Consider the following 72,089-nt stretch of genomic DNA (forward strand, 5'->3'; position numbering starts at 1 on the left):
GACAATAGGTATCACTTTAGTGGGTGATACATCCGCCCATGTTACCTAAGGTTTTATGTAACACTTTGGATAATGTATGGTAACATTTTTAAAAGTGTTACTATAAACCCTTTTATGTATCACTTTTTTATATATTTAGTATCATTTTTAAACTGTTACTTTTTATTTGTTAGGTAACACTTAATTACCTTTAGTAACATTTTTAATCATATAGTAACACTTTATCCGACATTTTATATCACTTTTTCAAACTAATGTATCACCTTCTTGATAATTAGGTAACATTTTTTAATCATCTTTTGACATATAGTAATACTTTATATGACATTATGTATCACTTTTTGCAAACTAATGTAACACAATAATAATAATAATAATAATAATAATAATAATAATAATAATAATAATAATAATAATAATAATAATAATAATAATAATATAATAATAGTAATAGTAATAATAGTAATAGTAATTATAATAATAATAATAATAATTATTATTATTATTATTATTATTATTATTATTATTATTATTATTTACATTCAACGAACATAACAAAACTAATCATTTACATTATCAAAAAGAGTTTAATTAGTTTAGCACCTTGCATTGTCTAAAGTTGAACATCTCATATGGTGGACCAAGCTCGATTATTTTCAAGACAATATGTCTTTAATCATGTCTACAGAAATCACAAGTTCTCTCCAATAAAATATTTGATAATAACAAAACCCCAAGTTCTCTAAAGTTTAGCTCCGCTTGACTTGCAAAGGTTTTCAAGATGTAAGTAGCATTGTGCATCAGTTTTTCATACCGATGAAAACAAAATAAGCCAATATGGATGATCTACTTAAGATACATTCAAACTAATTCTACCATTGTTCAAAAGAAATTCTTTTATGACACTACTATATTTTTAACCAAAAAAAAACCCATATATAACTTGCAAATCATGTACTTCATATGGATAAGCAGTTTACTGAGAGCACATTTCATACACAGATTATCCACAAACATAACAGTATGAGTGTATGACAGACCTCTTCCTTCCAATTCATATAATTAAAAAAATAAGTAGGAAAAATCAAACGAGAAATTGGATAAACACCTAGTTATTAGTCAGCTCATCTTCGAGCTTGTTTATTCAACCACCATCAATTTTTCCTTAAGCTTACATTAATCCCATAGTATTACGCGTGAACCATCATGTTCAATAACGTAAATGCCGAGATCTTCACTATCAGCCTGCTTTAATTCTCTATAAAAGAAAAAAAAAATAAAGGTTAGAAAGTGGGAGTGTAGGCCATAGAGTGTACAAGACACAGGAAAGTGAGAGAAAGCAAATGGTGAAACAGAAAGGGGCGCCTAAGAACCTTAAATTGACTATGGGCGTGTTTGGCGTTAGCTTTTTGAGTAGCTTTTAGTGGTTTGACTTGGTCAAACCACTACTCAACAAAAAATATGAGTGTTCGGCAAAGTAGTGGTTAGGGTAGCTTTTAGTGGTGGAGGTAGCTTTTGTGAAAAGTTAGAAATATTAGCTTTTTAAATTAGAGATAGCTTTTCAAGTAGCTGTTGAAAATTTAATCTATAGTTTTAAAAATAAAATATTGATTTTTATATGTAACAACTAGTCAACCACTACTTTATCGAACACTCATATCTAAATTATTTATCTTCACAGCTAACAGCTACCTCCACAGCTACAACTACCTTCACAGCTATATTTTGCCAAACACGCCCTATATTGTCGATTAATTTGGTGAGAAATTAAACCAAACCCTATTAACCAATATATGCAAACTCATATCAATTATACTTCTATAAATGTATTTCCCAAATCATCAAATTAGTTTTACAAATATAATCCGAACAACAAAAATTGAACGGCTAATTCATCATATTAACCAGCAAAACGTCATAATTTCATTGATTTCAAACTAAAACTGTAAATAAATCATAATCAACATCATCGTTAGAATTCCAACTTGCAAGGGAATATAGGGATCTGAGTCTGTTCTAGAACGGAATTTTAACATAGCGGATTTTACAATAAAATTATCAACCTTAAAAATAATCAAAATTAAATTATTGATATACCTGAATTTCGTTAAAATAAGTTGCAAGGGAATTATAGGAAAATGTAAGAACTCGCCATACACCACTTCGCCGCACCATCAGAACCTTTAAGATGAAAATCGCAGCAAGCAAGAGCTTCAATGACGCTCGACAAAATTGCAAACCCTAGACAATGAAGAACAACAATAGTGAGAAACCACAAATTTCTTCGCAATTTCGAATATCAACAGAACAAAACAATGATGGATTCACAAGCATTAAATCCACTAAAATCATAATCAATTCCCAATCAAAATTATGTTTCACACAACTCAACAAAAATCAATTCAGGAAAAAAAATAAAAGCAAATTAATAGATCTTTTATGATCAAAGAATCGAAAGTAGTTAAGAGGAGAGATCCGAAAAATGGTGGGATGGGAGGCCTCGTAATCAAAGCCTTTAGAAAAGAATGAATAAGAACGATGGAGGAGAGAACTACGTAGTATAAAAGTTATTGAAAGATCGAGCAAAAAAAAATTAACGAAAAAATAAGCAGTACTTACTTTTGAAAAATAAAAACAAAAAGAAAATATTATTAGAAAAAAAAGTGTTACTTTCTAATGTTACCTATTTTATAAATGTTATCTTGTACTGTTACTTATATTAAAAATGTTACATTGAGTGTTACATTATTAAAAAATGTTATCAAAGTGTTAATTATAAATCTAATAATTTTGCATTGTAAAAAGTATTACTAAAATGTGTTACATAAATTCAATTATGTACTAGTGCGCCTTGATTCCTTATTTCAATTTGTGTTTTAGTTTCGTTTTCCATTAAATTTTTTTTTTACATTGGCTATCATTGTTAATTCTTTGGTTTTTATTCTGCAGATCTACTTTAAAAGTATCATAGGTAAAGGACAAAGAAAATTCAGCACTCAAGCTATATTATTTATTATAATTTTTACTGTAGTTTTTTTTGCTAGAATCAAGGGATTGGTTTATATTATAACATCAATTATGAAATGAAATTTTTTTTAGTATGTAATTTACAAAGTAAATATTTTCAACCGTTAGTATATAACATAAAAAAATCAAATTTTGAAATTGAATAAAGACAAAATGAATGTAAAGTGTTTATTTTTTAAAAAAAGAATTGAAAAAGAGATCCATTATGAATCATAAAAGGTCTGTTACATACCAACCAAAGAGACCCCCTATTACAAGTAACGCATAGTCGCTTCGAAGTGAATTTTCCCTAGATACACCTATTCAAGTCATTTTTTTTTCATATTTTTATCTCTTTTCCTTGAAAAATATTTACCTAACATGACATACCACCTATCTTTTGTGACGGGTCTCTTTGTTTATTAAAACAAACCCCTCACAAGATGGAGTCTCTTTATCAAATAGACCTCTAAGGTAGACATTCGTTCATGTGCGGTCTCTTAGGCTTATATGGACGGGTCTCTTTACTTATTTTTGTATTAGTGACAATCTGGCCTTCACTCCTCTAGCTATAGAAAAGTCTATCCAACTAAAATTATGAACAGTAGCAAGAGCCCCAATGTCCCGAGCCGTCGAAAGTTTCTAAACCTGCTTCAGCAAAGCCATAACCTATTATTTATAAGGTTCATGTAAACATAATTCGGGGCTTTATTTAATTATTGTGATTATTTGATGACTTATGTTAATTAAATTTATAGTTAATTGTAGGGTATTTTTGATGAGAGTGCTTGAGGTTCTTGCTGTGTGTGCTTAGCGAGAATCATGGTACGTTTAGGTGGCTAGATACCTTTGAAATTGATTAAATTGAACAAGCATGTTTTGTGTGATATAATGATGATTGAATTGAATCGTTTTGAATAAGATTGATTCATAAAATAACCTTAAGAAATTATGATTTAATAAATATGTTTGAAAATGGATTTTTAATGTCATGTTTTGAACGATTAAATTATTTATTATATTTAAAGGGTTTGATTTTGAATGCATGTTGAACTAAATAAAAAGGAGTTTAATTGAGTTGAATTATTTTAAAGGATAGAATTATTGTTTTAAAGAGATATTACTGACTTATTTAATTATTAATAAAGCTTTACAACCATGATTATATTAATCCTCCTATACATATTAGGTTAATAAGACTTTGGACTTTGTATGACCAACTCTTTCCTCGAGGATAGTCTTTGAATATAAAGATACTAACTAGGGGGGTGAGCACACTTAGGAAAAGAATTGGGTTTATAAAAAAGGAATTGATTTTAATAATCATTATTATCAAATTATTAAGATATTGAAATTGTTTTAAGAATCTTAGGAATTGATTTTGTTGAATTATGAGTTTAGAGTTATTGGGTTATTTATTGAAATTGGTTTTTAAAGCATGTTTGCTAATAAATTGAGTTTACTTATCTCGCACTTGTTGTACTTATCTTATTTTGCTATTCCGTATTTTGTTTTGGTTATGGTTTGCCCTGTTTACCTTAATTGTAAGCAATAGTGTTGACTATTTTTCAAGTAGAGTCAATAATTGAGTAGTTGAGAATAATCCAGGGATATGCTTCACCTAGTTTTTGAAATGATGAGGTTTTTTTTCTATTTTTGAGTACTTATAATAATGGTTAGTATTTCTTCTAAGTATTAATAAAGGAAGAGTTTGAGTTTCCCCTGCAAAGTTTTGATTTTGTTTTGTAGTTTTGAGTATACTTGCATAATTACAAGGTGGTAATCGTCTAAGTCTATATCTACAATATAATTGTACGTATTACACTAGTATTTTCATAAGGGAGATTTGGAGATGTTACATCCTCTAATATGTCTATACAAGTTTATGGTTGACGCACTATGATTAGTTGGAAAGGGGTTGCGGAATTACCTTTTCTCGACCTCTTATTTTACCTTAATCAAGTAAATGATGTACCATAGATCACCTTAATAACAACATTTAAGCTATGATAAATCACTTCAATAATTCTATGTTCGAGTGTTCAACCAAATATCCATTAGTAATGGTTTTTTCAAAAATAAACATCATTTTGCTCTTGAGTTTTTCTACCTATATCCTCATTTCCATGCATTTTCCACCCCTTTTAAATTCCAAACATTCTATAATTATATCCTGATGATTTAGATCTTTATGCTAAAGAATCTGATGCTATTAAGGTTGTCAAACACTGGAATGATATTCAGGAAAGCATCTTCAAACAAAAATCTAGGATCAATTGGATTAAGCTTGGAGATGGCAATTCTCATTATTTCTTCTCTGTGATGAAGAGTAGACAAGCAAGGAATAGAATTGACTCCATCTTTGATTCTAATCAGGTGTTGCTCAAGGATCCGAATGCTATTTCTCATGAAATTATCTCCTTCTATAAGTCTCTTTTAGGGACTCAGGCTCCTTGGCTCCCTGCTGTTGACCTTGTCACTATGAGGAGGGGTAAGCAGCTTAGCTCTGCTGCTCAGAGCTATCTCATTAGGCCTATTTCTCATGATGAAATTGATGTTTCCCTTAAGGGAATTGATAACACTAAAGCTCCTGGTATTGATGGCTTTAACTCCCTTTTCTTTAAAAGAGCTTGGCATACTGTGAAAGATGATATTTATGCTAGTGTTATTGATTTCTTCACTAAAGGGACCTTGCCTAAGCAATGGAATTTTACAACTATCACTCTTGTTCCTAAAATCCCTAATGCTTCTCATGTTAAGGATTTTAGACCTATAGCTTGTTGTACTGTGATTTATAAGCTAATTTCTAAGATTATAACTGCTAGACTTGCTGCTATCATTGGTGACGTGATCGATGATGCTCAGGCAGGGTTCATTCCAGGCAAGCACATTGGTGACAATATCCTTCTTGCAACTGAATTGATCAAAGGCTATGATCACAAATTTATCTCTCCTAGGTGCATGGTTAAGGTGGATTTGAAGAAAGCCTATGATTCAGTTGAGTGGGGATTCTTGATCACTGTTATGCAGGAGCTTGGTTTCCCTCAGAGATTTGTTAGCTGGATCTGGACTTGTCTTACTTCTGTCTCCTATTCTATTCTTATTAATGGTTTTCCTGCCCCTCCCTTTGAAGCTAAGAAAGGCTTAAGGCAAGGAGACCCTATGTCTCCCTTTCTTTTTGCTATTGGTATGGAATACCACTCCAGATGCCTTAATGAGCTTAGGTTAACTCCTAATTTCAACTTCCATCCTAGATGTGAAAAGTTAAACCTAACTCACATGATGTTTGCTGATGATCTACTGATGTTTTCTAGAGCTGATAGTGTTTCTGTTAAGCTCCTCTTCCAAGCCTTCTTGAAATTCTCAGGTGCCTCTGGGCTTTCTGCTAATCTTGATAAAAGTGAAGTCTATTTTGGAGGAGTTCCTATTGATGTTCAGACAGAGCTGAGGGAGCTTCTTGGTGTTTCTCAAGGTACTATCTCTTTTAGGTATCTTAGGGTCCCTCTTTCTTCCAAGAAGCTTACTATTGCGCAGTGTAGGCCTTTGGTGGAGAAGGTGACTGCAAGAATCCAAGGGTAAATGGCTAAACACTTGTCTTATGCTGGGAGGCTTCAATTGGTGAAGAGTGTGTTGTTTGGTATTCAGACATATTGGGCTCAAATTTTCATCTTACCAAAGAAAATTTTGAAAGAGGTTGAGGCTAGATTCAGATGCTTTCTTTGGACCGGTTCCTCTACCCCTGCTAAAAAATCTTTGGTGGCTTGGAATAATGTTTGTCTCCCTAAAGTTTGTGGTGGCTGGAACTTGCTTTCTCTTCCTGAACGGAATAAAGCAGCTGTCATTGAGTTACTTTGGGATATTGCTCACAATGCTGATAATCTTTGGGTTAAGTGGGTCCATATCTATTACTTCAAGCATAAAGATTGTTGGACCACCCCTACCCCTGATAAATGCTCTTGGTTCTTGAAGAAGATACTGAGCTGTAGAGATGTTGTGAATTATCAAGGGGGTTGGGATGGTTTTATGCAGGGCAACAAAGTGAAAATCAAGAAGCTTTATGCTGCTATTAGACCTCAAGTCCCTAAGGTTCCTTAGAAGAGAGTCATTTGTCATCACTTGGCAACTCCTAAAAGTTTTTTTATCTTGTGGCTAGCTTTGTGGAATAGGCTTGTTACTAAGGATAGGTTGCTCCAATGGAACATTTCTTGTGATCCAAGGTGCTTTTTATGTTTGAATAGCAATGAAAGTGTTCAACATCTATTCTTTGATTGTGAATACTCTAGACAAGTTTGGAACAAGGTGTTGGGTATTTTACATGTTTCCAAGCCTGTTCAGCAGTTTAGTGATGAGATTGATTGGATGAAGAAAATCTGCAGAAGTTCCAGATTGAAAAACAAAGTGATCCATGTAGCCTTCACTGAAACAGTTTATGGTATATGGATTCAGAGGAATGCAGTCTTGTTTACAGGGTGCTCGAATCTGTTGATGCCCTAGTAAGGGATATTGTCTTTCATTCAGTATGTAGAATCTCGGCGGGAAGCAAATTTTTGATTGTTTAGGAGCTGCTTCTGCTTCTCTGGTTTTCTGGTGTTGTTGCTGGTTCTTGATGTTTCTGATTCCTAATTTCTGAGTGCTGGTTTCTAGTTTTGGGATTTGTTTGCTGGTTTTGCTTTTGTTGCTCTTATGGGTTATTGGGTGTTTTGTTGTTGCTGCTGGTTTGCTCTTTGATGCTATTTGTTTCAGTCTAAAAAAAAAAAAAAAAAAAGCTGCTGGCTGCTGCTACTCTGCTAATGCTACTGCCCTGCTGTTTTGATGCTCTGCTACTGACTGCTGCTGCTCTGCTGTTCTGTTGCTTTGCTGCAGGCTGCTGCTGCTATTCTGCTGCTGTAGCCCTGCTGCTCTGCTGCTTTGCTGCTGCTGCTGCCCTGTTGTGATGTTGCTGCTCAGCTGCTGTTGCTGCCTTGTTGTGCTGCTGCTGCTCAGCTGATTTTATTGTTGCTGTTTGCTTACCCTACTGTCTGTTAAGATGTTGTGATGGTCAGCAGTTGGTCTACTGTTGCTGCTCTGTTTCTAGCTGTCTGTTGCTGAACTGTTGCTGTTTTTTTTTAATGTTCTGGCAGTAGGTGTTGATGTTGTTGTTGGAGTTGCTGTTGTGTGCTGTGCTGTTTGTGCTGCAAGCCTGTGTTGCTGCTTTTTGCTACTTCTGTCTGTGGTGCAAAGTGCTTTCTGTATGGAGTTCTGGTTTTTTTTTTTTTTTTGTTGTTTTGTTGCTGTCCCTAGTTTGGTGTTTTACCCTCTTTTGTCTAGTCCTGTTTCTTTTGCAACTGAGTCTAGGAGGAGGTTTGTTTTGTAAAGTTTACAGGGGTGGTGTTGTTGCTCTTTATTTGTCTCTGTTTTCTTGGGCCTTGTTTCTAGAACCCTTCCTAGAATGTGGCTGGAAGCTTGGGCTCGGGATGTTCTTGTCTCTTTCTCATGTGCCCTTCCTAGAAGGTAGTAGGAGATAGAGCTTGAACAGTTTGGTGTTGGGTTTGCTTGTTTGTTTGGTCTTGTGGTTTTGGTGTTTGTTATAACTTAGCTTTTGTAAGTTGTAACTTTTCCTTTTGGTAATTAAATTTCTCTTATTTTCCAAAAAAAAATAAAATAAATCAATACTGTTTTGGGTAAAACTACCCCTGCTATGTGGCCCAATAAGAAAAGGACACGTGTTAGCCCAAGACCGGTCTCACGTGGGCCACTCACGCACTGACACATGGAATCCCTAATTAGCAAAGGAAATGATGGCCTTCAGGGCCTAATCCTGAGAAAGCCGTAAAATGGAGTAGCCCATTAGGTCAGAATGACCTAAGGGGCGCATATTCAGATGACCCTATAAAAATAGAGATTTATTATAATATATTTGAATTCTCTTACATCAGAGAAAACACCTAATCTTGGAATCTGAGAAAATGTCACTTTTACCTTTTTCGCACCTTTTCATATTCTTCGACCTTTACTTACTTGATCATCGAAGGTAGAGCTCCTACCACCTAGAGTCTCTATTGTTTTGCGAATATAAACAGATGATTCTAGACTTAGTGACGTTACTCTGCCGAGGGACTGGAAAAACCCCCAAAACATTTGGTGCCATCTGTGGGGAGAGTACCTTTAAGATGGTTTCACAACGTTCTATACCGAATCCTGATCCAAACCGGCCTCCAGTCGATGGGGAGGTCTTTCAGACCATGATACTGATAGCAACGTTGAAGTAGAAACCCATGTTGCCCCTATTGGATCACTCATCTCTAAACGCATCCGTCCCAAAGAAAAATTAGAATGGGGCAACAACTAAGCCGGTCCAAGTAAATCCTCTGGACAACCGGCTGGGGAAACCCAAGTGATAAAAGGGGCAGCTCTGTCACTATATACGAATTCATGAATTCATTACTTGTTTCAAGGGGGGGATCAAGACCTCATGAACAAGAGGATTTCAGGCTCTAGCAAGGGTCAGTCGGCCAAAAAATCTCCTTTTGCTGAGAGGAGAAAGCCAGTCAAGGACAGGCATCCTACTCCGCACCTTAAGGAGAAGGGAGGGACCTCGATTGACTAGTCTAAATTTCTTCTGCCTCAGACGAGCACAAAGAAAGTCATCTGACAAGTTCAAGCGAATGGCAGCCAAAAATGTTTTTCGGATGCTCGACATATTATCGAGCAAAAAAGAAATCAGGCGCTGACATACTTGGCTTCTACGTCGACCTTCCTAGACATCTTCAGAAAAACCTCGGTAAGGTGTTCCTAATATTTACATGAGAGCAATACAAGCGACAAGACCGTCCACACAAGCCCTTAGATGATTGGATTAGCCTCGTATGTGCCTTATATGCCATACGGGAAATATGCCACACCTTACATGCAGCCGGCTGATGAGTGTCATTTATAGCACTCATACGGTAGCATTTTAGGATGTTTTACTTCTATTTTATAGGTTTTCTCTGTAAATAATGCTTTAGTTTCGTTCATTTATTTTCTTTGTTTCTCTTATTTTGTGCTTTCTTGTGAAATAAGGGTATTTTTATCTTTTCTACTTTACTCGCTTTACTTTCTTTTATTATAGGCTTTGTTCAGGTCTTGGGATCTACTTTGGAAGGTTCTCCAAGTCTTTTGGATGCTCGGGACAAGAACTCATATCATTCGGTTGGCAAGAGTTTAAGATAAGAAGCAAGCTCTTTGGCATTAGCGCTCTCGTGCATCACCATCATCGCATGTCTTGATCATGAACACGCAAAAATAAAGATTTAAAGGCTTCCCCCTTCGTGAGCATCATACGCGAGCGTCGATGAGGAGCATGCTTGTCTGTGCTTGAACTAAATCAAGAGATCGAGTGCACGACCATCACTATGGTGCCTGCAGCAGCGGGCATGCGTGGCACACCATGTGGTGCGTGCGCACCATAGGTTAGTGCGCGTGCACACACACTCCTGCGCGTGCGCACCGTGGCTCTCTGTCCGTTTTGTTTTTCTTTGCTCTGTATACTTGAGACCTTCTATTTTTAAAAAACTTTAGAATAGCTTAGAATTTCTAACTCATATTTTAGCTTAGGTTAGAGATTCTCTCTCTAGATCTAGGGTCAGTTATAAGAGTAGGTTTAGAGAGAGAACGTGAAAGATTTCATTGGGGATTTGAGAGATTGAAGATTCAAGGTGATAATTGTATTGAAAATCTCCATATCAATCAATAAGGATTTTTAACTCTATCTCAATTTATTGTTTTGTTTAATTTTCAGTTTGTTTGATTTGATTTTTATGTTTAATCTTGATTAGTGTAATTGTGTCTCCATATTTTGTTGATTCTTGACTTCTTTAGTTGTTTGTTGATAAATGATGATTCTTGAGTAGTTGTTTGGCTAGGAATTGGGTGAAACTTGTATGATTGATTGATTGTGATTAATTTGGGAATAGTGATGATTGATTGTTGAGTTAAAGTGATTAATAAAGGTTTGCATGTGTGTAATTCAATTAGGCCTTGAGAATTATTCTAGATTGCATCGAAATTGCTAATGGCACGACCAATTGATTTAGGAATTGCAATTATCGATATGTTTGGATTGTGATTCTCTTAGTTTGTTATTCGTAGAGACATCTAGCTTAACGATTAGGAGATATCTCTTTCATTCCAAATGTTAGGTCTTATCATTAGTCTTCACAACCTTTGATTGGCATGTTCTTACCAAGTTGTTGCAATTGTCATGATTAATTGTTGATCCCCATTCATGGTGTTTTATTAATTTGTTTGGTTGTTTGTTTGTTAGTTGTTAGGGTTCTTTCTTCACCTTAACATCGACCTAGCTTAGACGCATAATTGAGAGCTCTTGAACATAATCATTCCTTTGGGTTTAACCCTTGACTTACCTCTATACTCGTATTTAGGTTTAATAAGTGATTATAAATTTGGTTTGACATATGGAGGGTTAGTCAACGACCTAGTTTTTCACCTAGTCAAAATGGCACCGTTGTTGGGAAATGGTGTCTTTTTTTTATTGTGTGAGTCTTGGTTTTTGTATATACCTTTGTTTTATTTGGTTTTTGTTTGTTTTGTGTAAAAAAAATGGCATGTTTTTCTTTTCCTCAATATGATGGTGAGTCTTTTAATGTCTACTTCCATAAACTTATCGGGTTTTTGAACTATAATTGTTGTAGTCTTTGGGAGGCTTGTGAGATTTGTTATTTTGGTTGGAATGATCAAACAGTGGAAGAAGTTGAAAGCATGCATAATGGTGAATTTAGAGCATTGTCAATTGATGATGCTTGGGATTTTTATGTTTGGTTTTTTAGGGATGTTTACAATAGAGGTAATCATGAGTCTAATGTTGATGTAAAATGTGTTGATTCTTATAATATTAGCATGAATTCCAATGATTAGTCACATGATCCCATTAGTGAATCTAGTGATCTTAACTCTATTTCCCTTATTGTTCATGATGATGAGGTACATGATCAAGTTGATGCTAATGGTGTGTTTTAATTTTCTTCGTTATTTACCATGGCTTCTTGTGATGCTTCGTTCCCTTAATAACGAATCTCATGTGTTTGATTGTGCCCCTACTCCCTAGTCTGATGTATATGCTCAGGATCTTAATGTTTGTTAGTTGAGACGAACACTACAAGAGGGGGGGGGTGAATTGTAGGTGAGTTCCTATTACTACTTTTTACAGAAATTAATTAAATTGTAAAAGGAACTTGCAAATGCACACAGATTTTACGAGGAAACCTTCTAGGCCTAACTTGAAGTAAAACCTCGACCCTTCCTAAGGGATTTCCAAAACGAAGTTACTCCACTATAATAGGGTAATACCAAATTACAACCTATTACACGCAGACCTTTACTCACAAGTTCCACAATGAGCTTGCTATGTAGTAGGACCCTATACTACCCAATCTAAGTCCCAAACTTAGACTCACTCGTACTCCCAAAGTACACTTACAACCTCACACTAGAAGCTAGCTCTCTGTATGCAAAATATAGTTACACACTCAACCAAGAACCCAACCAATACAAAATATAAGACACCTAGAATATGTTAGGAAAGCAATGCAGGAAACCCGAAACTAATATGACAAGATAATAAGCTTGGAAAACTTACACAAATTAAGCTCTGCGATTTCTTCACGCATAAAGTCACAAAAACTTATTAAATGAGATCTCTACTAGTTATACAAGATTTACTTTTACAGCAAGTAGGGTTTTTCAAAAGATAATTAAGTTAATTTAACTAAATCATAAAAACACAGTTTTATGTAAATCATTTGGAATAAAATCTTTTCGAAAAATAAGATAAAAAGGTTTTAATAAAAAGAATAATACCTTTTCATTAAACCGATTTTAAGAAACAAAATCACGTTAGAAAATCTTTACTTAAAATCTATCTTTTATCTTTTCCGTTTTAAATAGATTTACCAAGCAACTTGTCATGCTTCTAATAGGTTTTGTGCAAACCCTACTTAACATATTTAACAACCAATCTAGAAGATAAAATCTTAACTAAAAGAGTTGTTACACCGTTTTATTCTGCACTTGAGGATTGCTTGGGCTTCACACAGACCAGGACAAGTTCTTGCTGTCTTCAAGTTCCTGTTAGGGAACGTTCTTGTTAAGGAACTTAAATAGTTCTTGTTAGGGAACTCTTCTTTTATCTTGATCAACCTTCTTTAAAGACTTTTTCTTCGTGTTCTTCTTAGACAAGGCTACTCTTCCAACACCAAGGTCTACTTCACCTGTTGCTTAGTAAAACACTAAAAGAAACCATCAATTAAGTTTGCTTGAGTTTAAGTCTATCATCATCAAAACCTTAAGCTTCAACAATTTCCCCCTTTTTGATGATGACAAACTTAAGCAAAATCTTTAGAAGATCAATTAAAACAAAATATTCGCATTTTTTCATTTTTGATTTTATCAACAAAAACACACAAAAGAAACAAAAGAAAAGATAATAAATACTTAAAAAAATTAAAACAGAACACAAAAAGCAAAACACAAAACTAAACTAAGTAAGAAACTACTAAAGGAAACAAATCAGAAATCAAAGAGAGGTTTCTGATATATTGAGAAATCTTTGATACTTTCTCAACTGGAACCCAGAACAACTATCCTCAAAGTTTTCTTCTTCGTTTCCCCGTTTTGGCATTATTAAAAAGTCATGTTTTCAAGTTATTAAGCATCTAGCCACAGCCCCACAAGCAATTCATCGAGTGTGGGAAACTGAAGGCAGCGCTACTAACTTTCCTTAAGTGAGTTCCACTCTCCTGCAAAAGTTTTCATAACATACAAGTACACACATGTATAGGCCAAGTTCCAAAACATTCATTAAAAGCAAAAGATAAGCATCTTGTTGAACAATTTAAAATATTATAAGCCAAAATTAATTATTCAAAAACCAAAATAGAAATAAAACTTGTGCATGACTAAAACATAAGATAGAGAAATGGCTAGGCAAAAGTGGTCTAGGAGGGCTAGGAAGAAAATAAACTTGTTTAGGTCTGTAAGAGCTCAAGAATATTCTTTTTGTCCTTTAGATTTTGCTTGATATACTCCTCCAGTTTTTCTTCAAGATCCTTGATACTCTTCTGGAACTCAAGCTTCTGCAGTTTGAGAGTTCCCTCAAGGCCTTGCACTTTCCTTTCAAGCTTCTGTACTTGCCCTATGACAGCTTTGAGCTGTTGTTCAGAGGATTCAACCCTCTTGTTAAGCTCAGCCACTTACCCTGGCAACACATTCTCTTCTTCAGTATTGTAGACACCCATTTGTGTCTCCCCAAAACCAAACCCAGTGATGAGTGCCTTTCACGTCGAATCATAATCGAATGAAGAGAAAGTGTGGAATGTCTAGTGTTGCGAATAGTTTTAATTTCTTTTCTCTTATCTCTATCTTTAAAAACTTATTTTAAGAAAACAACCAATCCAGTTTGGTTGGTCCATGATATAGGTCCAATAATAGTGTAGTTGGATGGGGCTTGCAAAGAGCTTTCCAACGATATATTATAAGCCGAATTCCGATGAATATTGAGGAAGTTATGGCCAATTTACCAAACTAGGCCCGTTTTGAGCCTTATGTACGGCCCAATGATCTAGGGGAGGGCCTAATATGATTTATCATTCCTAATGCAATTAGGAATGGTTTTAGTCTTCTAGATTCTTCTAGAAGGTTCTTTTCATTCCTAATTCAATTAGCATTGATAAATTGACTATTGTTGACTTTTCAAAGTTTTAATCAAAATCAAAAAGCATTTTCGAGGAAAAGATACGATTTTATCCTCCAGTACGGCAAACTTATCTGATTTTCGAAAACGCGTCAAAAACAGGCCTGACGCTTGACTCCAGGCATTGGCGCCAGCCATTGGCGCCTGGTGCTAGCCATTGGTGCCTGGCGCCAATTAGCCGGTGCTGGCGCCAGCTCTGTTTTAGGTGCGCCAATCTCGTTTTGCGTACGCCAAGTTCTCTGTTTTGATATTTTATCTTTTTTGCTGATTTTCTCTATAAATTATGTATTAAAAACTCCGTTTTCATTCATCAACAACCAGTTTTCATCAATTTTCACCAATTCACCTATTGACCAATTTTCACCAATTCTCAAAATCAGTTTTAATTAGCATTTGCCTACAATCAGTTTTCATTCAATCAATTCTCTCTTAATTCTTACTTTGATTTTCACATACAAAATTCCGCATTCACAAGATTTAGAAACACCTAGCCATATTCGAAGTTGCCTTTGCCCTAGACGTGAAAGGTTTAATTTCTGAGGGTTTGGTCCCAAGTCTCTCTTGCAATTATTTAATTTAATTGTTTGTTTATTATTTTCCTTGAAGTTACTAACGTGTGTATTTTGTTATTAGAAAGAGGTACGAGGCATCAAAGTAAGTACTTTAATTGGTTTTAATTGATGTTATGATGTAGAAATCATGTTTAAATTGTTATTATGATATCCCTAGTATCATGTCTAGGGTAATTTTAATATTAAATATGATTCCTGCGATGCTTCCTATGTTCTTCCTAATATATATGATTGTTAGTATCATGTTAGGGTTAAAGATTTGATTTTTATTTCTTAGTGACATGCTAGGGTTTGTTATTAATCTTGTTAGTATCATGCCTAGGATCTTGCTATTATTATGCTTTAATATTAACATGAACATGATTATGATTATAATTGTTATAATTTATTATTATTATTATTTTGATGATGATTATTTTATTTATGATGATTATGATTATAATTTTATTATTGCTACAATTATGATTAATATGATTGTTATCATGATGATTATTGTTTTGATTGTCATGATATTGATTATTATTATGTTGCTTGATTATATATTTGTTTTTATTGCTTGATCACGCCTTTTATTGCATGTTTAAAGGGAATTTATACTTGTAATCACGCTTAATAAGATAATCAATAATCTTGTTAGGGTTAATTTGATTATAATTTCAAGTGATCCCCAACAATAGTTTTATTTGAGCATTATATTCAACCAACATAGATAAACAGGTTTAGGGTTAATCCTAATGATTGCATGTTAGTCAGAAAGCGCACATGAATACAATCAGAATAAAGTAGAGGCCTATTATTAGGGCAGGTTCAATCTCTTTTAGGTTGGATTTGTACCTTCATCCCCGAACCCTTATTTGGTTCTAGACCTTATGGAGTTGACGATCTCTTGGATCGTTAAGGGGTGTAACCTTCCCCTCGTGAACGGCTTACAAGTTCCTAAAACTTGTTAGCGACTCTTTTGCTCTATCTTCTTCCCTTTTGGACGCCATCGTACTTTAGTGTATGATCACAGTGGGGTTCAAGCTAGGGGTTAAAGCTTGAAATCTATTCCCTACAGTTTTTGGCGACTCCACTGGGGAGGATTTCTATTTTCATTCCTGAATTTGTTTCGGCAATGATTTAGAATGAGTGGATGAGACTCGAAAAGTTCTAAGTATTTCATGTGCGTAATTTTGATTAACATTATTGTCATATGCATAAAAAAAGATCTCATTGGAAAGACCATCCGTAATGAGTTAAAAACATAGGATTTTACACGTAGGAAATTTGAAAAATATCTTTCACAACTAGGACCGAAATAACACCACGCGAAACTGGAAAATTTTATCGAGCACAGAAAGCTGCTGAGGCATGTGGGAAGTAGCGCCAATGACCAGAGCATTGGCGCCAGCATTTTAGCTGTAGCGCCAGACGCCAGCATTGGAGCAAGGCGCTACAGTTAAAAGCTGGCGCTAGTCTTTGTTTGCTGGCGCCAATTTCCCCCAATACCGAGCAAGAAATATGCGTTCTAATTTCGACCGGTTTTTCGTATTGTTTGCTTGATCCTACTTCCTGATTGAATTTTTTCTCATTTTTCTGAAACCCATATGTGTTCTACATATGGACATAACCCTCTGGGAATTCATGCTCCATCTACTTGATTGAACGCTCCGTGCAACAAAGGGTACATCCGAGATGTTGAATTCACCAAACCATGGAAGCGAGTTTTTTTTCTAAAGCTCGCGGTGTCCCATCCACTCGCGCCAACCCTTCACGGTTAGGCTTCCACGCGGTGCATCCGGACAATTAACCATGGACCCTCTTTGACTAAACCATATCCCGAACTTTAGAGGACTAGAGCCATGGTTAGGTTGCAAACGCATTGCATCATATTGTGCCTACTTGACTAACTATGCATTATTTGTTGTGCATATACTCTATGTGATTTTTTCCTAACCGTTTTTTTGACTTGTGTTAAGACTAAATAAACCGATTAATGACTAAAGGACTTTGTTTAATTAATTAATTAATTAATTTGAGCTAATAAATAAACATAAAATCGAGTCATAGTTCCTTTAAGTCAACCCGGATTTTTATCCCCATATACTGCACAAGCGTCAACTTGTTTTGGTCATATCTGGAGTTCTAGGAAGAAATACGAGTCGTACAACCTATGGATCTGTAGCCCCGAGTTTTATCTTTAATGTGGCGTTGGTGTCATCCAAATCAGAGTCACAGATTAAAAGTTATGACTAAAATACCACAGTTTGTCCAGTTTAATTTTACGTGAAGTCTTAACTTAGTCATTAATTGAGTCTAGTCACATAGTCTAGCCACATGGTCATGACACGAGTTTCAACATGTCACCTACACTCACTATTCCTAGCACACACTTTAAGTACACATGTCACCATGACCATGTCTTAGGTCCATGCATGAGTCGGTCGTTCCGTCATTTGAGTTGGGGGGTACATTCTACTCCTAATTCTTCATATCCCTCCATCTCCATCATTCTTCTTTCACATTATATACCATTTTTCTTCACTTCCTCCATCCATTGCATGTTGAATAAAGTTTGAGTCTAATAATTAACAATAAGTATCCCCAAATTCCTTTTCCACAGTACTTGGTCGAGGAGAGAAGGGCGATTAATTGAGGACAACCTCTTTATTTAAGTCTCGCTTTTTGATAAACCGATTCGTCAAAAGAGGAAGGCTAAAAAGATAATGGCAAGTCAAGAAGAAGTCAATGAGTTTAGGAACCAATTGGTTATCGTGATTGAGACACTGAAGCTACTCACACTCAAGATCGATGATCCCGTGAAGCAACAACAGATGAACCTCATGCAAGAGAGTCTAAGCAAGCTATCTAGTGACTATAAATTTCAGGGCATGAGTTCACTAGGGGTCTCGCTGGACAAGGAACTTCTCCTTCCTTCGCCATTTTCGCCCCTTTCTCTCTCTTCGAAGCTCGAATTTTCTTGTTTTTCGAATCTTAAGGAAATAGATCTTGTCCCTTATTCATTTTCCATAATCCAATGTATTTTTTGTTATATTTCGTTTGATTTTGGCTTAATTGGGACGATTTTCGAACCGTTGAACACTAAATTTCGAATTTGGGGATTTTCGATTCAGTCCATTATTCTAAAAATTGTTTGTTCCATGTTGTTATACTATGATTGAGGAGTGTTTTGCAACAAATTTTATGAAAAATGGTTATTTATTGAACCTTATATGAGCATTTCTTTATTTAAGTTCATTCTTGCACTTTTTCTTCGAATTTTACTCGATTTCATTGTTGTGTTCTTGCTCATTTTGGTTACACTTGCTGATTATGATGTATATTATAGTGATGGAACAAATATTAAGTTCATAATTCAATTTTGCGAATTTTGAATTGTTGAAAAATGGCGGGAAACATACTCTTAGCTTATTTTTGCAATGTTTAAACCTTAAACTTGTTTGGTAGACGATAATCATGTTTATATTACTGTTATTCGTCTAAGAGTAGTTGATTCTTTGAGAATTTGAAATACAATCCCTTGAATGCTTAGTTGAAACTAGTATAGGATGGCTTTTGTGGGTGTTAGAAGCCCCCATTTACTGAGTTTAACTGCAGGTATCGTAGCCCCCAAGTATAGGTGGCATTCGATTTTCGTGTTTTGCCCTATCGGCAGCCGTTATGCTGCCGAAATGGGCCTAGAATACATATATTAGTTTGGTTTAGGAAATAAAGTACACTAATAAATAAACTTTATGCATCATAGCATGGACTCACCTTCATTCATCGATGTTGAGGAGATTCTAGAGGGTCCTGATAGAGGAATAATCGCGTCGTTAGACAACTACACCTAAATCAAATACAATTTATAACACTCGACTTATCCTAATACAAGTATATGGCAAGAAGAGAGATCGAACCACAGGGAGAAGCACATAAACACCGCATTCATTACTAGACTTTAAGCTATCTCGGGACAAAGTACAGTAATGACTAAGAGATTAAACTAAAGGTAAAACGAGTTAAAATCAATATAACTAAACACTAAGGGAAATGGGTAGATGTAGATGCCGCTTGATCATGCAATAATATAAAAGCGAATCAATAGTGAACTAAACATGCATGAATATCAAAATAAGGTCCAATCTAACCACCTTCCGGGGTTAATCGGTATCTCCTAACATAGCCTCTATGTTTCCACACTAGAACCATATATTGAGAGGTGCAATCAAAGAACAATCAATAGTAATGAACCTTAACTAAGTCAACTTCCGTTCCTTGTTAGCAAAGATTCACCTTTAATCAATCAACAATGTGCACTTGCAAGAAGATCAAAGAATATCAAGCATGCAAAGATTTTAATCACAATTAACTTAACCCCAATATTATAAGCATGAACAATTAGCAACTACACCATCCCCACACCCTTGGCTAAGTGACTACTCACAAATCATGTTTAAAACAATATCAATCACCAAATCAATATGCATCAACATGATTAATAATTAAAGAAGGAAAATCAAAGTAAAGAAACAAAATTAAATGCAAATGTTAAGAGAAAGAGTATGAGATTGCTCATTAACTGAAGTTGAAGATCTACAAAAGATTAAACAAGCTTCTTCTTCGAAATCCAAGTTCATCAATGAAGAAATCCACACTTTCTCTCTCTACCAAATAAAGACTAATAGTGTTTCTCTCTCTAGATTAAGCTAAAAAAATGCAGAAAATTAAAACTAAGTTAATCTAATTACATCAAAACGTTCTCAAATGGGACTTATATAGTCCGTACATAGCTAGCTGAAGTAGGGGAGTGGTCCGACCAGACACTGGGAAGGTTCGGCTGGACTACAAGGTAGATTCGGCCGAACCATGGGTAGGTTCGGTCGAACTCCCCTGATCGTGGTCTGATCGAACTTCTGAGGTTCAACCACTCCTACAAAATCACCAAAGTACAACTTAACTCTGCCTCGACGTTCGGCCAGACTATGGAGCAGGTTCGGCCACACCCTGGTTCGACCGCACCTTCAGGGGGTTCAGCCGAACCTCTCCTTAACCTTGCTTATCTTTAGCTTTCCTTGAACTTTATCTTCCTACTCTTGAAGACCCCGGTTCCTACAAAGAATAAGCATGGAAATCAAAGTAAAGAGTAGGAAAAAGGGCAAAATCTAGGAAAGAAGATGCATAAAGGGAAATAGAACTAAGTGCAAAGAAAAGGATGCAAACAAGCCGCAAATGTGGGAAAATGACCATTAAAATGAACCTTAACCGTGGCATAAATGCCACTCATCAACTTCCCCCACACTTGCCTCTTGCTAGTCCTCAAGCAAGGGATACCAAAACAATGAGAAAGCCACGACAAACATAACATGACAAGGGTTAAGAAAAACCACTTAAGCACTTAGGTAAAAAATTCACCATTTGAACTTGAACGAAAAGAAATGCACCAAAGAATACTCACCTTTCTCAATTCAATGAGGGAAAACACGTTATAAGATACTCACAGTTGAAAGAGACAAACCTAAGCAAAGCATAGAGAACTAATGACTTCACTTTCTGCCCTAGCCCCAACAAAGACGGTCCACGTTTTCTCCACTAGTTTCAAGTCATCCCCTAGCTAGCTCCTCATGATTCCGCGAGGGAAACGGAAAAAGATATTTTTATGTGGAATCATAAGGTCATCCTGTAGGCGTCGCTCGAAGTGCGCCTACGTTAAAGCATGTGTGAATATGCTTGGCACTCATAGGAAATGGGAATTGACATAATACGATTAGGGACAAGGAAAGTAGGGAGCCGCCAACAATTTTTTTTAGGAACTTGTAAACCATTCACGGATCATAAAAGGCAACCACAATTAAGGGACAACAATATGCAACAACGATTGACCCGTGAAGGTTACACCCCATTCATAATCCATGAGATTACAAACTCCATATGGTTCGGAACCACGAAAGGAGGATCGGGGATGATGGTACGAAGTGAGTCATGGAGTCACATTCGCCCGTATTGGCCTCTACTCAATTCTTATAGTGAAAAAAATTCCTCCGATCTCAAAGGCACGCAAACAAAATACTCAATTCGCTCCAAACTATTATTTAGCTAAATTGGTTTAATATTAATGCAACATATTATTCTAAAATATTGCGATCATTTGAATTAATAACAAGATTAAAAAGGATTCTAAACCGGTTGTCCAAATTATCTTATTAGGAGTGATTTTCCATTACATATTCCCTTTAAACATACAATACAGTGATCAATAATAACAATAGAATAAACATTAATATTGGAAGCAATTTAACAATAATAGCGTTAGTCAAATCAAATATAAAATAACCCTAATCATGATACTAGCAATATTAAATTTCTACATCATGAATAAATTGTTAGTAACTTCAATAAAAAAATAAAGTAAATGAAAATTAAATTAAATTAAAAAAAAAGTAGAGTTGATTTGGTCCAAACCCTCAATTATTTGTACCTATCACGCCTTGGTTTAAGGACGGAACCTCGGGTTAAGTATAGACTCCTTGGAGTGCTTAGGGGAATTATTATGGAAGAATAAGGAGGCTAGAAATTAGATTAAAGAGGGAGAAGAGAATGATTTTTGGTGTAAGGTGAGAAAGAATGATTAGTGGTGCTTCGAACTGTAGAAATCAGGGTCTTATTTATAGGGAAATTAAGTATAGGGAACACGCGGAACCCTACAAAGGTAAAAACCCTAAAAATTAACACCGCGACACAGCAGAAAACACCGTGACACGGTGGACAACTGGGGTGACACGGGAAATATTTGACCTACGGGAAGTGAAAACGCGTGAAGGGTTTACGCGGAAAAGACACGAGAAAATTCCGTGTCACGAGGTGTGCACCGTGAAACGGGAAGACATACCATGACACGGTGAATTTTTTGTGTCAAAGACACGGGAAAGCACCGTGACACGGGAAATATTTGACCTACAAGAAATGAAACGCGGAAAAGACACGGGAAAGCACCGTGACACGGTGAAAAATCTCGTGTCACGGTACCATACCCCGTGCCACGTCATCATCACCCGTGACGCGGGAAATTTACGCGTTAAAAGAGCGCGGAAATAAGAACGGGAATTCCCGTGTCACGGCACCAGGCACTGTGACACGTTGAGAATTTCAGTGTCATGGTAACAGGCCCCGTGCCACGTCACTTTCCCCCGTGATGCGGTGGTTTGGTTGCCTGCGCGACGATTTCAGTTTTTTACGTGTTTTTCAAATTGCGATAACTTTTGATCTGTAGCTTAGAATAAGGAATATAACATATCATTAGAAAGCTTATAAAGTCTACTTTGAAACCTAATTAGAATCAGGTCAAAATGATTTTTAGATTTTAATATATGGCCGTTTTAGTGGAAGGGTGTTGGTTTTAGGCCTAGCTTAGTATTTTGCTCATATCTTTTTTGTTATAGCTCGGAATGGGGCTTATGATATATGGATGGAAAGATTATTTAAAAGAATATCCAAAAATATAATAATTGGATCAAAATTTTATAGCCATAAAATAAGTTTCTCTCGGTTTTGCGATAAGGACACGAAAAGTATAAAATAGGTTATGGTTTAGGGAAATGAGCTAGAAATTTGATTGGTTCATGAAATTTATTGGATAGAACATGGATTTAAGCACTCTAAAGATTAAATACTAAACCTGACCAATAATTTCGGTGAAAGGTGTTCTTCAACGGGTTTGGTTTTGGGGAGACATTTTTAGGTGTTCATAGAAGCCCTCACTTTGACTGAGTTTGTTGAAGCGTCAGTTTCGAAAACGATAGTGAAAGTAGTCGATAGGGAGGGAGAATTATTTAAGACATTTTGCAATCCTAAATCACTTTATATACGCCGATAAGTTCTACAGATAAAAGAGTAAAGGAATATAATGCTTATCTAACACCAGTGTATCGGTGGCAAATGAGCTTGGTAGCTTCCTATGCTTGAAGGAATCCACCGAATGACATTCTGTTGAAATAATTTCCATGCCTGAGAAAAGTCGACTGACGAGTTTGGTAGATTTCTATGCTTGAAGAAATCTACAAGATGATACTTTCCATGCTTGAGGAAAGCCGACATATGAATTTGGCGGTTTTCAACGCTTGAAGATATCCACCAAATAATACTTTCCATGCTTGAGGAAAGTCGAAATGTGATGAGATTGCAAGTCTATGTGTATCGAGAACCTTGCACCGTGAAATGATGGTGGTTCGATATCCCTGATCGTGGGCTGTAGTTGGTTCGCTTGTCCCCAAACGTGGGTGTTAGATGGTCCTCTTGTCCCTAGACGTGGGCTGTAAATGGTCCGCTTGTCCCCGGACGTGGGCTGTAAATGGTCCGCTTGTCCCCGAACATGGGCTTTAAATGGTCCGCTTATCCCCAAACGTGGGCTGTAAATGGTCCACTTGTTCCTCGACGTGGGCTGTAAATGGTCCGTTTGTCCCCGGACGTGGGTTGTAAATGGTCTAGTTGTCCCCGAACGTGGGCTGGTTGTAAATGGTCCGCTTGTCCCCGGACGTGGGCTGGTTGTAAATGGTCCGCTTGTCCCCAGATGTGGGTTGGTTGTAAATGGTCTGCTTGTCCTCGGACATGGGTTGTAGATGGTCCGCTTGTCCCCGGACGTAGGCTGTAATTGAGTCCTGCAAAATAAAATTTTCCAGGAGACTCGTATAGACTATGATTGACTTGACTAACTGACTTGACCAAGTTTCACTTGACACGACATGACATGAGTATGACTTGTGATTGTGTGTGTATAGTTTGAGTGTGTGTGTGTAGACACAAGCAACTAAAAATGCAAAAGCAAAAATTTTCCATCATTTTTGTCATGAGACAAGTGGAGGGTACCCACTTTCTCCCGATAAGGAAAGACGTGAAAAATGAAATTTTATTTTCGAACTTCCCTCGATAAAAATTTTTGAAAAAGTTTTTGAACTTCCCTAAAATAAAATAATTTAAAAGGGAAGAAGTTTTGAACTTCCTCCTTGAGCAAGACGAAATGAATCGTATGGATTGAATTGCTTGTCTTGAAAGTAATTTATGCATGATGTATATTTTTAGGCCAGGAGGCTAAGGACAACTACATCATGTGACACGATAGATGAATGAGCTTATTTCATGGAGCTAAGCATCATATATGATTTAAAGAAAAGATCTTGAACGTCACTTAGATGAAGTGATTATTACATAACGAACGTTGCTTAGGTCAAGGAGCTATGAACGATATGCTTTGCATGATTACAAATTATTGATATATAAATGTTGCTAAGCACATTATGTGATGCATGAAACAATAAACATTGCTCAGGTCAGGAAGCTAAGCAAGTATACAATGTTTCTTTAAATGAATGTTATCTTGAAAGATGATGAATCATGCACATGCAGTGGGGTAACAAGATTTCATGATAAAAGGTTCCTAAGGGATAGCTGATATGGCTATGTATGTGTAAAAGACGTGTGTGAAAGTGATACTAGGTGTGGCTGCAATGGCTATGGTGATGGAAATATATGTGAGAAGAGTCAAAGATGATGACTATTTACCAATCAATTGCAACAAGTAAATCCAAAGAACCACATGAATCAAACAAGCTATTACCAACAATTTCAAGAATACTACAATTCATATTTAAACATGCAAAACATGGTAAAACTATGAGAAATTGAAGAAATGAACTTGCAAAAGGTAGGAAAACCATACCACAATTGATTGTAAGTAAGTAGAAACCCAAAAACACCAAAGAACTCAACCCTAGAAATTGGGGAAAAATTGAAAGATGGGATTTTTGTGTGGAATTTATGGTGGAGATTGTAGAAATTGAGTGAAGGATGAAAAATAAGTGAGAAATAGAGGAGATTGGAGTGATTTTGATGGAGGTTTGGGGTTGAAATTAAGAGTTGTAATGGAGTTTTAGAGTGAGAAAGAGAAGAGGAGAGAGAGAGGGTCGAATAAGTTGATGAAACCGTGAGGAAAAACAGCAGGTTTTTTATTTTAAACTCGTCCAAGGTTCGGCCGAACCTTGGGTTTGTTCGGTCGAATCATTTAAATTGTTCGGCTGAACTTACTCAAGGTTCGGTCGAACCTGGTCTCTAACGCTGAATTCACAAAATGAGTAGAAACTTTCCAGTTTTTAATTCCAGAGGAGGTGCGACCGAACTTAACAATGTTTGGGTTAACTAAGGTTCGGTCGAAATCCGTATGTGTTCGGTCAAACATACTCTGAATCCTTAATTTCTACAATTCTGGCAGAAATTTTTCAGATATAGCTTCCAGAGGAGGTGCGGCCGAACTCAAGAAAGTTCGGGCAAACCTTTCATAAAGTTTGACCGAACCTTCAGGGAGTTCGGTCGAACCACCTAATTTTTTTCAAAAATGCTCATTTTGCAGCAAAATATGCACAAACACCCCTCTACACTAAAACACTATACAATCATGCTAAAGCAAAGCATACCAAAAATTCCAACACAATCAAAACTCAAAAAACCAATAATCCGAAATTGTAGATAGAAAAATAACAAAGCATCAAGAAAAGAAGAGAGTATAAAAGGTTTAGAGACTCGGGTTGCCTCCTGGAAGCGCTTTTGGTTTACGTCGTTAGCTCGACGTTCCATGAACTAATCAATGAGGGTCAAATTGATGATTCATATCAAGAAGAGTCACAAAAATTGGTTCATCACTTGGGAATCCTTCGTAGTAGGGCTTGAGCCGGTGACCGTTCACTTTAAATGGAGTATGGCCGTCTTGGGAAATCTCATAAACGCCATATGGGAACACCTCCGTGATAATCTACGACCCACTCCACCTTGACCTAAGCTTGCCCGAGAAAAGCTTCAAGCGGGAGTTGAATAGGAGGACTTTTTGGCCTTTGACAAATTCCTTCTTGACAATTTAAGCATCGTGCCAAGCCTGTGTCCGTGCCTTGTACATGCTTGCGCTATCGTAAGCATTCATCCTCAATTCCTCTAACTCATGTAGCTCGAGAAGCCTTTGTTCACCCGTACTATGGAGGTCAAAGTTGATTTGCTTAATCGCCCAATGGGTTTGATGCTCCATCTCTATGGGCAAGTGACAATTTTTCCCATAAACAAGCTTATAGGAAGTGGTCCCTATTGGAGTTTTGAAGGCGGTCCTATACGCCCATAGAGAGTCGATGAGTTTAGAAGACCAATCCTTTCTTGTTCTAGCAATCATATTATCCAAGATCACCTTGAGCTCCCTATTGGTGATCTCCGCTTGACCACTCGTTTGAGGGTGGTAAGCAAGCCCCCGCTTATGAGACACTCCATATCTATCAAGAAGTCGAACGAAGGTGTGGTGCTTGAAATGTGACCCCCCATCACTAATTATGGCTCTTGGAATACCAAATCTTGGGAAAATCACCTTTTGAAAAGATTAACCACTACCTTAGAATCATTCGTAGGGGAAGCCACAGCCTCCGCCCACTTAGAGACATAGTCAACGGTAACCAAAATATACTTGTTCCCATGTGAAGAAATAAAAGGGCATATGAAATCTATAGCCCACACATCAAAAACTTCAAGCTCAAGGATAGGGTTTTGCGGCATTTCCCCTCCTAGAAATATTTCCCATCCGTTGACATCTATCACAAGTCTTAAAAAAAAATCCAAGCATCCTTGAATAGAGAAGGCCCAAAGAGCATAGATTGTAGAACCTTTGAAGCGGTCTTTTGAGCACTCATATGCCCACTACAAGGAGAAGAGTGGCACATATGGAGAACACTTTGAACCTCGTCGTTGGGGACGCATGTCCTCAACAAACCATCGACGCCTCTCTTCAATAAAATAGGATCATCCCAAATGTATCTCTTGGCCTCATACTTGAGTCTTCGACGTTGTTGTGAAGTGAAATCCGGAGGTACGACACTACAAGACAAATAATTTACAATATCCGCATACCATGGCTCCGACTTCACCTCAAGGACATATAGCACATCATCCCGTAGAGCATCCTCTATTGGAAAACCATAATCTTGAAACCTTGCACTGCCCAACCTTGAAAGGTGATCCACCACCACATTCTCGGCTCCCTTCTTGTCTCTCAGCTCATAATCAAAGTCTTGGAGAACTAAAACCCATCTCAACAACCTCGGTTTAGCTTCCTTCTTTCCTATAAAATATTTGAGAGCCGAGTGGTTCTAAAATTCTCAAATAAGTGAATAACCGCTAAGAACTCCTTCTCGGTAGTTGTGTAGTTTTGTTGGGCATCATTGAGTGTTTTAGACAAATAATATATGACATGAAGTTTCCCATCCTTTCTTTGCCCAAGAACCGATCCAATAGCCTCGTCGCTTGCATCGCACATGAGTTCAAATGGAAGTGACCAATCCAGACCTTGGACAGTAGGAGCGGTGCAAAATGCTTCTTTCAACCTACAAAAAGACTCTTGACAAGCATCATTTAACACAAACTCTTTATCTTGTTGCAATAGGGATGTGAGAGGCTTAGCAATCAATGAAAAATCTTTTATAAAGCGCCGATAGAACCCGGCATGGCCAAGAAAAGATCTCACTTCCCTCACATTGGTGGGAGGAGGAAGTTTCTTAATGACCTCCTCCTTGGCTCTATTTACCTCAATGCCGGCATGGGAAATTTTGTGCCCAAGAACAATTCCACTTTCCACCATGAAGTGGCACTTTTCCCAATTCAACACGAGGTTGGCTCTCTCACATCTTTCTAAGCAACGAGATAAATTGGATAGACAATCTTCATAGGTGGTCCTCCAACGGAGAAGCATTCATGAATACTTCTATCCCATCCTCAATCATATCACTAAAAATTGACATCATGCTACGTTTGAATGTTGTGGGGGCATTACAAAGCCTGAAAGGCATCCTACGATACGCATAAGTACCGTAGGGGCATGTAAAAGTTGTCTTCTCTTGATCCTTGGGGTCAATCGGGATTTGGAAAAATCCCGAGTAACCATCAAGGAAACAATAGAAGGAATTCTTTGTAAGCCTTTCCAACATTTGATCAATGAACGGTAGTGGAAAATGATCTTTGCATGTACTTGTGTTAAGTTAGCGATAGTCAATACAAATGCGCCAACCAGTAACAAGCCTGGTAGGCACTAGCTGGTCATGATCATTTTTCACTACCGTCATGCCCCCTTTCTTAGGCATAACTTGTACGGGAGATACCCAATCACTATGAGCGATTGGGTAGATAATTCCCGCATCAAGTAGCTTATCCACTTCCTTCCGCACAACCTCTTGCATGGAAGGGTTAAGCTTTCTTTGCCTTTGTCTAACGAGTTTGGCATCTCCCTCTAGATCAATTTTGTGCATGCATAATGATGGACTTATACCTTTGATATCATCAATGGTATAACCCAAAGCTTTCTTGTGTTTTCTCAAAACATTGATCAAGAGGGAGGTTTGCTCCTCCGTTAGGTTAGAATTGACAATAATGGGGAAAGACTCATCGGAACCAAGAAATGCATACCTCAATCCCAAAGGTAGAGGTTTCAAGTCTACCTTTGGTGCTCCCTTACCATTGGGGTTCTCTTCTCTTTCTTCAACTTGAAAAAGGTCATGAATGTATGAAGCCTCTTTTTCCATGCTCGCATCCTTGCATTCCCTCTTTCTTTCCTCAAGCAAATCCTCATAGAATTGTATGTATTCTTTGTGAGTACCTATCTTGGATTCATTCAACAACACACTTTCAAGAGGATCATTAATAGCATGCAAGTGGGAGTGTGAAAATTCATTAAGCACGGTATCAAGAACATCTACTCTAAATCATTCACGACTTGAGGAGGGTTGTTGCATGACACTATTCAAGTCAAATTCAATGGAATCATTGTAAATTATCAAGGATATCTTACCCTCCTTCACATCCATGATAGCTCTAGAAGTAGCTAGAAATGGTCTACCCAAAATTATAGGAATCCTCTCGTCCTCATCCATCTCTAGGACATAGAAATCCACGGGGAATGTGAACTTTCCTACCCTAAGGGGAATGTCCTCAACCTTGCCCATGAGGAACTTAATGGCACGGTCCGCTAGTTGGAGAGTTATGTTAGTGGGGGAGAGGGTTCCTACACTAAGCTTTTGGTAGACGGAATAGGGCATGAGACTCACACTTGCTCCTAAATCACACAAGTCTTTATCAAAATCAATGCCATTAATAGAACAAGGAATGGAGAAGTTACCCGGATCTTTCAATTTGGTAGGAATTTTGTTGGAAAGAATTGCACTACAATTGGCAGTCAAGCTCACCATTTTGCACTCCCTTCTCCCACTCAAAAGGTCTTTAAAGAATTTCAAATAGTGGGGCATTTTCTTCATAGCATCAACAAAAGGAACAGAAACATGCAAATTCTTAATGACTCCCAAAAGCTTTCCAAATTGGGAATCAAGTTTAGCTCTCACGAATCGTTGTGGAAAGGGTAGCTTTTCCTCACTAGGTTGGCGATTTAGGGGCAAGGGAGTGGCTTATTTTTCCTTTGGCACCTCAACATCTTTTTCCTTCTCAACACTTAATGGCTCATTGGTTCTCTCACCCTCATTCTCTAACTCCACCTCCTCTTGGGGTTCTTCCTCAACTAAAGGGTCACTCCCTACTACCTTCCCACTCCTAGTTGTCACGGCATACATAGGTTTTGGGTTGACTCCTTGACTTGGAATGTGAGAAGAAGAAGAAGAAGAAAGAAGAAGAAGAAGAAGAAGAAGAAGAAGAAGAAGAAGAAGAAGAAGAAGAAGAAGAAAAAGAAGAAGAAGAAGAAGACGAAGAAGAAGAAGAAGAAGAAGAAGAAGAAGAAGAAGAAGGGGATGAATTAGATGCAAGTTGAGCAATTTGGGTCTCAAGCATTTTCATATGAGCATTAGTTCGCTTTTTATCCTCCTCATATCTCCTTTGTTCCTCCTCATGCCTCTTTTGATCCTCCTCACGCATTTTCAAAAGAGCATCTAACTTAGCCATCATGGGATCATTTGGAGGGGCTTCAAGTTGAAGAGGTTGTTGAGGTGGAGGAAGGTTGGGTTGATGGAAACCCAAAGGCCTATTAGTTTGGGCATAGTTAGAAACATATTGACCCCTATTGCCTCTGGTGCCTTGGTTAGGAACATTACTTTGTTGATTGTTTCCCATGTTACCTTGATCACCAAAATTTTGATATTGATGGTCATGATCTGATATCGGGAATTAAGTTGTTGGTTTTGATTACCATACCCCCTTTGGTTAGAGTAGCCTCTTCCATTGATATTGGAAGGGCCTCCCCCACCATGGTATTGGTTATCATAACCATCACCACTTTGGTTCCAACCATGGTTTCCACCTTCATTCCAATTCCCCATTTAATTGGAGTTTGGCCTCAAGTTCCCTACATTCCTCATTCTAGGAGCAAAATTCATACCATTGAAATTTTCCATATTATCATCATGTTCATGGGGAAGGGTTTGAACTTCTCAAGGATATACACAATGAGAGGTATCATGATCATAGGTTTCACAATTAGAACAAAACATGCATCCTTGGGAATTTGTATTGTAAGGAGAGGGGGAGGAAGTATCCATACCATTGCCTCCCTTGGTTGAAGGGGAGGTATTACCATGAGGATTAGACCTTTCTTTCATCAATTCATCCATTTGCTTGGTCATTTGAAGATTTGGGTAGATAGGTTGTTGATTGCGTTGGCTTGCTCCAATGCATAAACACCCTTACTAGAAATAGCATCCCCTTCTCCTTCATACCAATCTTCATAGTGCTTTGCGGCCTCCTCTATAATACACTCCACTTCATCCACTCCTTTGTTCATGATTGGACCGCCGGCCGCGGCGTCAAGGCTTGTTCTCCCTTGAGGTGTGAGACCTCCATAGAAAGTTTGAATGAGTTGATAGTTGGGTATCCCATGGTGTGGACATTGACGTTGAAGTGTTTTGGATCGTTCCCATGCCGCACATAGAGACTCACCACTCTTTTGGCGAAAACCTTGGATCAAAGACCGAGCCTCGGCGGTCTTCCTATGGTTATAAAACCTCCTTAAAAAAGTTGTAGTCACTTGGTCCCATGTCGTGAGAGAGTTAGGGGGCACCTCCTTATTTAGCCATTTTAGACCTCTACCAATTAGAGAAAATGGAAACATCTTGAGGCGAATATATTCTTAAGTCACTCCATTGGCCTTTATTGTGTCACAATATATCTCAAACTCTTTTATGTGCTCATGAGGACTCTCAAACTTTCCACCCGAGAATTGTTTTCTCTCTATCAAAGCAATTAAATTGGGCTTGATATCACAATTGTTGGCTTGAGTGGAAGGAGTTAAAATTCCACTTTGTGCTCTAAAGGCTTCGGGAGCCCAAGACGACTCAAAGGTGTATTCTCTCCCATTTTAGGACCTTCTTCACTCTCGAACTTATAGGTTGAGAAAGGGTTTATTTTCGGACTCGATGATGAGTTAGGGCTATCTAATTCTTCACTTGAGGGTGAAGAGGGTGGAGTATCTTCTAATTCTCTTACCCCTCTCGTCGGGGTGTGAGAATTTCTACTCCTTGCTCTCGCTTCACTTCGAAGTAGGGATAAAGACCTTTCTAGCTCTAGATCGATGGGAATCAAAGATCTTGAGCGGGTCATACAACAAAGCTAAGAAGAACGTAAGCACTGACAAGTAACAAAAGTAGCAAACAATAACAAATAAAAGGTGAGATAGTCTCAAACAAGCAATGAAATATCAATGGAAGCCGTCTTCCCGGCAACGACGCCAGTTTGATAGAGGAATAATCGCGTTGTTAGACAACTACGCCTAAATCAAATACAATTTATAACACTAGACTTATCCTAATACACGTATATGGCAAGAAGAGGGATCGAACCACTGGGAGAAGCACATAAACAACGCATTCATCACTAGATTTTAAGCTATCTCGGGACAATGAACAGGAATGACTAAGAGATTTAACTAAAGGTAAAACGAGTTAAAATAAATATAACTAAACACCAAGGGAAATGGGTAGATGTAGATGCCGCTTGATCATGCAATAACATAAAAGCAAATCAATAGTGAACTAAACATGCATGAATATCGAAATAAGGTCCAATCTAACCGCCTTCCAGGGTTAATCGGTTTCTCCTAACATAGCCTCTATATTTCCACACTAGAACCATATATTGGGAGGTGCAATAAAAGAACAATCGATAGTAATGAACCTTAACCAAGTCAACTTCCGTTCCTTGTTAGCAAAGATTCACCTTTAATCAACCAACAATGTGCACTTTCAAGAAGATCAAAGAATATCAAGCATGCAAAGATTTTAATCACAATTAACTTAACCCCAATATTATAAGCATGAACAATTAGCATCTACACCATCCCCACACCCTTGGCTAAGTGACTACTCACAAATCATGTTGAAAACAATATCAATGACCAAATCAATAAGCATCAACATGATTAAAAATCAAAGAAGGAAAATCAAAGTAAACAAAAAAAATTAAATGCAAAGGTAAAGAGAAAGAGTAAGAGATTGCTCATTAATTGAAGTTGAAAATCTACAAAATATTAAACAAGCTTCTTCTTCAAATCAAAGTTCATCAATGGAGAAATCCAGACTTTCTCTCTCTACCAAATGAAGACTAATAGTGTTTCTCTCTCTAGATTAAGATAAAAAAATGCAGAAAATTAAAACTAAGTTAATCTAATTACATCAAAACGTTCTAAAATGGGACTTATGTAGTCCGTACACAGCTAGGTGAAGTAGGGGAGTGGTCCGATCGAACAATAGGAAGGTTCGGCCAGACTACAGGATAGGTTCGGCCGAAGCATGGGAAGGTTCGGTCGAACTCCTCTGATCCTGGTCTGGTCGAACTTATGAGGTTCGAATACTCCTACAAAATCACCAAAATGCAACTTGACTCTACCTCGACGTTCGGTCGGACAATGGAGCAGGTTCGGCCACACCCTGGTTCGACCCCACCTTCAGGGGGTTCGGCCGAACCTCTCCTTAACCTTGCTTATCTTAAGCTTTCCTTGAACTTTAGCTTCCTCCTCTTGAAAACCCCGGTTCCTACAAAGAAATAAGCATGGAAATCAAATTAAAGAGTAGGAAAAAGGGCAAAATCTAGGAAAGAAGATGCATAAAGCGAAATGGAACTAAGTGAAAGAAAAGGATGCAAACAAGCCACAAATGTGGGAAAATGACCATCAAAATGAACCTTAACCGTGGCATAAATGCCACTCATAAGGTCCTGACAAGGCGGTTCGACCTCGAAAGAATGTCACCCGTCCTCGAGAGGAGGTTTGAGAGCGACGCATTGCAGCCGATAGACGTCGCCAGGAGGATGTGTTTTGGGAGGCTCCTCCCAACTGGGACCCTAGTGTCCTTAAGTGGGACCCAGACCATCAAGTCTCGATCAGAGGGTGGTGCGGCATCGTGAATTCTTTGCGCCTTTGTTTCTTTCTTTTTTCCTTAGTTTCTTCTCCTTTTTAAACCATAACCGTTTTTTTATTATTATTTTTATTTTCCTTAGAGTAAGCCTAGCATGCATCAACCTGCGTCAGCCTACGTCGTCTTCTTTCCTCCTTGGATTGCGGGAGTTTTGGTGGGATTCCACCAACACTTTCCACTTTCCATGGGGAGAGATGACAGTTACCCCTTTCGATTTCTCTATGATTACGGGTTTTCCTTTTGGAGGAGAGCTCGTAGCCATAGAGATCGTTAAGGGGTCAGACGAGATACTGCGCGACCTTGTGGGGGACTGTCTTGCGTCAGCCCTTCACGTGTACACGCAGTCTTGTCCATACTCGGTTCTTGCCGACGAGTTGTCGACTGTCGAGCGTGATCGACAGTGTACACCTGAGCAGCTGGTTCAGATATACATTGCTCGCTTTCTTTCCGTCACTATCTTGGGTGATCGAGGAGAAAGTTTTGCTATTGGGTTACTTATTTTCCCCGGACGTGGGTTGTAGTTGGTTCGCTTGTCCCCAAACGTGGGTTGTAGTTGGTTCGCTTGTCCCCGAACGTAGGCTGTAATTAGGTAACCAGAGTTGGGCGGAGGTGTCGTATGCCCGTATGCTTACAGCGTTGGGAAAGGCGACCCGGGTGATGGATTTCGCGGCAGGTACTAAGGTTCCTTGGATCTCCCTTACGTGGCACGGTCGTATCCTTGAGATAAGTACTTTAAGCTTCTTTCGATTATTATTTTTGCTTTTCTCCTTTAGGCTTATCCTTTTTCGGTTTAAGGCTTGGGGATACTCGTACCTGCCTTTCTTAGCCCCTAGGATGTTTTAGGCTGCTCGTTTTCCTATCGGCCATTGATTAGTCACGATTAAGAAGAGACGACCCACTTTTGCCGGCAACTATCGCCAGAGGATCTTTTCGGCGACTCGTGCGTCGGTGAGTATTCCAACTACATGTGCATCTTTTGATTTTATTTATTTTCTGACGATTTTTCATGTGGTTGTGTTTGTAGATCGATCTTCGTCCTTGGAGTTTGATCGTCGGAGTCCATGAGGTTGTCCGGTCCGACATGATTCTTTGCAGTTTTCAGGCTCTTTATCAAGGACTTCTAGTCCTTCGGAGGACATATGCTTGGTTTTTAGGCGAGCGTGTTCTCTGGCAGTCTGCATTCGAGGAGCCCATGGTTCCCGTGCATCCTCCGATCCAGATGTTACGTCCGGACTTGCTGTCTACCGAGGATCGAGCTCAGGCGATCCTTGGATATCCAGCGGAGCAGCTGGTGCTGCCAGATGCATCGTATCCAACTTTCATTGCGTCCAGGCTGACTCCTTTCCCAGCTTTTGTTCCGGTTTGTTCTTTAACTCTCTTTTTTATTTATATTTATTTTTTCGGATCTTTGACCCTTTTATTTATTTTTCAGCGGATTGAGCTAGGTGGTTGGGTGCCTCTTACAGCGGAAATCACGTATACTGATGCCGTTGGGTCGGTATTTCGTGAGATCCTTCCAGCAGCGGAGGATGAGGAGGGGATACCGTTTGTTCCTTAGACGGTTGAGTCGGTATGTTCCTTATGCATATGTATTTATATATATTTTTTCATATACATTTTTGCTAACTGTCCATGTCTTTTGGAACAGGTTCTGCGAGAGATCGTGAACGGCATGGTGAGGACTTTTCTCGCTTTCCGAGCTGCTTATCGGAGAGCTCTCCTCACTTTGTCATGTCGCGATCATCGGATGGTCGCGGTAAGTTTATTATATATTTTTCTTTTAACGAAGTTATCACACATTTTATGTATTAATCTTCGTTTGGATTTTGCAGGATGTGCAGCAGCCGTCTAGGAGTCGCCGACCATCCTGACTTCCTTTGTACACACATTTTTTTATATTAGGAAACAAATGTATATATTTTTTGGTTGTACATATGACACGTTTTTTGTATATATGTCATTTTCTTTTATTTCCATGTGTACATTTTTTTTTATTATTATTTTTTTTGTAATTTTCTACCTTTTTATCTTTTTTTTATTATTATATAAAAAATTTGCAAAAATTTTCCAAGGGAGGGAAAGGTTCCCGACTTACCCCCCTCGAAAAAAATAACAAAAAGGAAACAAGGGAATAGAAAAAAGAAAGGAAAAAAGGAAAAAAGAAAAAGAAAGTAAAGGAAAAAAAAAATATGAAAATTAAGAAAATATTAAGGAAAAGGACACAAAGGTTAGTTAAGGTAAGCGTATAATTTGTCTTAAGATCTCCTGGGATTTTGGCATCATGTAGTGCAAAATACGGAAATAATCCCAACTCACATGTCGCGACAAAGCAGACGTGCGCAACTGTAGGAGTTGCGCGCGGCTGTCGCGTGAATGTGAATTGGTTGTGTGCGTACGTCATGCACAACTCATGGGTTGCGTACGTCATGACAAGGTAGAGGGATGTCACTCACCCGCTACTTTGGCTTTAGCGGAAACCGTTCTATGCTTGAATCGCTTTAGAGGAGACCCTAACGAAAATAGATTCACGAGAAGTCCACTCCTATAACACGTACGTTTCTTTTTCTTTTTACGTCGTATTCCAGCACAAGTCATGAAGTTGCGCTGGAACGACCAGCACAATCTTCTGCGATGCGCGCGGTTGGGGCGCGTAACTGATTTTGATGTGCGCACCACCTGCTTGTGTGAATCGGAAGCTAATAATTTTTTTTTCTCTTTTTTTCAGATTTTGCTCATGGAGCGTTTGCGAATTGTTGATTAGCCACAAAATCTGTAAGCTAACGGAGTAAGGACATTCCCTGGACGTCGAATTCTTTATAAGCATAAGAATAAAGAAGAATGGACGTCGTTTTTCTGTCACGGGGCTCCCAACATACGCTTTGTGAGTCCTTGGTGGAACATAAGTAGTATGGTGGGAAATAGTTTTAATTGCCCTTATTTAGGCTTCTTGGCCTATCCAGTACCACTTATATTTTTCCTTTAAGGGTAATGAGACAATACGGGATGAAACAAATTATTCCCCAACAAGATTGTGATGCCCCTAAAGATGTGATCTTTAAACCCAAAAGAATTCCTCGTTGGATGGAATATTGGTTAAGTCTTCCTAGGTGGGTAGTAAAAAATCCTACCGCGAGTATTGTATTATCTTCCTTTTACAAAGCTTGGATGAATTCGGCGGATAAAGGCAAATTAAACAAGGCTTGATATCAACTTCAAGCGGCCATAGCTCGTAATCCACCTAAGCCTTTGATGCATTTAACCATTACTACACCTCCTAGTGGCCAAAACAAAGGAGTGAGAAGAAAATTAGACTTCTCATCCCCTAAGGCTCGTTCGAAGGGAAAAAAAAAAAGGAAAGCTCCCTCTAAACCCGCGCAACAAGGTGTGAAAATCAACGAACCTTCACCAAACACTCGTAAGAAAGCTCAAATCATCAAAGGGAAAGGAAAACAGGTTGTGAAGGCCCCAATCCCTAAATTGAAAAATAATGTTTGGGTGAAAAAGAAGAGTGTAGGGAAGAGCTCCAAGGCTTCTGAAATTACCGCGATGGAAACTACTCCTCCATCATCTGTGACAATCGAAGACATAGTAAAAGCTTAGAGTGTTACACAATTCTTTCATTAGTTTAATTGGAATAAAGTGTAATCACCACTATGTTTTTTTTTTTTTTTTTACTATCTAATTCAATAATGTCTCTCTCTTTCTTTTGGATTTTGAACAAAATAAAAATGAGCTTTATTATAAAATTTTTTTAATTTTGATATGACCGAATCATAGAGATTGTCTACGTATTCGTAATACCAAATTAGGTCTTTGCGTAGTTCTTCCTTTTTTATATTTATTGTATTTTTTTATATATATATATTTTTTGAATATTTTTTTTAATTTAATCTCTTGAATAGAAATTAAATGAAAAAAATTAATCAAACTTTGTTTAACATTTAAATCAAAGTTTAAGTTTTTTACTTTCCGAGTATATGTTATATTTAAGAAACGCCCTCTTTTTGTCGCAAGTAAAAGTCAAAACTTTTTTCGACCATAAAAATCCGGTTTCGTAGTTCATCGAAAGGTGGCACGCGCAGCATCTGAGGTTGCGCGATCCTGTCACGCGCAACGAAATTTGTTGCGCGTGACATCCGCGCGCAACTATTCTAGTTGCACGCGACACCTGTGCTACGAGCGTTATAATTTTTTTTTCTTTGCATTATTACCCCCCCCCCCATTGTGAAGAGTTTTTCGTGATGTTCGAAAAAATATGTACACTTAGAATGATATTTTTAATTTACATTACCCCCCTCAAGTGTTATGTGCTTTGTCGTGTTATTTGGGAAAGTGCATAACACTTAGAATATTTCAATTGAATGCTAAAAATGATTTATCTAATGAATGAACGAGTTTATCTAGGTTTTATATGTAATATTTTTTTAACTGGATCAATGTTTATTAATTGGCGAATTTCATCTCCTCTAATATCCATTAATCTGACGGCTCCTCCTGATAGGATTTCAATTACGCGGTAGGGACCTATCCAATTAGGCTTGAATTTCCCTCTTGGATCGGTTGGTGGACCTCTAACCTCCTTTAGTATAAAGTCGCCTTATTTGATATTTCTGGGTTTTACCCTTTTATTTAAATGACGCACAATGCGCCGTTGGTAGACTTGTACATGATGCAAAGCTCTTAACCGTCGTTCATCGAGGAATAAAAGCTCTTCATACCTTGCTCTTACCTATTCAGCTTCTGGTAGCTTACTTTTGAGTACGATGCGTAGGGATGGTATTTCCAGTTCGATTGGTTGAACTACGTCCATTCCGAAAACTAAAGAGTATGGAGTTACCCCTATTAATGTTCGTATGGACGTTTTATAACCCCATAATGCGAAGTGTAGTTTATTCGACCAGTCTTTATAATTTTCTGCCATTTTCTTAATGATTACTGTTATGTTTTTCTTTGTCGATTCTAACGCTCCATCATTCATTTGAGGTCTGTATGGAGATGAGTGATGATGTTTTACTTTATAACGAGTTAAGAGGGTCTCGACTTCAGCTTTGAATTGAGATCCCCGATCACTAATTAGTTTACGTGGAACTCTATATCTACAAAATATGTTTCGTTCAAGAAACTTTGCGATATGTTTAGAAGTGATATTCACGTAAGAAGCGGCCTCAATCCACTTGATAATGTAATCGATGGCTGCTAATACGTACTCGTTCCCTCCTACTCCTGTTGGAGAAATTTTACTAATTTTGTCAATTCCCCAAGTTGAAAAAGGCCAAGGGGAAGTGAGGTTGTATAGTTAGAATGGTGGAAGGTGTTGTAAATTAGCGAACATTTGGCACTCTGGACATTTTTTGACATATTGTATGCAATCATCTTCCATAGTGGACCAATAGTACCCTTGTCATGAAATTATCTTTGCAAGCATTTTACCATTCATGTGAGGTCGACAAACACCTTTGTGAGTATCTTCCATAAGGCGTGTGGATTCGGGTTGGTCTATACATAATAATCTTTGACCATTAGGTCCTCTTTTGCATAGTTGACCGTTTACTAGACCGTATTGTGCCGCAAGTGTTTTAAGGCTCTTTGGTTTTTCGATGAAGTATTTTTAGGGTATGTGCCATGGATAATATATTGGAGGATATGATCATACCAAGGATTATCTCCTTCAATGTTATTTATTTCCTCTATTGCGTTGCAATACGATGGTTCTTCTCTTCTATCAATGCGTAATGGCATCATATTTAAGTGATCTGGAATGTTGATCATTGAGGATAATTTTGCTACTGCATCGGGAAATTGATTATCATCCCTTAGGAGATATTTAAAATCAATATGTTCAAAATTCTCGATGAGTTGCTCTAGGTGTGCTTGGTATAATATCATTGTGGAGTTCTTTATTTTCCCTTTTTTCAGTATATGATTTATAATCAAACTAAAATCTCCATATACCTCTAATTTTTGCACACCTATTCTAGCGGTTGCTTCTAATCCAATAATGCACACTTCACATTCCGCGGCATTATTAGTAACCTCAATGTCTAATTTGAAAGAGATTCGAGTATGTGCTCCCTCTGGACTTATGAGTAACACCTCTACGCCACATCCTTTTTGATTGGACGCACCGTCAAAGTACATTACCCATTTGTCATCTTGCGTCATAAGAATCTCTTCATCTAGAAGATGAGTAGTTTCTGCATGACTTGTTTGAATCGGATGTTGAGCTAGAAAATCGGAAATCACTTTTCCTTTCATTGACTTTTCAAGAATATATTTTAGCTCGAATTCGGCTAACATCACCAACCATTTGGATATCCTTCCTTTTATAGGTGGTTGTTCAAACAAATACTATATCAGATTTTGTTGAGAAATTACATGAGTGGTGTGTGGTAGCATATAATGTTGTAATTTTTTAGTCGCCCACACTAATCCTTGACTCGTTTTTTCCAAGATGCTATTATTTGTTTCATATTGAATGAACTTTTTACTTATATAATATATTGCACGCTCAACTTTTTCTACCTCTTGTGCTAACATGGCGCCTGTGGCCGTGTCTGTAATTGTGATGTATAGCCTAAGCGGTAGTTTGGGTACTGGTGGTGCTAAAATTGGTGGAATTTTGAGATAATCTTTGATTTTCTCAAAGGCCTTTTGGCATTGATCGTCCCATTCATGTTTTATCTCTTTTTTTAGTTTTTTAAATATTGGCTCGCAAGTCATAGTTAATTTCTTGATGAATCGACTAGTGTATTGAAATTGCCAAGGAACCCCCTAATTTGTTTTTCTGTTTGAGAGGGAGGCATGTCAACAATTTCCTTTATTTTAGAGGGATCGATCTCAATACCACGTGTGCTTACTACGTATCCGAGTAACTTGCCGGAAGTTACTCCAAAGTTGCGTTTTTTGTGGATTCAATCGCATTTTGTATTATGCGAGTGAAAAATTTGCGTAAAGCTTTTATATTTCCCATTCTATCTTTTGACTTTACTATCATATCATCCACATACACTTTTATCTCTTTATGCATAATATCGTGCAAGAGAGTCGTAGTCGTTCTTTGGTACGTAGCCCCTGCATTTTTTAAACCAAATGGTATGACTATGTAGCAATATGTATCCCAAGGGGTAATAAAGCATGTCTTTTCTTCATCTTCTTTTGCCATTAAAATTTGATTGTAACCTGCGTATCCATCCATAAAGGATAATATTGCATGTTCAGCCGTGTTATCTACCAATATGTCAATATGTGGTAGAGGAAAATCGTCTGTAGGGCTAGCCTTATTAAGCTCCCTAAAATCGACACACATGCGAACTTGTCCATCCTTTTTGGGGAATGGGACGATGTTCGCCAACCATTCTGGGTAACTACATACGCGAATGAAACCAGCGTCCAATTGTTTTTGTACTTCTTCTTTTATTTTTAATGCAACATCAGGTTTCATTCGTCGAAGTTTTTGTTTTACTGGTTTTGAGGTAAGGTTCAAGGGAAGGGTATCTTCCGCGATTTCCCTATCTATTCCAGGCATGTCCTAGTATGACCAAGCCAACACGTCTTCGAATTCTTTGAGCGTCGATATGAGGGTCGATCGCTCTTCCGAATTTAGAGTTAAGCCAATTTTGACTTCTCTTTTGTTTTCATTGGTTCATATATTGACTATTTAAGTTTCATCAATGATAGGGTTCATTTGTTCTAGTTCATTCATTAGTTCAATCAATTTATTAATGTCATTATCTTTATTAGATTGATTGTTGTAGCATTCGAAAGATTCAAGAGAAGGCATATACTTGGAAATAGAGCTCATATTATCAAATTCAAAAGAGAGTACATCAAGAGAAGAATCCTTTTTGGGATCACTATCCTTAGAACTAGAAAATAAAGATTCAGTAATGGCCACAAGGCCTAAATTTTAGCTTCCCTAGAGTCTATGCTTGATTCATCGTCTAATTCTTCAAACATCTTCCCTTCGCCTGTGATGATCTCCAATTTATCGCCTTTGTGATTGGTCCATTTGAAAGATTTCCTCCATCCATGCACAAAGGTTTCATTAGAAGGGGTAATCAAGGAGGTCGGGTCAAAAGCTTCATCTTGAATGGCATTCTGATTGGTCATTGTAGTAACATGATTTTGCTTTAGTCCAAATAGCAAGTTAAATGCTTGCCCATCATAGCACCCTAGAATTGGGTGTTTTGATTCAATGATTTTAAGATCATCATTTAAGAAGTAGTAATCGTGGAATATTCAAAATCCTGGCTTCTTGATTCCTTGCAGAACTAATGGTTCTGGAAAGTCGTAGCATGAGTAATCTTATACCTCCCTAATGAATTGTCCATTAAGGGTCTGTTGATAGGATGGGAGTAAAGTGACTATCCCTTTCTTGTTGTTGTCCCTATGTATTTTTGTTTTTGCATCGTGAGACTCTTGTTCTTCTTTTGTTGATTTATATCCCAATCCAACGGAGAAGCTTTTCTTTGGGATAGGAAGTAAGAGAGAATTCTTCATTCCTATTCCCAAAGGCATCCCAGGAAAGTAATTACTCTTGAATAAGATGTTGTTTACTCTCTTGGTAGAATATGGATCAAGCTTGAATGATTCTTCAAGGCTTTCTTCCATTTCGATTGTGTAGATTGGCTCTGCGGCAAATCCCCACATGTCCTATTCATCATTATCATGGTTTATTTCCAAAAGTGATTGGTCATTTATGGCTATTTTGAGTGGAGAAGCATGTATAATCATAGGAAGCCCTTGATAGTTTGACCTAATCATTTGATGAAGTGAGGATGGTATTGCACCAAGCTCATGTATCCAAGAATGTCCAAGTAGAAGGTTGAATGTAGGTTTAACGTCCGTAACATGGAATTCAACCATCTTTTGAATTGGGCCTGTGGTAATTGGTAGCTTAACAGTTCCACACACCGATCTTCTCGAGTTGTCGTAGGCCCTAATACTTTGTGTTGTTGATTGTAAGTCTTTTTCTGGATTAAGGCCTAAATATTTCGTAGTTCGCAATGGGCATACATTTACGGCTGACCCATTATCTACCAAAGTAAGAGGGATGTTGTATCCCTTGCACCCCACAGTTAAGTATAATGCATTATTGTGGGTAGTGTCTTTTGAAGGCAAATCATCATTAATGAAAATGATTGATTTGTCGGATTTTTCGCTAGTAGGCCAGCTTACGAGATCCTTAGGGGTTGTGTCTGTGCTTAAAGGCAAGGCCGTTAGATCATTCATAAGAGAATTCCTATGTTCTTTAGAAGTACTTAAGAGTTCCCAAATGCTAACATTCGCCTTGGATTGGCAAAGTTGTTTAACCAATGGATCTTCTACCTCAAGTGGAGGTGGTATTGTGTTCTGCATTTGACCTTGAGTTTGATTTTATGTGGTCGCAGATCCATTTGGTGGTGGTGGTGCTTGATAAACTCACCCAAAACGAGTTAGATGATCTACCTCATTTGGATTAGTCGTAGGACTCACAAACCAACTTTTTTCTAGAGTCTTTGGATGTGCCTCCATTTCAAGATGTTCCATGAGTTGTGCTTGATGCTATTGTTCATCCAAGGAGAGATTTGATAGGTCTTGTGACTTCTCCAAGAAATGATCCCAATCAAGCGCTCCATTTGTCTCATTTTGTAAACAAGGAGCTGGGACGGCGGCATACTTAGAGACATAAAAGTCTTGAAAGTCGTCGCCCCATAATCCACATACTTCGTTAGTTGCCCCTATAAGTATTGTGGCTAGAGGTTTTTCTATAGGTGTGATATAGTCCAAAGGATTGAACGTACCACTTCCCATATAATCCTCATCAATATGAAACACCCCTAATGGGGATGCATTATTGTTAGGTTTAAGCGTGGGAATTCTCCCATCGTCTACTAAATCTTGTAGTTTGTACTGTAAGACGTAGCAACATTAAGTATCGTGTCGAACGCCCCTATGATAAGCACTATAAGCAATATCATCCCATTGAGGAAACCTTCTTTCTGGTGGAGTGGGTGTTGTTGGCGCAACTAAGCTTTTTTTTTTCGAATAACTCTTTATAACTTACAGGAAATGGTGTAAAATTTTCTTTCTTTTGTCCACCTCCTGCTAGGTTCATTATTATTGTATTGATTTGTATTATTATATTGCGTGATGGTCGCAAATACATCAATAGAGGATGATGTATTATCATTCCCCTTTTTTGTAGTTATTATTAGGTTTATGATGATAATGGGGTTTATTTGATTTTTCTTTAGCATGATCATCTTCAATCCTAGTAGCCACATAATAAACCTTTTGAAAAGTGTCTAGACCAACATAGCGTAGATGATTGTTGTACTTTTCATGACAGTTGTTGATGAATTTTTGTACCAACTCGAGTTCAGGTGGGCCTTTGGGCAAGGTGGGCCGCCTTTTCTCGCCATCTACCATAGAAATCAAGGAATCCTTCATAGTCGCCTTGCTTAAGCATTTCAAGCTCACGTAGAGTCGATTTGAACTCTACATTACTCTCATATTGGGTAATGAAAGCCGAAACTACATCTTCCCATGTTGTTTTAAATTTTGGATCTAACCCATAGTACCATTCTCTCGCGGTTGGGTCTAAAGATAAAGGGAAAGTCAAAGCATAGAGCTTAGGATCAACTCCCTTTAATGCCATGGTGCTAGTAAAACACATTAAGTGGTTTTGTGGATTATTGGTCACCTTAAATATTGGCAAGTTCGTATCTACGAACTTTTCTGGCAAAGCAAGTCCTGAGGGAAGAGCAAACTTTTCTGATTCGAAGTACTTGTTCCCCTTGGTAGAACGAAGAACATGCTTCTCTAATGACTTTTCTTTGACGAATAATTGTTCCATCTTTTGTTGCAAGGCTAGAGCCTCTGCATTTTTCTTTTCGGCTTTTTCAAGTTTCTTGATTCTTCTTTCCTCGGCCTCTTGAGCCATTAATTTTCTTTTCTTAATCGAGCAATCTCTTCTTGGAGTTGTTCGATGGTTGACATTGTTGTTGGACTAGAACTACTTGTCGAGGGAAAATGGTTTGAAAGAGGTGGGTTACTTGATGATAAACGTAGAATACGAGCATCGGGAGTCTTCGTTCCCAGGCTTGAGCACCGGGCCTACAGGAAGTATGAGAGGATAAGTGAATCGATGCGCTTGTTTAAAAGAAAAAAAAAGAAATAATGCAAAATATATTCGAACGAATAATACCCTTAAACAATTCTCCGATAAAGGTATTGTTTGAACGAGTCGACTTGTTTTTTGAGATATCAAATCGACTCGTAATATTGGGCGTGCGCAAGAGATTGAGTTGCGCGCGAATGCAACCAAATCTTTTGCGCTGGTTGGGGTCGTGCAACTCATTAAGTTGCACGCGCCACCAGCTCGTATTTTTTTTTTTTAATTTCGAGTGCTGCTTTTTTTTGTTTTGTCATTGTTTTTATTTTCATGTTACCCTTCGAATGTGACTCAAAATTACGAAGAGACTACTTCGTAATTGGGAACCTAGACTGGAAAAAAAAAGAAGAAGACTATTGTTAGTTTAGACGATTAATAAAAGAGGGGGTGAATTGTATCGAGTTCCTAATAGCTACTTTTGCGGAATAAAAAAACAATGCATATAGGAATTTGCAAGGACACACAGATATTACGAGGAAACCTTCTAGGGCCCAACTGGAAGTAAAACCTCGACCCTACCTTAGGGATTTCAACATAAACCACTTCACTATAATAGGGCAAACACAAATTTACAACCTACTAAACACAGACCATTGTTCACAAGTTCAACACTTGCCACTCGATAGGACCCTATCCTACCCAATCTAAGTACCACACTTAGATTCACTCGTACTGCCTAAGTACAAAACTCTCAGCTTCACACTAGAAGCGTACACAACCAGTATGCGATGTAAAAAGATAACAAACTCACCCAAATAATCCAACAATACAAATGTATGACACCTATTATATGATAGGGAAGCTATGCACGAAATCCGAAACTAATATGACAAGTTAGAAGCTTGGTAAACTTACTCAATTAATGCTCAGGGATTTCTCCACGCATAAACTCGCAAAAACCTTAAACCATTTCGATCTCTACTATTTATAAAATAGGACTTGTATAGCAAGTAGGTTTTCTAAAAGATAAATAAGTTAACTTAACTTATCTTTAAAACACGGTTTTATGAAAATTCTATTTGAAGAAAATCTTTTCCGGAAAATAAGATAGAAAGATATTGTTAAAAAGAATCATATCTTTTAACAAACAGATTTTAAGAAATAAAACCTTTTAGAAAATCTTTTCTAAAATCTATCTTTTATGTTTTCCTTAATAATTTATTTACCAAGCAAACCTGTCACGCTTCTAATAAATCTCGTGCATTAACCTACTTAACATATTAACAATAATCTAGAAGATAAAAACATTAGCTAAATTAAATTGTTACGTCGCGCTTCTGTACAGGTAGGTTACTAGGGCTCCACCTGACTAAGTTCCTTCAGGGACCTTAGCTTGCTGACTTCAAGTTCCTGTTAGGGAACGTTCCTGTTAAGGAACTCAGTTCTTGTTAGAGAACTCTTCTTCTTTTCTGTTTAACTTTTTGTATAAAGATCTCCTCATAACTTCTTAGTTCCAGTTACTTCTTCCATCACCACGATCAACTTCACCTAAACTAATCAAACACTTGAAAACCTTTATTAGAAGAGTTTGCTTTAGTTTAAGTTCCTCATCATCAAAACCTTTAGCTTCAACAATTTCACCCTTTTTGATGATGACAAACTTAAGCAAACTCTTGAGAAAAGTTAAACAAAATAGAGGGCGTACTTTTGTATTTTTTATTTATAAACTAAAAGATAAACACACAACTAAAAATACGAAAACAAGAAAGCTGAACATAAATAAAACTAAGAAATAAAATAAGAAATAAACTAAGCTACTTGGCATCATATCAGAAGAAATTTCTGATACTTTATCAACTGGAACGCATAACAACTTTTGCTTCCAAATTTTCTTCTTCTTTTCCCCCTTTTGGCATTATAAAAAAGTCCTGATTTTTCAAGTTTATTAAGCATCTAGCCACAGCCCCACAAGCAATTCATCGAGTGTGGGAAACAAAAGGCAGCGCTGCTAACTTACCTTAACCAAGTTCCACTTTCCTGCATAAGTGTTCAAAACATACAAGTAGACACAAGTACAGGCCAAGTTCCAACTATTTATTTAAAAACCAAAAGATTTATCATCCTACTGAACAATTTAAAAATATTACAGCCAAAATTAATTGTTCAAAAACTAAAACAGAAATTGAAATTGTTCATGACTTCAAAGTGAAATAAGCTAGGCTTATATTAAGGTTGGTAACTAAGGTTGCAGAGTTAATTCTTCAGGAACTCCATAATTTGTCTGCTATCTTCCTTCTGTTTAGCAGGAAAATAGTCAAATCTTTCCTCAAGACTCTCAATCTGCTACTGAAACTCCAGTTTTTGGTCATTTAGAAGCTTGTCTTGCTGCTGCACAGACTTTTCTAACCTCTAAATCTTCTTAGCAGATTCTTTCACTACCTTTTCAGCCAACACAAACCTAACAGTCAACTTGGCAACCTGTCCATCCATATCCCTGTCATTAGTATTCAGCTCAACTGGCTTCTCCATACTCGTTTGAGGAGCAGAGCTTGTTGACAGTATCCTGCTCTTCCTCATAGGCTGCTCAGCCTCTTCCTTTTCTTTTGTTTTTCCTGTTTCTTTCTTCTCTTTACTCTTTTCCATTTTCTGAATCTTCCTATTCACCACCTCCAAGTTAATTCCCATCAAAGTTTCCTCATTTATCACATTTTCTTGTTTCTCCTCCAAACCTCCATACTTTCCCTTTAAAACTACTTTAAAACTTTCAAAGACTGTGGACAGGATGGCTCCATATCCAACCTTAGTCTTACTTGGAACACATTGTGCCAAGTGCAGAAACATAAGCGAGGAAAAATTTACCTTTATTTTCTTCGATAGACAAAAAATAGAAGCTATGTCCATTAGACATGCTTCCCCTTTCTTCGATGTTCGAGGCATAATGGTTTTCTTTACTAAATTGAACAACAACTTGTTCAATGGGCTTAAGTCATTGTGACTCATAATGTTCTTCCCCCTTTTTCCTCCTAGAGCATCAACTATGTCACCTCTCAAACACTTTCCAACTTTTACACTGGCCTTCCCTTTGATGTAGGTCTCATATCTAGCAATAGGTGTTTTCAGAATTTTGCCTAGGGTTTCAACATTGAACTCAATTTTTACCCCATCAATTGCACTAGATATAACTCCCAATTTTACTTCAAAATTTTGGCAAAACTCAGTCATAGCAATTGGGTATATGTATTTATCAGAGGCTTTAGACAACAAATATTCCCAACCTTGGAACTTAATTAAATCAAGAAATTCCAGGAACCTAGCTTTTCTACACCAAGTCAAATCAATGCGATGACCTACAACATACCTTCCTGCCGGCGATTCAAGCTCAGCTTGATCAATGATCTCTTCATCTTCTTCCTTCTCAGAATTTTCTCCCTCCGAGTCCTCCAATTTTTGAACAAAATCCTCAACTTCTTGAATGTGTTCCTCAACTTTCTTTCTCTTCTCTTTCACCTCCTTCCACTCTTTCAACTTTTAAAGAACTGATTCAAAAGTGAATTCCTTTGACTCTGCAGGTTTAGGGTTTTGAGATAGAGAGGGTAGATCGGGTTTGGCTTGAGTTTCTTTGTAGGACACTAAGGGGAGAGATGACACTTCTTCTTTTTCCTGGTTTTGGAGGTTGTGAGAGCTTTCGGAGGAGCTAATTAAAGTGATGATAGCCATGGTTATATCTTGAAGGGGTATAAATTTGTAGAAGGTTTTTCACAATGGGTAATTTTGATTTGACAGTGATGATGTAAAGGTGGGTGAATATTCCTTTTATAATAAATGAATCAGTGTGAACGAAATTAAGGGTTTTTCACTTTTCAGTCATTTATTGAACATATTCACTTAATTTTTCAAATTTTAAATTAACAAAATTAATTTGCCAAAATCCTTTTCTTTCCAAATTCATTTAATTTACAAAAAAAAAAACTACCCCCACTAAATTAAACCAAGCCACCACGTGACTTTCTCTCTTCACTCTCTTCCCCATGGTTTTTCATTTTTGACTGGTTTTCTTCATCAAATCTGGATATCAATGGCTAAGAAGAAGAAGACTGTTTCTACACCTCAAGTAGCGCGACAACAGACTACTCATGAAGCCTTTGATTCGATTTTGCAGAATTTGAGAAACTCAGGTACTTCTTTCATTCCTAGTCCGATTCAAGAGGTGGATGAATTGGTTACTCCGGCGCCGGCGTTAGTGCACCCAACTTGTGGAGCTATTCCCAAGAGTGATGCTGAGACCATTGCCCTCTTTGCTAAAGCTACTGCTAGGTCGAGTCAATCCAATGGAACAGTACCTAGGGTTTCTGGTTTATTGTTCCATTGGACGATGGTGGATCTGGGCATCGTGCTGAGCCAAGGAGTTCTCTACGCCATTCCTCACCCCCTCTGGAGCAGAATGTGCACAAGAATAGTGAGGATCGAGTTACTCCTCCCTCTGTTCTGGAACTGAACTCGTGTAACTGTAATGAGGATCGAGTTGCCTCTTCCCCTATTCTAGAGCAGAATGTAGGTGAAGGTCGAGCTGCTCCTTTTACAGGAAAGTTGGCTGCATTATCCTTTGTTGCTCCGAAAGTGCAGGAAGGGAAACTCATTGCTGAGCTACAGGCAGCTGAAATTGAGGCAGGTAATCAAAAATGGGCTAATGCTTTAGTCTTCTATGTAGTTGGCTGTTACCCCACTATTGCTGCTGTTCTTCGTTTTTTTGCTCAACAATGGAATGATATGCAAAAACCTGATGTTTATTGGCATGATGATGGGTACTTTATTGTTAATCTATGTTCTAGTGATGATAAAGATACTATACTTTGTTCTGGTCCTCATATGTTCCTTGAAAAGCCTGCAATAGTGAAGCCTTGGTGTCCTAATTTTGATTTTAATGCTGAAATTCTTAGAACTGTTCCTCTTTTGGTTAAGTTCCCTAATCTCCCACTTAATTGTTGGGGATCTGACACTCTTAGCCACCTTGGTAGCTTGCTTGGAGTGCCAATTTGTGCTGATGAATGTACTACTAGGCAACTTAGAGTGTCTTTTGCTAGAGTTCTGATTGAAATTGATGTTACAAAGCCTATGCCTAATTCTGTATGGGTTGAAAGTCCTTCGAAGGAACTTTTGTAGCTCAAGGTAGTGTATGAGTGGGCCCCTCCTTTTTGTTCTAAGTGTAACAGGGTTGGTCATGATTGCTCTGTTAAGCCTCCTATGCCTAGGCAGGCTCCTAAGCAACCGGCTTCTGGTCCTCCTAAGCAAAAGCAGGTTTGGGTTCCTAAGCCTAACCATGCCCCTGCTTCTACTACTGCTGTTGATGTTGGTGTTTCTGTTCATGGACAATCTATTATTACTCCATAGGTTCATACTTCTCAGAGTTCAGATGAGGGGTGGAGAATAGTAGGAAGGAAAACAAAAAGCCATCAATCTAGAGTTCATCAGCCTGCTTCTACCTCTAATGCTTTTGTTGCTTTATTTGCAAATGAAATGGATGGTGCAGGTGGTTTCACTATAGATCCAAGTGGGGGTGAGGTTAATCCCCTTCTGGGTTCATGATTTACTCTATTTGGAATGTCAGGGGCCTGAATGACCCTGGCAAAGTTGCCTCTGTAAAGAGGTTGCTTTATTCTCATTCAGTTGATGTTGTTGGTTTGCTTGAAATAAAAATCAAATTGAAAAATGTCCTCACTTATCAGAGGAAGTTTGGCTCTTCTTGGCTCTGGTTGTGTAATTATGACTATTCTCCTAAAGGGAGGATTTGGCTTGGTTTGAATGCGGATAGAGTAACTGTTAATGTCTTGAAGGTTCATGAACAGTTCATTCATTGTAGTGTTTCTTCTAAGGACCTCTCTACTCAGATTCATCTCACTGTTGTTTATGGGCTTCACTCCATTCATGATAGGCTTCCTTTATGGGAGGGACTTAGAAGAATCTCTATTCAGCATTCTCCTTGGCTTTGTGTTGGTGACTATAACTCTGTTCTTCATACCTCAGATAAGCTTCATGGTACTGATGTTACTAATTATGAGACTAGAGACTTTCAAAGCCTGGTTGATGATTTGGTTCTCACTGAGATCAAAAGCAAAGGGGCCTTCTACTCTTGGTCTAATAAGGCTCATACTAGCCCTAAAACTCTCTCTAGAATTGACAGAGTTTTCGGTAACCAAGCTTGGTTAGCCTCTCATGGGCATGTGGAGACTGTCTATCTTCCTCCTTCTTTATCTGATCACAGTCCTGTTCTTTTGGATATTTGTTCTGCCCCTGCGGGGAAAGGTAGACCTTTAAGATTTTTAAACTGTTTCACCCTGATTTCCTTGATACTGTTTCGCAGGCTTGGGGTTCTGGTAATTCTATTTGGCAGAAGCTTAATTCTGTGAAGTCTAGTATTAAGTCCCTTAATAGCAAGTAGTTTGGTAACATTGAGGAAAAGATTGATCAGGCTAATGTTGAGCTTTCTAGAATTCAAACCTTAATTGCATAGAATCCTGATGATTTGGATTTATATACTAAAGAATCTGATGCTATTAAGGTTGTCAAACATTGGAATGATTTCCAGGAAAGCATCTTCAAGCAAAAATCTAGAATCAATTGGGTTAAGCTTGGAGATGGCAATTCTCACTATTTCTTCTCTATGATGAAGACTAGACAGGCAAGGAATAGAATTGACTCCATCTTTGATTCTAATCAGGTGTTTCTTAAGGATCCAAATGCTATTTCTCATGAAATTATCTTTTTCTATAAGTCTCTTCTAGGGACTCAGGCTCCTTGGCTCCCTGCTGTTGATCTTGTCACTATGAGGAGGGGTAAGCAGCTCAGCTTTGCTGCTCAGAGCTTCCTCATTAGGCCTATTTCTCATGCTGAAATTTATGTTGCCCTTAAGGGAATTGATAACACTAAAGCTCCTGGTATTGATGGCTTTAACTCCTTTTTCTTTAAGAGAGCTTGGCATATTGTGAAAGATGATATTTATGCTAGTGTTATTGATTTTTTAACTAAAGGGACTTTGCCTAAGCAGTGGAATTGTACAACTATCACTCTGGAACCTAAAATCCTTTCTGCTTCTCATGCTAAGGATTTTAGACCTATAGCCTGTTGTACTGTGGTCTATAAGCTCATTTCTAAGGTCATAACTGCTAGGCTTGCTGCTTTCATTGGTGAGGTGATTGATGATGCTCAGGCAGGGTTCATTCCAGGCAAGCACATTGGTGACAATATCCTTCTTGCAACTGAACTGATCAAAGGCTATGATCACAAATTTATCTCTCCTAGGTGTATGGTTAAGGTGGATTTGAAGAAAGCTTATGATTCAGTTGAATGGGAATTCTCGATCACCGTCATGCAAGAGCTTGGTTTCCCTCAGAGATTTGTTGGTTGGATCTGGACCTGTCTTACTTCCGTCTCTTACTCTATTCTGATTAATGGTGTTCCTGCCCCTCCCTTTGAAGCTAAAAAAGGGTTAAGACAAGGTGACCCTATGTCTCCCTTTCTCTTTGCTATTGGTATGGAATACCTCTCTAGATGCCTTGATGAGCTTAGGTTAACTCCTGATTTTAACTTTCACCCTAGATGTGAAAAGCTAAACCCAACTCACATGATGTTTGATGATGTCTTACTAATGTTTTCTAGAGCTGATAGTGTTTCTGTTAAGCTTCTCTTCTAAGCCTTCTCGAAATTTTCGAGTGCTTCTGGGCTTTCTGCCAATCTTGATAAAAGTGAGGTTTATTTGGGAGGGGTCTCTGCTGATATTCAGAAAGAGTTGAGGGAGCTTCTTGGTGTTTCTCAAGGTACCATTCCTTTTAGGTATCATGGGGTCCCTCTCTCTTCCAAGAAGCTTACTATTGCTCAATGTAGGCCTTTGGTGGAGAAGGTCACTGCTAGAATCCAAGGGTGGATGGCTAAACACTTGTCCTATGCTGGGAGGCTTCAATTGGTGAAGAGTGTGTTGTTTGGTATTCAGACTTATTGGGCTCAAATTTTTATTCTACCGAAGAAAATTCTGAAAGAGATTGAGGCTAGGTTCAGGTGTTTTCTTTGGACTGGATCCTCTGCCCCTGCTAAGAAATCTTTAGTTGCTTGGAATAATGTCTATCTTCCTAAAGTCTGTGGTGGCTGGAACTTGCTTTCTCTTCTTGAGTGGAATAAAGCAGCTGTCACTAAGTTACTTTGGGATATTGCTCACAAGGCTGATAATCTTTGGGTTAAGTGGGTCCATATCTACTACTTCAAGCATAAAGATTGTTGGACCACCCCTACCTCTGCTATATGCTCTTAGTTCTTGAAGAAGATTTTGAGTTGTAAAGATGTTGTGAATGATCAAGGGGGATGGGATGGTTTCATACAAGGCAACAAGTTAAAAATCAAGAAGCTTTATGCTGCTATTAGGCCTCAAGTGCCTAAAGTTCCTTGGAAGAGAGTTATTTGCCAAAACTTAGCAACTCCTAAGAGTGTGTTTATCTTGTGGCTAGCTTTGTGGGATAGGCTTGTCACTAAGGATAGGTTGCTTCAATGGCACATCTCTTGTGATCCAAAGTGTTTCTTGTGTCTGAATAGCAATGAAAGTGTTCAGCATTTATTTTTTGATTGTGATTTCTCTAGGAAGGTTTGGAGCAAGGTGTTGGGTATCTTACGGGTTTCCAAGCCTGTTCAGCAGTTTAGTGATGAGGTTGATTGGATGAAGAAAATCTGCAGAAGTTCCAGGTTGAAAAACAAAGTGATCCAGGTGGCCTTCACTAAAACAGTTTATGGTATTTGGATACAAAGGAATGCAGTTCTCTTTACTGGTTGTTGTAAATCTGTTGATGCTCTAGTTAGGGATATTGTCTTTCATTCAGTTTGTAGAATCCCGGCGGGAAGCAAATATTTGATCGTTTAGGAGCTTGTTTCTGGCTTCTAGTGTTTGCGTTCTGGTTTCTTTATGAATCCTAGTTGCTTCTGCTGTTCTTGCTGTTTCTACCTGCCTGCTATATGTCCTGCTGTTTGATGCATACTGCTGTCTACTTGTTGTGCACTGCTGTCTGTTTTGCTGTGCACTGCTGTCTGTTTGCTCTGCTGTCTGTGTTACTGTGCTCTGCTGTGCATTGTTGTCTGTTGCTTGCTGCACTATTGTATGCTGACTGTTATGCACTGCTTTCTGCTGTCTGCCTGCCTGTTTGCTGCTGGCTGTTTGTCTACTGACTGTCTGCCTACTTTAGCTCTACTGTCTGCTGCTTGTTGCTGTCTGCATTGCTGCCTTTCTGCCCTGCTGGTCTGCATGCTGGCTGTGTGTCTGCACTGCTGTCTGCACTACTATCGAGTTGGTGAGTCACTCGCTAGTGTTGTTCGCTCGCCCAGGCCCGTGAAGCTCGTTTTCAATATCTTTCTATCACGCCTATAGGCATGGGTATACGCCTTAAAACGGCCATACACCAATCATGGGCCGGACGCATAAAAGCTTTTGCTGCACTGTTGTTCTGATGGTGCTAAGTTGTTGTTTTGTGCTGCTGTCTAGCAGACAAGGGTTTGGTCTGCTGCTGGTTGCTGGTGGCCTCACCCTGGTGCTTTTGATGCTGCTCGTTTTTTTGTTTTTTGTTGGTTTTACTGGTCAGTTTGTAGGCATGTCTACTTCTGATTGTTGTTTTTGGTGATTTTTGGGTGTTTGGCTTTGTTGTTTTTTGCTTGTGTTGTTGTCTGGTCTTGGTTTCCAGAACCCTTCCTAGAAGGTGGTTGGAAATCTGAGTCCAGCTGTTCTAGGCCCTTCCTAGAACCCTTCCTAGAAGGTGGCTAGGTTTGGATCTAGAACCGGTTTTAGGGTTGGCCTGTTTTTTCAGGTCTTGTGGTGTTCTGGTGGTCGTTATAACTTAGCTTTTGTAAGTTGTAACTTTCTCCCTTTGGTAATAAAATCTTATTTTCCAAAAAAAAAAAAACTTTTTTGAAAAAAAAAACAACACAATTGGAACACGCTTTCTACACATGTGCAATGTACTTAATTAATAACTTAAAAAGTTAAGAGTTTTAATGAACTTACCTCTAGTAATTAATAACGGTGACACTTCAACTATGTTTAGCACACCAAGATTGTGCTAAATGCTCTTTTTGCTCTATTTACATTATTTTTTACTTTGCCATATCTTGGAACTTCAGAAGCAATCAATTCAGCTTGATCATCCTAAGTTCCAATCTCAATTTCTCAAATCATTCTCTGCCCAAGGGCTTGGTTAGAATATCTGCAATTTGATTTTCATTATGATAAAATTCTAACTTAATATTCCCTTGCTCCACATTATCTTTTAAAAAGTGATGCCTAATGTGGATATGTTTTACCTTTAAGTGTTGAACTAGATCCTTAGAAATACATATAGCACTGGTATTATCACAGTAAATAGGCACACATTCAAAAATAATACCAAAATATCTAACCTGTTGCTTTATCCAAAGTACTTGTGAACAACATGTTGCTGCTGCCATGTACTCAGCCTCAGCTGTAGACATTGCAACTGTGTTTTGCTTCTTGGAACCCCAAGAAACTAAACAAGGTCCTAAAAACTGTACCATACTTGAAGTGCTTTTTCTATTGACCAAATCACCTGCATAGTCAGCATCAGTAAAGCCATTTAAATCAAAGAATTCACTTCTAGGATAAAAGAGACTCAAATCATCAGTTCCTTTCAGGTATCTAAGGATTCTCTTTATTGCATTCAAGTGAGACTCTTTTGGGTTTGCTTGGAACCTGGCACACAAACCTACACTAAAATATATGTCAGGTCTACTACCTGTTAGATAAAGTAAAGAACCTATCATACCTTTATACATAGATTGATCAACATAAGTTCCAGTTGGATCTTCATCTAATCTGGTTGCTATACCCATTGGAGTGTTATTAGTCTTAGCATTATCTAGCTTGTACTTATTGATCAGTTTCTTGATATATTTTTGTTGATGGATCATGATTCCTTCTTCAGTTTGCTTGATTTGCTATCCGAGGAAGAAGTTTAATTCTCCCATCATGCTCATTTCAAATTCTCCACTCATAAGGTCAGCAAAATACTTGCACAAAGATTCATTAGTTGCACCAAATAAAATATCATCAACATAAATTTGTAAAACTAATATGTGAGTTCCATTTGATTTTAAAAACAAAGTTTTATCTATTTTACCACGCTTAAAACCATTTTGCAGTAGGAACTTAGACAATCTTTCATAACATGCTCTAGGAGCTTGCTTCAGCCCATAAAGAGCTTTGTTAAGCTTATAGACATGGTCTGGTTTGGGAACTTTGGATTTTCAAATCCATGAGGTTGTTCCACATGGACTTCTTCATTTAAAAATCCATTTAGAAATGCACATTTAGCATCCATCTGGAACAACGTGAATCCCATATAAGCAGCAAAAGCAATAAGTAAAAGAATAGCCTCTAACTTGGCCACTGGCGTAAATGTTTCTTCATAGTCTATTCCTTCTTGTTGATTGAAACCCTGAACAAAAATTCTTGCTTTGTGCCTGAAAAATACCATGCTCATCTAGCTTGTTCCTAAACACCCAATTTAGACTTATAGTCTTCTTATCCTTGGGTCTAGGTTCCAGATGCCAGACTTTATTTCTTTCAAACTCATTTAATTCAGCTTGCATAGCATTAATCTAGTCTGCATTAGTTAAAGCTTCAACATAGTTCTTAGGTTCCATAGAAGAGAGGAATGCATATAATGCACAAAAGTTTCTATGCTGAGATCTAGTTTGAGTTCCTTTTGTAATATCACTCGTGATTGTATCCACAGGATGTGATTTTTGATATTTCCATCGCTTTGGTGTAAATTCCTTGACTGGATACAACCTTTCCTTATTATTGGTGACTAGTTCTTTTGTAGGAACTTGGTCTTGAGTCTCAGTTGGAACTTCAACAGGATACTCCTTAATCTGATCTTGATTTTGTTCTTGAGGTGGAGATCCTGATGCATTCTCCATTTCAGGTTCTACATTTGCTTTTGGATTCGTTTCTTCTACATTTTAAACTTGATGCTTCTGCAATGATGTTTATTCCTTATCTGGATTTGGCTTGCGTACAAGTCCAATTTTAAAATCATCATGACAATCCTATACATCATTTAACTATTCAGTTTCATCAAATATAATATGTATAGATTCCTCAACACACATTGTTCTCTTATTATAAACACTATAGGCTTTACTATTTGAGGCATAACCTAAGAATACTGCCTCATCACTACGCTCATCAAACTTTCCCAAGTTCCTTTTACCATTGTTATGAACAAAACATCTACAGCCAAAAGATCTAAAGTAAGAAATATTAGGCTTTCTCCCTTTGTTAGCTCAAAAGGTGTTTTGTTGGTGATGGCTCTAACAGATACTCTATTAAGAATATAGCATGCTGTGTTCACTGCTTCTGCCCAGAAGTTCCTAGGTAGTCAACTAGATATCAACATTGTTCTTTCCATGTCTTCAAGGCTTCTATTCTTGCATTCTACAACTCCATTCTGTTGTGGAGTCCTTGGTGCAGAGAAGTTTTGATCTATTCCATTCTCGGTGAAAAATTTATCAAACCTTGAGTTTTCAAATTCTGTTCCATGATCTGATCTGAGATGAACCAATGGATTACCTGTGCTTCTCTGTTGTTTCCTTACAAAAGCTACACATTCATCAAATGTTTCATCTTTGCTAACAAGAAAGAAAACCCAAGTAAACCTTGAAAAATCATCAATAATTACCGTTACATATCTCTTACCACTTCTACTTTGGATTCTCATAGGACCACATAGATCCATATGAATAAGTTCTAAGGGTCTTTTGTTACTTACCACTTTCTTGGACTTGAAAGAAATTTGAGTCTGCTTTCCTCTAAAACAAGCATCACACGCTTTGTCATACAGGAACTTAATGCAAGGAAGTCCTTCCACAAGTTCCTTAGATCTAAGCTTATCTAGCAAAGTAAAGCTTGCATGGCCAAATCTCTTGTGCCATAATAGAGGATCATCCTCAATAACACTGAGACATGTTAAACTGCTTTTAGGAACCTCGTTAAGATCAACAACATATGTGTTCCCTTTACGAGTTCCTTCTAAAATAATGTTCTCAGTGTCATTGTGAATGATTATGCATTTATTGGAAGTAAAGCTTACAGAGTTACCTTTGTCACAGAATTGTGAAATACTTGCCAAGTTGTGTTTAAGACCCTCGAACAAAAATACATTATCAATAGCATGGGAACTTAACCTTCCTACCTTGCCAATAGCAACTATATTTCCTTTCATTTTATCACCAAAGGTCACAGTTCCCCCATAGTAGGCATCTAGTGAGAGAAATCTAGATTTGTCTCCAGTCATGTGCTTAGAATAGCCACTGTCGAGGTACCAAGTGTTGTTCCCCCTCACTAGAACCTGCAAGAGAAATCAAACATTAGTGTTAGGAACCCAGGTTTTTTTGGGTTCCTGTGTAACAGCAGCAAGTTTATTCTTCTTGATCCAGATTTGTTCTACATGTTTTTCATTTTTCGGTGTACTCTTTTATTTCTTAGGACACTTAACCTGTTTATATCCTGTATTGCCACAGAAATAACAAACAATACTACTAGGCAGGTCAACATACTTCTTTTCCTTTTGGAACTTCTTTTTGAAACCCAAACCTTCTGTTCCTTTGGTTTGAGCTTTGGTGATCCAATCTGGAACTCTATACTTTATAGGTTGTTTGCCTTTCCTAGATTTCTCAAGTTCCTTTCAAGTCGTGCCTTATCAGATCTTAGATCTTCCAAATCAGATTTTAGTTTTTCAAAATTTGGATATTGAGCAAGTGGAGGAACTTCAGAATTAGGAGCATCAAGACAGAGTTTCATTAAGGACAATTCCACATTTAACATTATATTATCATGTTTCAACCTGTCTACAGTTTCTTTCAAATAATTATTGTCATCAAACAGACTAAAGACCATGTATTGAATGTTAAATTTCATATTGTCAACCCACTCACTGTTTTCTTTAAAAGTTACCAAAGCTTCATCACTTTGTTGTTTGGCTCTATGTAATTCTTTCAAGTCTTCTTGAATTTCAAAAACAGCATATATCAAGTTTTCTTTAGAGAAATGTCTTAGGTCTTTTTGAGAAAGCCATACCTCAAATTCTAGCTCCTTCAGTTTTGCTTTTTCATCTGTTTTTGCCATCAAACACAAATGGGCAGTTTTCTCTAATGGTTGGTCCTCTTCTTCCTCTGAAACTGAATCTCCCCAGGCAGCTAGCATGGCTTTCTTCACATTGTCTTTGGTGAAGTAAGGTTTATAGACTCTTGACTCCTTGGATTTCTCCTTGCCTTTTGTCTTTCCTTTATCACCATCCGGTGCTGGACAATCCTTAATGAAATGATCTTTAGACCCACACTTGAAACAAGTTGTGTTCCTGGAACTTGTGTACTTCTTTTTCCTGTCGAAATTCTTGTTGTTCATCATCCTTGTAAATCTTCTTACTAGCATTGTTATCTCTTCCTCATCAATATCTAATTCCTCTGAGTCTTGAGCCTTAAGAGCAAGACTCTTGTTCTTGGAACTCTCAGAGTTGGAACTCAAGTGAAGTTCATGAGTCATCAATGATCCAGCTAGCTGTTCCATGTTGAACTTGGAGAAGTCTTTAGCTTCCTGCATGGCAGTAACTTTGGTTCTCCAGCGTTCATCTTATGGTAGGCTCCTTACGATCTTCCTTGCCTGTTCATCAATAGGAATGTGTCTGCCAAGGGAATTCAATTCATTAATAATATCATTGAACCTAGTAAACATTTCCTCTATAGATTCTTTAGATTGCATTTCAAACCTTTCATATCTAGACATCAATAAGTCAATCTTAGTATGTTTTACCTCATTAGTACCTTCATGAGTTACCTCTAGTAGATCCCAAATTTGTTTAGCAGACTTGCATCCCATGATACGATTATGTTCATGAGGTCCAAGTCCACAATGTAAATACTTTATAGCTAAAGCATTTAATTCAAGTTTCTGATAATCTTCTTTATCATAATCAGAAATAAGTTTAGAAGCTACCTCGTTCTTTTCATTGGTTGAAGTTATTTCAAAATCACCAGATTCAATAACACGCCAAACCTGGTAATTTTCAGCCTTGATGAAGATCTCCATCTTGTTCTTCCAGTAGGTGTAAAACTTACCATTGAACATAGGTGGACGTTGGGTGGAATACCCTTCTTCAAGTTTCTCCTTGTAATTCATCTCTCCAGGAACTTACTCAGCAAAGTTATCTGCTTACACGTGAGAACCTTGCTCTGATACCAATTGTTTGTTGATACGATTAATTTAAGAGGGGGGTGAATTGTATCGAGTTCCTAATAGCTACTTTTGCGGAATAATAAAACAATGCATATAGGAACTTGCAAGGACACACAAATTTTACGAGGAAACCTTCCAGGGCCCAACTGGAAATAAAACCTCGACCCTACTTTAGGGATTTCAAATACAAACCACTTCATTATAATAGAGCAAACACCAAGTTACAACCTATTAAACACAGACCTTTGCTCACAAGTTCTACACTTGCTACTCGATAGGACCCTATCCTACCCAATCTAAGTACCACACTTAGATTCACTCGTACTACCAAAGTACAAAACTCTCAGCTTCACACTAGAAGCTTACACAACCCGTGTGAGATGTAAAAAGATAACAAACTCACCAAAATAATCCAACCAATACAAAATGTATGACACCTAGTTTATGATAGGCAAACTATGCACGAAATCCGAAACTAATATGACAAATTAGAAGCTTGGTAAACTTACTCAATTAATGCTCAGTGATTTCTCCACGCATAAACTCGCAAAAACCTTAAACCATTTCGATCTCTACTATTTATACAAGTAGGACTTGTATAGCAAGTAGGTTTTCTAAAAGATAAATAAGTTAACTTAACTTATATTTAAAACACAATTTCATGAAAATAATATTTGAAGAAAATCTTTTCCGAAAAATAAGATAAAAAGATATTGTTAAAAAGAATCATATCTTTTAATAAACCGATTTTAAGAAAATAAAACCTTTTCTAAAAACTATCTTTTATATTTTTCTTAATAATTTATTTACCAAGCAAACTTGCCACGCTTCTAACAAATCTCCACTACCACAAAATAGGGAATAAGTAACACACAATAAATAACTGTTAAGCTACACAGGCGATCTCTAGAATGATACAAATCGCCTATGTAAGATAAGCGTTTTGTATATTATAACTTATAGAGCGCCTATCAATGGTAACCGCTCTATATAATATATCCAACTTTTACACTTAATAATATAGATTGACTCTTTTACTTAACAGTTCCATAAGTATTAAAAAATAATAATAATGAACGTGAATATTTCCAACCCACCTTAACCCTAATTAATACAAGGAACAACTTATAGCCGCCCCCTTCTATCCTCTTCTCTTTCTCACTCCTTTTCTCTTTCTTTTTAGATCAAAATCATCATCATCCTCCTTTCTTTCTCACTCCTTTTCTCTTTCTTTTAGATGAACATCATCATCCTTAAATCCTAGCGCACCGTGGTGCTGCTCTTCACGCCCACCAGTCCACCACCTTACAAGCTTCTCACGCCCACCGTTGAGCCACTAGAGTAAGTTTGTCTTTGTAATCATCGAATACCGACTTGCAAGTTATTTGAGTTTAACTGTTGTAAAAGATGATTGCTTGAGTTGATTTAGCTCTATGTTTTACATTATATGTTGTTTTGAGTTGATTTAAGTTTTGGATACTGGATTTTTTATAATTTTTTTTCGATTAAAAGATTTTAATTTAAGCTAATTCCAACTTTTTAAATACATTATAGATTTTCGTTAATTTTCAATTATATTAGCTCTGTAATTTGAGTAATTTCTGATTTTGGATTTGTTGTTAATATCCAATTATTTAAGATCTAAAATATTTGAATTTTCATTTTAAAATTAAATTACTTTAGATCTTAAGTTTCTGTTTAGTGCGATAAGTTCTGATTTTTTGCGGTGATGGTCCGATTATGGGTGTTTTGTGCGTTTGTTCTGATTTTGTGCGCTGATGGTGGAAGGTAGAAGCGTTGTTGTTATGGTGGAGTTTTTGTTACTTTTTTTTATTAATTTGTTTGATTGGATTGTTTAAGCTATAGAGTATATATGAGTGATTTTTATGAACTGATGAGTTAAACATTAGTACTAGGTGTTGTATGAAAGTGTTGTATTTTGATTATATGAAAGTTTATTTAGTGTTTTTGTTGGGTATTTTGATGATTGAGGCGATTTATGGGCTGACAAGTTGGTTTAATCCTTTGTTGTTGCATGTTTTTACAGATATTAGAGTGGAATTTTGCTTGACAATCGCAGGCTTGACACATCGACATTGATTTTTCTTCAATAAATTTGCTAAATAAGTTGTATCAGAAAAATTGTAATGTAAATGATTTTCTAAGGGCATTTAGTTATTGTAATTGAAATACTTGAATTTTAATTTTTTTATATAAATAAAAGATTATTGTTATGGTGTTTTATTGATTATACATTTATACGTATGAATTAATAATAATAATTATTATTTTTTTATAAAAAAAAGGAAAAGAGAGCGCTTATTTGTGATAGGCGTTCTCTTTTAACAAGTTATATATAGAGCGCCTATCCTAAGATGACAGCTCTCTTTGCCTTGTTTTTTATTTACTTTATACCTAGAATAAGAAGCGCCTTTCTTAGATAGGTGATCTGTATTGTATTAGATATAGGTCGCCCCTTGGAGGCGTTTTGTAGACTTTATAAGGCACCCCACCTGAAAAGCGCCTTAGAGGCGATCTATATAGCTTGTTTCAGGGGATGTGTATTCCCCTTTTTGTGGTAGTGCGCATGCGTTAACCTACTTAACATATTAAACATAATCTAGAAGATAAAAACCTTAGCTAAATTAAATTGTTGCGCCGCGCTTCTGTACAGGTAGGTTACTTGGGCTCCACGCAGACTAAGTTCCTTCCAGGACCTTAGCTTGCTGACTTCAAGTTCTTGTTAGGGAACGTTCCTGTTAGGGAACTCAGTTCTTGTTAGAGAACTCTTCTTCTTTTCTTTTAACTTTTTGTATAAAGATCTCCTCATGTCTTCTTAGTTCCAGTTACTTCTTCCATCACCACGATCAACTTCACCTAAACTAATCAAACACTTGAAAACCTTTATTAGATGAGTTTGCTTTAGTTTAAGTTCCTAATCATCAAAACCTTTAAGCTTTAACAACTATCCTGACACGTTGTACATAGTCATATAAGCACATAAAGCATATTATAAGCCAAGATTCACGTATTGCCATTCTAAGGTCAAAGAGGCTTAGTTGTCCAAAGTTACCATATCTTAAGAAACAATGCACAAACCAATCACTCAACGAGGTTACTCATGACATCGTCCTCCCAACATTTTGTTGGTGATATGGGTGGGATTATTGTTATTGATTTTGGGATAGAAGCCTATTGTTGGCTACCCCTAATCAATGATCCAATCCCTAATGGTTAAAGTGTGCTATACTTATGCATGATGCATTGTTGCTTGTTTGGTTTTTACATTTGCGCAAAAGGAAGATATTATGCGTTCGAGTCTCGCACTCTAACTAGAGATTATCCAAGTTAAATTTCGTATAACCCATAGGCAACCTAGTGTTGGAAACCTTGCACAATAACTAAGAACTAATCATGTAACCTCTAAGTCCCTAGTGGAGTCGCCACTGTAAGGAGGGTGATCCCATCATAGGGGGTCCTTCCTTAGATTCCCATGGCCACTTAAAAGCCTAGGAGTTTACACTTTTTAGGATGTATTAAGATTTGAATTCCTGACTGTTTGGGAGACCTTGAATTAAAAATGATACTCTCATCACGCTTTTTTGTAAGAAACAAGTAGGAGTCGCAAATGAGTTTTAGGAAAACTCATAAAACTCTTTCATGCTTTTCTTCCATTTGGAATTCATGGAATAATTAGCACAAATCGTAAGTTTACCCATGCCCAAATTGCTCTACATAAACCAGAAATGAGTTCGGGAGCAAGGGTACTAAAATAACGTTCCTTTTAGGGCGGAATCGCTATTATAGCCCTCGTACAGCCTCTACTAACCCTTCCTTTTTTTCAATTTCATTACCAAACAATATATGCAACACGATACCTAAAACTAAGTTAGTTGATTTTATTTACACACGTTAATTCACGTAGGAAGTACATTGCAACGTTGTTATTCTTTATTTAATCAAATTCGTGAAAAGAACAATAAAATAAACAATATTCCCCTTGGCTTAAGTGATCAACCAACAACTATTTATCCAATTCTAATCTTTATTAAACGCAAGATACTATGTGAAAATAATTAATTAGTCCTTTAAAGATGATCAAACACCACTAATTAATTGAATAAGGTTCCTTTAAACAAGAAAATTAAATATGATTTATCTTAGTGCACGGGAATTTACCATTTCTCTTTCCTAGATCTCCGTTTAGAACATTTATGGACACCTTCTTGTTGGGGAACCTCCACCGTAGTAACAAAAGATCAAGGGGTAAGTGTTTGGGACAAGAGGGTTTAGGTAGCACAATTTCGCAAGTATTTCGTCAGAGTTTTAGGTTATTTTCTGTGTGTTTTAAGCCCTCGGATTAAGCCTATATTTATAGGGAATAAGTAGGTTTAGGGTTTTGAACAGGATTAGTTGCGCGCGGCATCCCAGCGCAAGTGATTTTCTTGTGCTCGGCATTATGGTAAGATTCGATATTATATTTTTATAAAATTTTGAATCTTCCGCGAGCACATTTCTGCAGGTTGCGCTGAGTGTCGCGCGCAACGAAATTAGTTGCGCTGAATTGTCGCGCTCAACAGAATTAGTTGAGCTGAGTGTCGCGCGCAACATAATTAGTTGCGTGTGCCTTCCCGGCTGATTGAGATGCGCGCGGATTTTCCTGCGTGTTAGGGTTTGGTGAGTCCCAATCACCGCGGAAAAAACCCGAGCCAAGGAACACGCTCGCAATAAATAATATCTCTAATGCATAAATAAACACAAAACGACAAAATAGGAAATTTACCTTTGTCGCGTGCTTCGCCCCACAAATTGGGCTCTTACTTGAGAAGCTTAGCCCTGAAAATACAAGAGCCTTCAACGAAGATCCACCCGCAAAAACAACTACCAACTTTTAGGTCCATTACCTCGAGGTTAGCAAGCTAAAGTCCGACCAAAACTCCAGTATTATATGAGTTTAAGAGTTTTTCCTAATGCTATGCTCTATTGAACTCCTACTCAAGCAAATAATTCTCAAGCCATGCTTTGGCTATTTATAAGGAAGGATAGCTTGTGAATTCCACTCATCTTTCAATGTGGAAATTTTTCACAAAAAGATCCCACATGGAAAGATTGATGAATTCAACCCTTAGTTAAATAAACCAAGGAACAAGTAACAAGTGTCACATGGTAGGTGAAGACCACTTTCTCACTTGGTCCCCAAGGCATTTCACATGCATTGTGAACTAACCATGTGTCACCCAACCTTGAGCCCCAAGTTGGGTTCGGTTGGGCCATTTTCTTTTGGCCCGTGTCCATGACCCGTCACCCAGGTCCACGGCCCCTTGCCATACGTGCCGCCACCATGGCGCACTGCCGCGTGGCATGCTGCCAACGTGGCACGCTGCCACTTGGTGGCTGCCAACGTAGTAGTTTCCCCTTGGCGGTTGCCAAGGTAGCTTCCACGCGTGTTGCCACATGGCGCGCTTTCCTAGCCTTTCACGTGGCTAAGATTTTACTTGTTACTTGAATCATTTTCCCGTCTCGCCAAATCCAAAATTTTGGCTCGACATTTAAGATTCTCCGACACTCGGTTTGGCTCCAAGCTCAAATTTTTGACGTCTAAATATTTAATACTCGGGCGTCTCATTAATTTCTTTATAATTAATTCGTCGAGTTGTTTTGTTAATTGCTTGGGTGTGACCCGAAGGGTTCAGTCAAGATACACTGTAATATTAATTATACATTAATATTACTGATCGGAAGCGGCCTCCACATAGGAATTCCGATCACTTGACCTTACTGAATATATTAGCTTTCTAATAATTCTGAACTCACAATCAGAATAATACACTTGTTCGAAGGACACCATTCCTTTGAATCTCCCACTTGTCCTTCCGGACAAGTGAGCATTTAGTTAGCCCCTTTCCTATGTCTCTTCATGAACTACAGGGTAAGTTTATTCGTCAACCCTGTTACGTCCAAAAGTGTTTCTCAAAATCCGAGTTTGACTGTCAATAAAGAGATGTTTTCTAAAATCTATCTGAGCACGGCCATGCATTTTCACAGTCTCGCTCTTCGAGAGGCCTTATAAACAACAAGACATGTTCCCTATTATGAGTAGGGGACATTCCCAATCTTGTAATGTAGCTTCACTTACTAAGAGGACCTAGCCGCCTGAGTGATGCCGTTATAATCCCCTGTTACGACAGACGTTTGACAATCATCAAAGAAGACTAGTACTCAAACAAGAAAGTTCACAATACTCATGGTCAAGGAAAAAGGTTCCGATAGCAATAATGAGAAATATACTTATGACGATTTTTAATCTCTTAAAGTATTCTCATAGGTCTATCCAGTATGGTTCTAAACCAATACCTGTGCAAATGATTTATGACAACCATGTCCTTGTAGCACATGAAAAGGTGCTATGAATCAAACTACACACTAATCTCAACTGGTCATTAATCGTCCATCGTTTAAATAACCTCGATTAGGGATAATTTTTAATTATAATATTCAATGTTCACTTAATAGGTGTTTCCTTACCATGACTGGTCTTGATACCCTATTTTGAATATTCCAATAATCGAATAGACTCATTATTTAATTCTAAATCACAATTAAATAGCAAACGGAGTGATAAAAATGCATGAAATTTTAAATTACTCCAAAACCTAAATTGTTCATATTATGATAAATGGTTTTTTCCGAATGTTTTAAGAGTATCACTCTTTATAAAACATCTATAGAAATCACACCCATATCTAATATGCTTGATTTCTTTCATGTAATTGTGAATGTTGTCGTTCACTTATTGCATAGGTTTAGTCATAACTACTTTGCTAATATTTGCATCTTCATTATTGATCACTTTCATAATAAGATGATAAAATTTGAGAGTGTCATGGATTATATGTGATTTATCATTTATTGTCCAAGTGATGGATCCCACTCATTTTCATGATTGAGATCTTCAACTTGACAACCTACAATCATTAACGTTCAGCAACGAACTTTCCATAGAACATCTTCTTTATTACCACCATTAAGGCAACAATATTATCAACATATATTTTAGTAGACTTCCTGATGATGCTTTGCTAGGGTTTCACTCTAAGCGGCTCACAATGATTTGGGGTACCCTATTCACTTGTGATCATCGAAATTTTCCTTAAATTCCTGCACATTACACATGGATGCACGTCAATGTTACCATTCTCAAGCTACGACTTATTGTTAGCTCGTGCTTATAAATGGCTTCCTTGTTAAGGATCTAATCCTTGATAAGGTTTGTGATTGCAACATCAATTCTTAAATTGTATTTGATTCCATAACTCAAGAACTCATCTTGTTACTTATCCAAGTACTTTATGTTCTTAGCCATAATCTAACGATCTATTACATAGATTCGGGTTGATTGGTACTACATACATTTTTCAAATGCTCTAAGCAAGTAAGTTGTGCGACGATTCCATATCACATCGTACATGATGGATTAAATTGCAATGTAATTCTCAATCTTATTCCATCCATGTGACATTTTAGCTCATTCAGTTTAACTGAGTCTTGCTAAACTGTTTGTTGTGTGATATGGTTGAAAGTCCCTATTAGAGTCTTTCATGTTTGACTTAGTATTTAGCCTAGCTTATACTTAGTTCAAACATTTACTTAGTTTTATACATACGGGTTGAAAGTCTTTCAAAGTCCTTCAATTCATGTTTAACACGGTAAAATCCTTTACATGTTCAAACATTTTATTAAGTCTATACAATAGATCTTAATACCAATATGTACTAAGTATCGTCTTTTGCTTGGTCCATTGTCGAAAATACTTTCAAATCTAAGCATTTAGCATTTTATAGTTGTTTCACAATAGAGTTCGTTATCTTCTCGTTGGACCTTTACTTTTGCTCCCACTAAACTTTTTATTCATCAGAATTTCTATGTTTCTCCAGAAGCCAATCCTCTTATTAACTTTATGAGAAAACACGTTCCAATTCCTATATGCAATGCTTCCTTTAATCCCATGACGGATTCCTTGAGCTTTCTTTCAAATCTAGCATCATTTATATTTTCAAGACCCTTAGACTATTCCATAGTCTCTTCCAAAATCCTTTTTTGGGAAGGCAGTTTTAGTATCTATTTTGCCATATTTCATATGTGCAATTTTGCTAGATCAATCAAGAAAAGACTTAAGCGTTCCGATTGGTGAATGGGTTTGTGTTAAAATAACCTCCGTGAATTTAATTATATCCTTTTCATCCAATCTAGCTATGTATTCATATGCATTTCCACATTTGTTAGTTTTCTACCTAAAAACTTCTTTGAAATCGATGGGTCTTTCACCCTTTATTCAAATTAATCAAGTTTCAAACATGATTTTCAAACATGGAGTCTATCTCAGATTTTTATGGTCTCTAACCATTATTCGGAACTTGGATTTGTCGTAGCTATCTTACAAGGCATTATTCCTTTACTATCTAATAGTAAATAGTATGCTTGTAAGTCTTAGGCTTATTTCTAACTTAATAGATAATTTATAGGATTTAACCCAAGCCTTAGTGAATTCTATACCTATACAGGGTTATTCCATTAAACACTGAGTTTCAAGGGGCTTCCAAATCCCGTTGATATTCTTGATCTTACTCCAAATTTTCAAAAGTTTTGTGAGAAATGAATTCTCTTTTAAGGCACTTGTAAAGTCCTTTTAAGTATTCTTGATCAAGTATTCTCACAAAGCCCTTTTAAGGTCTTTCGAGATTCTCAGTTCTAGTTTGTTGCTAAGCTCGATTGTCATCGAGTTCATTTTCCTCCCACTTGTCATTTTGGAAATATGTTACTTTCCAAAATGACACCACTTAGAGCAACAAACACTATGTTCTCAATTAGGTTTTGGAGGTAATGCCCGTGGTCTCACTTAAATTCTTACAAAGAGACATGTATATTGCCTTTGGGTAAAAGTTCGTTGTATTACAAAAAGTTAACTCCCACTTAAGCTATCTTAGCCTTTAATGAGCCAATAAGCTCCCACTCAACCACCTAGCTCTTTCTAAGCCGATAAGATCCCACTGAGTCACTTAGCTCCCATTGAGCTAGTGAACTCCCACTGTGGCTAAGAGTTTTAGACATATACTTGAAAATACATTTAGAAGATAATTCTATCCATAACTGAATATGGATATCCATAATTCTATGGTTATTTAAAGGTCTTTAAACAAAGCATACGACCTTACAACTGATGTAGCACCACTCGCTTCATTCCTAGCTTGTAAGTCGATAACTTAGCTTATCTTCGATAGTTTGAGGTCACTTTCAAAGTGGAACACTCAAGCAGTATCCGATACTTCGTGAAGATAATGAGTTGCTAAGTTAACTTCAATAACATGAATTCTTTAGTAAAATGGAATCTCATTCCTTTTCTCTTTTTCTCGTTTCCTATATTTCTTATCATACTTTATCTCATAATCTTTAAGAACCATTTCTTTAAGAGTCTTTGACTTTTATACTTTGTTAGGAAGAATTAAGCATCTAATGCGCCGTAAAATAAAGTTCCACCTTTTCCTTTAATTCATGCTCGAATTACTACATCAATGAGTCCTACACATCTATGTATTAAGCGAAAAGATATGTTGGCTGTCAATATTGACAATTTGAGTTTGCAACTCAATACTTCATGTTTTATCAAAACTACCTAGTATTTTGAATACATGATGTCCAACCGTCCTTAAAAGTCATTTATGAGAATTGTATTTTAGAAATGCTTTGCTTTTCTTTGAGAACCATGCTCAAAGATTTCCTTTACCAATCATGGAAAACAATACAGTTTGATTTGGAATTCTACAAATATAAGTGCAAATTATAACCATTTATCAAGTAAATAACATAATAAGTTTGAAAATTAATAGGTATTCATGCAAATTTTCAATCTTATTAAACGTCTTATTCACGCATTAAACTTGTCCCCGTTTGGCGAGAATAAGTCGATTCCAAGATCCAAAGAAACAAAGAGTGACTAAGCATGCTTTAGCTTGTCTTAGCACTCAATCTCCTAAGGTAAGCAATGCTTTGCTAATGGCTCTAAGCCACTCTTGGTTAAATAAATCGTCGCATCTAATGATCTCTCAACAATTTATTCACTTTTCCACGACATGTTAGGACTCCATCACTCATATCGTTCAGTACAACCAAAACCAACTTGCATACTCGGTATGCCTTATGAGTCTAGGGAGTAGTAGTGATGCCTCTCTTTGGCGTAGCCCATCACTACTCTCAATAGGTCGATAAGTGTTGTTTTGGAATGACAATTTAACTCAATATTCAAGGACCTAGGGTTTCTAGGTTGGTTGATTTAAGTGAACTTAATTAATCATCACAACATTTGAAATCCTTAAACATGCATCTAACATATAATTCATACATAAATAATCATGAATATGTAAAGAAAAAAGCATTTTGATGCATATTGGCAACTAGCATGACCCCTTGAATTCTTCAAGTCTTCAAAAGGTCTTCTTTTGCAACTTCATGGCTTTGTCTTCCAAGAATCTCCATCTTCAAGACTTGACCATAATTATGCAATACTAGTAACTATGATTAGGACTAATCTAAATATTAAGGTACACAAATACTCAACGGTACACAGTTCATATTTCGATTTACAAAAATACCACGGCACGCAGTCTGTATTTTCTATCCTAATCGGGTCCCACTAGTTGCCATTTTTTATATACCTGTGAGAGAATATTCATTCCATTCATCCATTCACTATATGTGAAATGCCCATGCATTTTACAACAATAAACAAGTAATAATGCATTATACACGCGCGCGCACTAGTAACTAATCTAGGTGGTTAATCCAATTAACACGCTTAATTAAAACTAGTCAATGTTGTTAAACCGATTATGTAATTAACATAATTAATAATTGAAGCTCCCACTAAATTCCGCATCCAACTTAATTAATCCAGTTAATTAAGCCGCTAGAACCCAAAATTTGCCAACATCAAATTTTGCCAATGCCGCTCAAAACCGAGGCCTAGCCTCCCAAAATATTTTAATTAAAATAAAAAAAATTAATGAAAATAAAAACGGCAAAATAAACAAAAAATAGCATTGCCTTAAAACTCGGGGTTTAAGTTCCAAGTGTGGGGTTGTACGCATCGTGCCGCAAGCACGTAGCACACCCCCACGCACTCCCTGCATCACATCTCACACCCTTGCCCCACCAAGCCATGCACTCAAATATGCTCGCACACTCCACGCACTCACTGTCGCACCACAACAGCCATGTGCTGCCTTTCGCATGCACGCACGCACGCACAGCCGCACCATGTTGCTACTGCGTTGCTGCTGTGGTTGGGTGTGCTTGTCATGCACATGGCCTCACGCAACCCTCGAGCAGCCCCTTTGGAAGCCACATGCGGGCTGCTATGCAGCCCGGCTAGCCAAGGGAGGCTTTGCCTCGATTTACATGCCATAGCCTCAGGATTTTATTCCCAAATTTCGCGTGACAATTTATTAATTCTAAATTAATTTTATAACTAAGTTAATGAGAAAAAATTGAAAAATTTAAACAAGTCTAACTTAATTTAAGTTCATTCAGTGCAATTAACTAAAATAATTTCCAAGAACCATTCTTTAAATAAATTTGTTCAACTTGGTGCAACCAAATAAATAAGGCAATTTATTACTATTAATTTAATCAATTTAAATTAATCTTGAGATTTTGACGAAGTAAGAGGAAGTTGGAAAAATATGAACTTTAATGTTCAAATGAAAAAATCCAACTACTTACACTTGTGAATCCTTGAAAAATTATATCTTCCAATATGAAGATAAACAAATTTGTATCACAAAATTTGAAACTTTATGTTTCCAATCAACCAAAAATGATTAAAACAACAAAGTTCAACATAAAATTCATGGAATTTAGTAGCTTTTAAAGTTTCAATCACTTAACACGTTTAAAGATTGAACCTTTAGCACTTTAGAAGCCTTAAAAACAAAAATTTCACACTTAATGCAATTAATTTGCA

General features: G+C 37.3%; 3 protein-coding genes and 1 long non-coding RNA gene across 4 annotated transcripts; 1 reads left to right on the forward strand and 3 right to left on the reverse strand.

The window, feature by feature from the left end:
- Positions 1-939: 939 nt before the first annotated feature.
- On the reverse strand, positions 940-2,646 carry LOC110691660. The gene is made up of 2 exons (XR_002505328.1): positions 2,098-2,646; positions 940-1,258 (listed from the first exon to the last, which is right to left on the reverse strand). It is a non-coding gene; the product is annotated as an uncharacterized LOC110691660 (long non-coding RNA).
- Positions 2,647-26,185: 23,539 nt separating this feature from the next.
- On the reverse strand, positions 26,186-28,051 carry LOC110691627. The gene is made up of 4 exons (XM_021868582.1): positions 27,649-28,051; positions 27,077-27,424; positions 26,678-26,897; positions 26,186-26,585 (listed from the first exon to the last, which is right to left on the reverse strand). Exons 1-4 carry the CDS (start codon positions 28,049-28,051, stop codon positions 26,186-26,188), a joined length of 1,371 nt encoding a protein of 456 aa, XP_021724274.1.
- Positions 28,052-29,057: 1,006 nt separating this feature from the next.
- Positions 29,058-29,915, reverse strand: LOC110691628. Its single transcript, XM_021868583.1, has 2 exons — positions 29,772-29,915; positions 29,058-29,657 (listed from the first exon to the last, which is right to left on the reverse strand). The coding sequence occupies exons 1-2, from the start codon at positions 29,913-29,915 to the stop codon at positions 29,058-29,060; spliced, it is 744 nt and encodes a 247-aa protein (XP_021724275.1).
- A 20,460-nt stretch (positions 29,916-50,375) lies between these two features.
- LOC110691629 lies at positions 50,376-54,430 on the forward strand. Its single transcript, XM_021868585.1, has 7 exons — positions 50,376-51,167; positions 51,305-52,322; positions 52,485-53,020; positions 53,096-53,657; positions 53,749-53,927; positions 54,015-54,119; positions 54,314-54,430. The coding sequence occupies exons 1-7, from the start codon at positions 50,376-50,378 to the stop codon at positions 54,428-54,430; spliced, it is 3,309 nt and encodes a 1,102-aa protein (XP_021724277.1).
- The last annotated feature ends 17,659 nt before the right edge of the window (positions 54,431-72,089 follow it).

The sequence above is a fragment of the Chenopodium quinoa genome, unplaced genomic scaffold (assembly GCF_001683475.1).
Source record: "Chenopodium quinoa cultivar QQ74 unplaced genomic scaffold, ASM168347v1, whole genome shotgun sequence".
Classification (NCBI taxonomy): Eukaryota; Viridiplantae; Streptophyta; class Magnoliopsida; order Caryophyllales; family Amaranthaceae; genus Chenopodium; species Chenopodium quinoa.

Excerpts from the sequence above, each read along its gene's own strand:
- LOC110691629 (XM_021868585.1), top strand. The coding sequence starts at position 50,376 with ATGATTTACTCTATTTGGAATGTCAGGGGCCTGAATGACCCTGGCAAA. Across the intron at positions 52,323-52,484 it reads TCCCTTTCTCTTTGCTATTG|CCTTCTCGAAATTTTCGAGT; the intron begins GTATGGAATACC and ends TTCTCTTCTAAG. Across the intron at positions 53,021-53,095 it reads ACAAGGCTGATAATCTTTGG|TTCTTGAAGAAGATTTTGAG; the intron begins GTTAAGTGGGTC and ends ATATGCTCTTAG.
- LOC110691628 (XM_021868583.1), bottom strand. The coding sequence starts at position 29,915 with ATGTATGCCGTGACAACTAGGAGTGGGAAGGTAGTAGGGAGTGACCCT. Across the intron at positions 29,658-29,771 it reads AGAAGGAAAAAGATGTTGAG|CTTTTGGGAGTCATTAAGAA; the intron begins GTGCCAAAGGAA and ends CAATTTGGAAAG.
- LOC110691627 (XM_021868582.1), bottom strand. The coding sequence starts at position 28,051 with ATGCTTCTCCGTTGGAGGACCACCTATGAAGATTGTCTATCCAATTTA. Across the intron at positions 27,425-27,648 it reads CACCGCTCCTACTGTCCAAG|GAAAGAAGGAAGCTAAACCG; the intron begins GTCTGGATTGGT and ends AATATTTTATAG. Across the intron at positions 26,586-26,677 it reads GTGGTTAATCTTTTCAAAAG|ATATGGAGTGTCTCATAAGC; the intron begins GTGATTTTCCCA and ends ACTTCTTGATAG.